We start from the raw sequence: 72,089 nt of genomic DNA on the forward strand, positions 1-72,089 counted from the left end.
CAGGTTTATTTTTATTTTCTTCAAGCACCCATTGTTAGACAGAAGAATTTATGGGCAGACCAGGGCATGTTGGCAGTTGTTTAGACTGACTATTTCCATACTGTGGAATGGGTGACCTCCAGCGGTCATTAGGCGAGAGGAAGGGGTACACCTTGGACATCACAGGGCAACAACACCGAGACATACAGGACAAACAACAATGCATGCACACACAAATCGTACCTAAAGGAAATTTGAAACCCACTTAACCTAACAGTCATGTTTTCAGACTATGTGAGGAAGCCAGGTTAACCAAGAAAAACCCACGCATCCATGGCAAGAGAACACGTAAAACGACCCTAGTCCAAGCTTTAAACTCAGGACATCATTACAGCAAGGCAGCAATACTGCTCCACTGTGCAGCCTGTGTCTTCATTCCTCATGAAAAATTATATTTGTATATGTGTCTGTTAAAAAAGCTTAAATGAACACTTTGAAAACACATCAGTTCTCATAAAAGAAATCATGCTAGATATCCATACTGATATGGAATGGGTGATCCCTGCTGATCCCTGCTTCTGCTTTTGTCTGTATTTTTCTCAGAGCCTCGCTTTGCATATCCTCAAAACTTGTAAATTATGGATTTGGTCAGCTGGACTCTCAATGTAATTGATCAAATTTTTTCGACGGGAAGACAGGGTAAATGAGACCCTCTTGTTCAGATGAGTCATTCTTCTCTGGATACACAATGGATTCTTGGCAGCAGTGGAAGATTGTGTACCTGACTACGATGTAGGTCGCGGACGTAGAAAACCGGTACATATTTGGACTTTTGATAACAGGATTTCTGCTTTTTGGAGTTGGTGGTGTTGTAGAAAAATTGTATTTCCTAAAGAAAAAGAACGATGACAACCATTCAATCAGCTTTATTAATTTAGCCTTAAGGGAGACAGGTCTTTCTGCATCAGAGGTGTTACTGAGCAGAGCCAAGACCAAATCCGATGAGACAAAGGCTGTCACTTCCTTATATCAGTTTGGCAAAACCCCATGTGACCTGGCACCCCCTCTAGGAAGAGCAGAGGTGAGAATCAACCTAACTTTCACCCAGACATCTCGGCTCCTCTGCAACAAATTGTTTGTTGGACCAGCAGGTGTTCCAGGGACAGGAAGAAAAACAAAACACCTTTTGTTCAGGCACATTTCCCCTTCAGCTTGTAAATGCCTTGGGATGACCAACCAGGGGGGGCAGAAAGGAAGGTGGAAGCCATTGTCATTTCAGACTTGGTCATCACCCCAGAAGGACAAAAGCAATTTAAGTTATTACATCACAATTCCACACTTTTTGATCACACATGAAACACGTTTCATGTATGATCAACACCAATTTAAAGGAAACAAAATAAAAAAAAAGAATGATACTAAAAAAAGGAAGAAACTGAATTAAATAATAAAAGGAAGAAATAAAAAACAGTCATTCTCTGTGTGAGCGAAAAGCTTGTCCGACGGAAATTAAAACACATTTGTGTATCAACAAACAATCAGGCGGGAAAATACTCACACGACTCCTCTGCCAAGGCGGGCACCAACGTGGTAAAGGAATGACCAGAAATAAAAAATAAAAAAAACAACAAAAACAAATGCAATAAAAAACATTATACCCAAATCAACAACACTGTGTGTTCATTACTACAGAAGCATCATTAGAATCAAGAAACAACCAAAATGGTAAATCTAATGTTTGTTAAACAGGAAAGAAATTATCATTTGAATAAATGTAGATTGAACAGTGGGAAAATCATCAAAATCACCATCATGAGTTATTGAAGCTGAGTCATCAGGGCCATAAGGAACCCCCTTCAGAAATATGTTTAGAAACAGGAACTCTAGCCTGCTGGAAGTTAGGCTTCCATAGTCCAACTAAACAATGGTGGAAATTAACAAATTTCAAATTTGTAATAATACCATAATGATAGATATCAAGCAATACACATGAAAGTTAGATAAAAGCATCCGTGATTTCCTCCTCAGAGTCAGTTTTGCTGTCTAAATGGGAGAAAAGAATTAGGCTGACCCTTGCTGTCCAGGCAAAGGAGCACCTAGTAGCCACCAAATGTTAAGAAATTAAGGAATTGAGGAGAATAAGCATCGTGGCACATGTTTGACCGTCACTCTGTTGCAGACGTCACCAGTCCATCATCCAGAGAAAGGTTATGTGCAAATGTGCAGAGGTCTTCCCTGTATGTTTCCTATGTGTCTCTCACTGTGGTGTGTGCGCAGTGAGGCAAATGACCTTATGATTTCTAACTTTCAAGCAAGGCGATGGCCTTAAGTAGATTCTGAAATATTGTTGCACTGCCCAAGGGATTATTGTGCCCTTGTAAGAACAGTGTTCTTCAACCACCTCTTCAATCACTTGGTGATCAACTTACAGTTCTTTGTCTTGTGGTGGTCCACTGTCCTCACACCTTTAGATGATCCAGTTGAAAGATGACTTGTGTCCATGTCAGCATTTTGGATGACCAGTAGGATCTGATATGGGCCGTTCCAGCGTCTGGACTTCAAGTGTTTTCTCCTAAATTCTCTGATCAGAATCCAGTCGCCAGGAACAAAGGAGTGGAGGGTGGAAGTGGCTGTTTCTGGTAATGCAGCCTTCACCATCTGTGAAACTTGAGAAAGCACAGTGGAGAGGTTTTGACAGTAAGACAACATCCTCTCTTCACACAAAGATGTGGAAGGCGGTGATCTTGGCAATATCCCCATGCCCAAATTAGGAGACCTGCCAAACAGCACTTCAAAAGGACTGAGGTTTGCGCGTGTCCTTTGTCTCAATCTCATGTAAGAGAGAGCAATAGGCAGAGCCTTCACAACACTTGGCTAATTTTAATTTCAAAGTCCCATTCTCACGTTCCAAGTCTTCATCACTCTGTGGGTGACATGCATAGTGTGTTCATAGCCCAAAAACGTATCTCTTCCATCTACAGAGGAATCACAACCATTCTATGGCCTTCAACAGCGCAAGAAACAAACAAATGTTTCTGTGTTTCCACAACACCAACAAAATGATGCCTATGTCTTCCTTCTGGAGTTTGCTATGTAAATGCAGTGGTTCATTATTACCCTAGGTGCTTAATTACATGGAACTTCATCAAAATATCTAGCAGAATCAAAAAGAATTAATCTTCTGACTTCACCTGGTATAGTAGCAGTGACCATCAGCTAAATATTCTGAATATTAAAAATGTGACATATGTTGTTTGAGGAAGGCCTGATTATTTCATTATTTCTATAGTTTCAGAATACCCAAAAAGAATTTCAAAAGTGGTCTAATCGTTGGAGATGTAAAATTTAACAAAACCATCAACACCATACTTTCAGACTTTTAGCTACCCTTTTTCCCATGAGTGCTAAACCTTTTGTAACACAATGTTACTTTAATTCTTTATTCTGACATTCCCCTCTTCTGGCACAGGGTCCAACCCATGTGACAATCCACCAAAAAGTTTGAAAAAAAAAAGTTCTAGTAACCAGCAACATTACAGAGAACCAAAGAAATTAATTCTGACATAACTATGTGTCACTATGAATTTACCCAAAGCAACATAAATAAAATCCAGTTGTTTTTAACTGGAACTCAGTTCCATTAACAACAAAACACAAACTTCAGTTGTTGTGCAGTTCATCAATGTCTCACTTAAAATTAAGTCACATATCATCCTGATTTGTCTTGTGTGAAGATGAGTATTAGATCATCCTGCGATGGACTGGCGATCTGTCCAGGGTGTACTCCGCCTCTCGCCCATAGACTGCTGGAGATAGGCACCAGCTCCCCGGCGACCCACTATGGAATAAGCAGTAGAAAATGACTGACTGACTGACTATTCTAAACATGGATTATTGTGTCATGCAACATGCAGGTCCTTCTCAAAATATTAGCATATTGTGATAAAGTTCATTATTTTCCATAATGTCATGATGAAAATTTAACATTCATATATTTTAGATTCATTGCACACTAACTGAAATATTTCAGGTCTTTTATTGTCTTAATACAGATGATTTTGGCATACAGCTCATGAAAACCCAAAATTCCTATCTCACAAAATTAGCATATCATTAAAAGGGTCTCTAAACGAGCTATGAACCTAATCATCTGAATCAACGAGTTAACTCTAAACACCTGCAAAAGATTCCTGTGGCCTTTAAAACTCCCAGCCTGGTTCATCACTCAAAACCCCAATCATGGGTAAGACTGCCGACCTGACTGCTGTCCAGAAGGCCACTATTGACACCCTCAAGCAAGAGGGTAAGACACAGAAAGAAATTTCTGAACGAATAGGCCGTTCCCAGAATGCTGTATCAAGGCACCTCAATGGGAAGTCTGTGGGAAGGAAAAAGTGTGGCAGAAAACGCTGCACAACGAGAAGAGGTGACCGGACCCTCAGGAAGATTGTGGAGAAGGGCCGATTCCAGACCTTGGGGGACCTGCGGAAGCAGTGGACTGAGTCTGGAGTAGAAACATCCAGAGCCACCGTGCACAGGCGTGTGCAGGAAATGGGCTACAAGTGCCGCATTCCCCAGGTCAAGCCACTTTTGAACCAGAAACAGCGGCAGAAGCGCCTGACCTGGGCTACAGAGAAGCAGCACTGGACTGTTGCTCAGTGGTCCAAAGTACTTTTTTCGGATGAAAGCAAATTCTGCATGTCATTCGGAAATCAAGGTGCCAGAGTCTGGAGGAAGACTGGGGAGAAGGAAATGCCAAAATGCCAGAAGTCCAGTGTCAAGTACCCACAGTCAGTGATGGTCTGGGGTGCCGTGTCAGTTGCTGGTGTTGGTCCACAGTGTTTTATCAAGGGCAGGGTCAATGCAGCTAGCTATCAGGAGATTTTGGAGCACTTCATGATTCCATCTGCTGAAAAGCTTTATGGAGATGAAGATTTCATTTTTCAGCACGACCTGGCACCTGCTCACAGTGCCAAAACCACTGGTAAATGGTATCACTGTGCTCAATTGGCCTGCCAACTCTCCTGACCTGAACCCCATAGAGAATCTGTGGGATATTGTGAAGAGAACGTTGAGAGACTCAAGACCCAACACTCTGGATGAGCTAAAGGCCGCTATCGAAGCATCCTGGGCCTCCATAAGACCCCAGCAGTGCCACAGGCTGATTGCCTCCATGCCACGCCGCATTGAAGCAGTCATTTTTGCAAAAGGATTCCCGACCAAGTATTGAGTGCATAACTGTACATGATTATTTGAAGGTTGACGTTTTTTGTATTAAAAACACTTTTCTTTTATTGGTCGGATGAAATATGCTAATTTTGTGAGATAGGAATTTTGGGTTTTCATGAGCTGTATGCCAAAATCATCCGTATTAAGACAATAAAAGACCTGAAATATTTCAGTTCGTGTGCAATGAATCTAAAATATATGAATGTTAAATTTTCATCATGACATTATGGAAAATAATGAACTTTATCACAATATGCTAATATTTTGAGAAGGACCTGTATAAACAAACATTCATTCCAACAAAACAAAGACAAAACATCAAACAAATGGCCAATTTTGAAGCTTCAAGAATTCAAAGACATTTTTAACAAAAGTTTTTCGAAATATTTTTTCTCAGCCATATCTTTTAATGCTGTAATTGATCAATTTTGTTATGACAATCTTCAGGATCCTGTTTTAAGATGAATGCACATAGTCCAAAGAGATCTCAAACTATTTAGAAGCACAGCAACAGTTTTCTCTTAAATGAATCCAAATTTACTGATGCTGAAACCCTTTGCAAATTCTTTGTACTCCAACTCCGTAATAATAATAATTACAATCCTGAGAGTCACTGTTATAATTCTGTTTTTGTTTGGCTCAAGTTGGTTGCAGCTTTATTCAAGAATTTCTCTGCTCAGGTTAAATACAAAGAAGTATTTTAAGCCGGCATTGAAATTTTATGCAGTGTTAAACTTAACCAGAAATGAAGCTAAGAAGCTTGACTCCAAACTGAATTTTTTTTTTTTTCTTCGCATAGTGTTTCAAAAGGAGAACAGACATAATTTTCCTTAATTTGGCTATTAAAATTTTGAGAGTTGTGGAGAAAATTATTTCTAGAACCCATCTTTTATAGTCCAAATGCTGATAAATGTTCCAATATTTTATGTTTTAGTAATCGGAAATTATCTTGTGTACCTTTGTACTCCTATGTATTCTTTTCATCTATAAACCCTAAGAAATCAAACAAGGAGACTAGAGTTTGAGCCGCCCGTCCTCTTAGTGTTAAGAGGGCCTTTATTTCTTTTGTTTTCCTAAAATAAAGGATTTTACTTGTCTTTATTCCATTATAAAGAATCCTAGCCTTGGCTCCAAAACAAAACTCTTCAGCCCCAATCTGTGTTCCCCAGAGTAGAAATTTTGAGTATTAATGCATTTCAAAGCCATCAAAATGACTGGAATTCATCATTGGCTTAGATCTGTTTTTTAATAGGTAATCAGTCTACCTTTAATTAAGTATTATAACTTTATGGACCCAAAATCTATGGCTCATGGCCTTCAGGAGTCCTGGAACCACAGGTTGAAGACTGATGCATTGAACAACGATGTTAGCTTTCTGCAGAGATTGAAGGATTGGCTAAATATCTTCAGATCTAAGAGTGTATTATTTCTGGCTTGGACAATAATCAGATTTAAAAATTGCAATCACTAGTTCACAGCTCCCAATTTGCCCCACATCATATTTTGCTCCAGTTCATAAGACGCTTTAGACAAACTTTATGCTAAAAAAACCAAAAACAAAACAAAAACACAGATCTGTTTTAAAATGAAGAAAAAGCATGCTTAAAAAATTTGGTACTGTGGTGGGAAATAATTCCACAGTTCCGAAGGTCTTTTCTATGCAGAGTCTTTTAGGGAACATGAGATTAGAAAGGAAGGTGGAAGCCATTGTCATTTCAGACTTGGTCATCACCTCAGAAGGACAAAAGCAATTTAAGTTATTACATCACAGTGGTTACCTGGCTTATCGAGTGATTCGCAAAACGTGGGCGGCTGTTCAAAGCATTCCAAAGCTGCCTGCGATGTTAGATGGAGTCTGTGGAGCGATCAACACTCTAACTGAAATGTTAAGAGAGCAGAATTGCAAGCTGGACACGATTCATGAACAGAATCGCAGTCTGGCAGCGGTTGGACTCAGAGGTTAAAGGATATAATCTTGGAGAAGTTGTACGCTCGAGATCTGCAAAAAGTACCAGAAATTTGGCTATTTGGATTCGCAATTGAGACATGCCAGTGAAACTCTTAATGTGGTTGGAAATTCACAAATGTCTAAACCACAACATTTACTGTTTTTCTAAATCTGTCGCCCCAATGTGGCCTTGGCAACTTCTGCTAACTTCCTATCGACAAAATATCTCCTGGATGTTATATAAACACGAGACTCCTCCCCAGCACTCCCCTACCAGCTGTGTGCTGATAGGACTATGTGGCCGATTGACAAAACGTCCATCTCTCTTCTCAAGGACAATTGCATCTTATACTGCTCTATATGTGAACAAAAGGATGCCACATCATATGATTAAAATAAAAATTATCAACCCACAGAGGGCTTAATTCAAAGTCATAGAAAAATTTAAACTGAAAAACTGATGCTGCAGGGTAGTCCAATTTGCTGAACTGTCAATGCAGTAACTGAAAATGGTACTAAAGTTTATATAGCCCCAACGTGCTTGTATGCATGCCTGACAATATTGCGGTGCACTCCTTATGGGATGACGAATGGTGTCCTAGGGTGTCTCCTCCCAGATCCTGATCAGGGCATCAGTGAGCTCCTGGACAGTCTGAAGTGCAACTCGGTGGTGTTGGATGGACCTAGACATGATGTCGTGAAGATGTTCTATCTGTGTTTCTATCTGATTAAATTGTATTGGTGGTAATTTGACTGATTTGATTATATATTTCTAAACATCTGGATATAAGTTAGAACCTTTTGTCTTCTAAAGTATGCATGTTGTATGTTGTAAAGCGAAGTATAAAATAGCACCTAAACAGTGGAGTAATGAGAAAACACAAACCCAACCACCATCAACGTTTTTTTTATATTGGTAATTATATTATATCCCTTGATAGATGGGAGACCTATCTAGGATTTACCCCCCATTTCCCACTGGAGATAGACATTGATGACCCCGATAAGCAGGTATAGACAATAAATGGATGGATTTTTTTATGTCCTGTGATGGAGCGTGAACCTGTCCAAAATGTGCCTGCTTCTTGTCCATTGAACATTGGAGATAGGTACACCCTGTGATGACCATCAAAGATTAGTGGGTATAGAAAAATGATTGATGGTTAATTTGTTTCTTCCTTCTTCTAATAATGATGTATTTCAATCATTTCTGATTTCTAAAGATCATCCTAAAACCCCTTACTTGTATCATCATAACCCACAATGATTTTCCAAACCAAATGGACCAGGAAACATAATAATCATGCTCACCTAAACAGACAACTTGTGCACTAATAATCTCTGCAAAAAAGATGAGAGAAAACAAATCTGTTGTCATTAAACACGTTAAGTATTCACCAAACTCATACACTTTACAAAATAGTTAGATTCCTTCTTTGTCTGTTAAACAGAAAATTTTATCTATTCTGCAACTTAAGATATCCTGCAATAATTAATTACTCCTGAAATAAAGACACAGGCTTTCAAATATTGTGCTGTTACATGGGGGACGGCAGTTTCTCTCTATCAATGCTCTGTTCATAGGTGGCACATGATGGATTTCAGATCGGTGCTCTTTCCATCTCCTCACAGCAGAGATTGCTTGGGGATGCTGGCGGGTCCCTGACAAGCACGGCCTCCTCCATGGTTCACCTTGATCAACATTCAGCGTTGCCCCCTGAATTCATCACAGACTGTGACAACACATCCCGATTTAAGCTTTTTCTATGTCATTTCAGGTGATGTAACTCCCGTTGGTGGTGATGATGGTGATTAGCTGTAGCCTAAAAATTGGATAGAGAACCTTTAATAGAAACTTGTATTTTTAACAAATGAAAAAAGAAGAAAATAGGTGCAGCTATCATTTTCATTCTTGTCAGAGGTGTAGCAGGCTGAGCAGCATTAAAGTCCAGCAGCTTTTAGGGAGTAAAATAATTAATATACAATCTCACTTTCTATCAGTAAATAGAAGTGATATTTGATCTATCTACTGGCACAAATTTTAGCTATTAGAATTAGTTTGGATATACACGTTTAAAATAAGCCAAAATAAAAATCTGCAGCTTGCACAATATAAAGAGCGGGTGAAGACTTCTCATACACCAACCCAAACTGCCCATCACTCTCCCTGCTTGGTGATATGACAAAGGTTCATATGGAAATAATTAAACCCCATATTCTTCTTACAGGTTTAAACAGTGCAAAGAAAGTGTGTTTTGTTCTTGCCTCTGCACACACACTGGCTCAGAGGGGACTGTTGGTGCAGAGACAACCTTGTGGGCACTGGTGGGGTCAAGGTGGGTGGACCAGTTGGGGTGGACTGTGTTTTGTGGGAGCAGTGGGTGGTGTTTTGGCCTGTGGTTTCCTGCATCTATGCTTTGCTGCTGACCTGCCAACATGACTTTTGCATGGCTACTCTTTGGGGTTTCCCAGTGTCTGTCTGCCTTGGGTTGCTCTGGCCCCCGGTGAGCAGAGATTACCCGCCCCTTGCTGTTTTTGGGCACTGAGTGCTGTGAAGTTACTATTCTTTTCACGTTTTTAACATCACAATTTCAAGCGATAAACTAGCACACACATACTCCACACACAAAAACGCATAGAAAGGATCCAAAAGGTTGAACGTCACAAAAATGTCCATAGAGCAAATCTGGCACTGGCACTGACATGAAAATTTAAAAAAAAATGTCAGCTACACTTCCAATGCATGTTCTATTGCTTGTTTTCTGCAGTTAACGTGGAGGTGTTGTCTCCTGGTGGTGGGCACAGTCTTTGCAATGTAAGAAAGTATGGCCATACACCAAGATTAGCTAAAGTTGGTATCTGATTCACAGATTCCTATTTAATACTTAATTATAGGACAATTACTTTTAAATGAATTTTGACAGCAATTGATCATCAGAAGTTCAACCAGTGATGAAAATTCCAACTCTTTCAAGATAGCTGGTTTCAAAATATCACCTTATAGCTCAGTTCACTAAAAAGAGATGGCTCTTTCAGTTACCAAGTGGCTCTTAACATTGATTTGTTGCCTGAAAAAACTTATTGTAAATGTATTGTCAAATTGTGTGATTTACAACATACATTGTTTCAAATGTGTATTTTTATGGCTTATGACACCTATATGGAATAGAGTGCGACAAAAAGTGCCAGTGCCTGTGATGGTGATTTGTAGAGTTTACTAGATGTGAGATTTTAATTTTGCATAAACTGAGTTCAAACAAGTATTTATACCCTCGTATACTATGTTTAAATTACTCTTTTAATTTTTCTTTTTTACTAACATGTGGCCCAGCCAGAATCCTGTCCTGAGCTAAAGATTAGGGACATGTTCATTTATTAATTTATTCATCTTCTATACTGCTTATTCTATAGTGGGTCATGGGGGAGCTGGTGCCTCTCTCCAGCAGTCTACGATCAAGAGGCTGGGTACACCCTGGACAGGTCGCCAGTCCATCGCAGATTGGCGACCCAGCCTTTTTTATAATTTTAGAAATTAACTTTATTAATTTTATATAACATGTATAAAATTGAATTCTAAAAACCACTGCCATTCCCATGGAGTGCAATGTGATACTTGTGTGCAATAAGATCAAATAATGATGCCTCAATCACTTTCAATTTTCTTGATTAGTTGTTTAAGGTGCATACAAGACAAATGACCCATAATCATATGATTCTTTTCTTTTCAGTTAATCACTTATTTTATGTGACTTAATCATTGGTTTTAATCTGCTCATCAGTGTAAACTTGTGTTATGTAAATGTTATTGTAGAGATTAACCGTCATAGTTTACCTCATTAAGTGAAACTAAGATGGCTTTGTCATCAACAGGCTCTGTTGTGAATGAAGTTCTGAGACAATTAAATATAAATCACCATGCAAATGTAGTTTGTAATTATGAATGTACATCAAGACAAGAAGAAAACAATAAATGTTGTTCACTCTCCAAAGACCGTTCTGCAATAAATGATTCCACTGATGTAAACAAGAGCTGAATGCTAAAACATGAGTTTCCATTAGTTACCCACTTACACTGAACTCAGTTTTAACAGTTCATTTAATATGTTCAGTAGCTGTAAATCAGCCCCCTGTTGGTGTTTACAGTTTAGAAAAAGAACATATAGTGTTTTAAAATATATATGTATGCCCCTTTACACACTTATTCTGCATTTGCTCTTTTGTTACACACACGTTTCAAATCAAACTAACTCTTAATATCCAATAAAGATTACATTTGTATGTACCAAACACAGTTTTCAAATAATCTTCTAATTATTCATAAGATATATCTCCTGCTGTAACTCAAATGGCTTGTCAGAGTGAATAAAAGACCAAAGAGGCTTTCTACCATCTTTAAACAACTCCAATCTCAGACATGTCATCAGTTCATGTGAATAATAAGTTATGAACTTTAAATTGTTTTTTAATTTTCATTACATTGATGTTTTTTTTTTTTTTTTTTGTTTGTTTTTACACGTTACTTTTATATTGTTGCTTGGTGTACGTTTCAACTGATTTGGAAAAAAAAACATGCTCAGTGACTGACTGTTACCTTTTATGACAACTCCAATTTTTTTGCACAGCTTTTAAAAAAGAAAAATATGAATATAACATTTGCCAGTCATCCAAAACCATTTTGGCAAACTGTCAAATCTCTGTCTGCACACTCTTTGGACTATGAGCTTCCTTCTCATATTGTTATTGATTCCACACATGTGAAAGACGAAGAGGTAATATGTTGTACTGGAATTCTAATTTCCCCTCAGGGATCAATAAAGTATCTTTAATTGAATTGAATTGAATCTTTATTCATCTTTATTTGGCTTGTCATCTTTAAATAATACTTAAACACCATCTGTCAAACCTGGATTAAGCCACAGCTTTTTTTTTTTCATTCCTTTCTCTGTTTAGGATGTTCAAAAGACCCTAAGGACAAGGATTCCAAAAAGTCAGCAGGCCCAGGCAATTTATCTCTCTACTTTCTATACCCGGCTGCAGATATAAGAGCAAAACCAGTATGCCACATTTTTATCTTTATAGAATATTGTCCCAAAAATTTGTAAAACTGCAGATATAAATTATTATAGACCAATTTAAAAGCTCTCAGGCTGCCAAAGATAGCAGCCGAAGAACATCACACTACTACCTCTATGCTTGTCTGTTGGCATGGTGCTCTTTTTCTGAAACACATTGGTAATTTTTCAAAGTGTTTCAATTTTGTCTTGCCAGCCTACAGAATGTTTTCCCTAAGGTCACATAGGCCTGTGTGTGTGTTTTTATTTTTTTTACCTCAAAATTTAGTTATAATTGCCGTTCACTGAACAATGAACACTGACCTTTACTGAGGCAAGTGAGGCCTGTTGTGCTTTAGATATTGTTTTGGGTTCTTTTGTTACCTCCTTAATAAGTCATGAATGTCTGCTTGGTTTAATTTGGTAGGCTATCCATTCCTAGGAAAGTTTTGGGATAATGGCTCTCACTGCAGTTTGGCTGTTTGGCTCATGGCTAAAGGCATGGACTTACCATATAGGCAAAGGTAGGTAACCGCCTGCGCCCCCCAACCAGTAAAGGGCCCTGCTGGTTGCCCTCCCCCCTACTATTGCCCTTGCATTATTAATGTGTGTTTGAAATAAAATGATTATAATTTACTATACAAACAATAACAAAAAACGTGACACAATGCATGATCGACTTCTGCTTCCCACTTTTTTTTGTGTTACAGATTTGGCCTGAATTATGTGAGACCTGGCAACCCTCTTGTTTGTGTGTTTGTATTAATGTATTCATATATGTATGAGACAGAGAGAGGAGTTAAAAAGTTATCGGTGCAGCTCTGCTATTTTTGTTTTGTTGTAGAGTTTTTTTTGTTGTTTCTTTTATGGTTTGAATAAAGAGTTCAATAAAAGTTATAACATGGCAAGTGGGATTGCCCTTTTATTTCTGTGGTTCCCTCAATGAGTTGGACCTGGAGGAAAAGTTAACGTTTCATCTGCTATGGTACCAGAACTTGTCTGCCCGTGAGTTCGGTAACAATGGCCTATTACGTTTCATCACATTAAGCATCCATTAAATGAATTGTGCTTGATCAAGAAGCAGGATCAGACAGTAGAAAGGTGAAGTGGAGTTGTCAAAACAGAGCAGAAAAACAGACAAAGCTTGAAAAAACTAACATTTTTCATATTACATACAGCAACATTGGCTGACGAAAATGTTGACAGGTATTGGTCCATTGCAAGTGTGGACAGAGACCCGGACTAGATAAAGGAAGAATAAGTGAGTGCTGAGGAACAACAAGCCAAGGAAGAGTATTCGGATGATGAGGTATGATTGATGGTTGTTGTTACAGTCCAAAGCACATGGATGGATTTAAAAGTTTTAGCAATTATTTTCTTTATAAATTCTGGGTAAAGCGACCCACATTGACAGCAAACTGTATATAGCTGAGACAAAGTGTAGACATATATTTATTTTCATCACCATTTGAGATGTTAGATTATAAACTGCATATGAGCAGAACATGCTTGCCTTGTATACAAATTTAAACACAGCTCTAAGACTGCTACTCGACCTCCCTGGGACTGCGGTATTTAGTTCTAATGCTCCACTTATATGGAGGAAACTTCCAGAAAACTGCAAAAACGCTGAAAATCTGAGTTCTTTCAAATCAAGTTAAAAAACCTATTTGTTTAGATTTGCCTTTGTTCCATTTAAATTATAAACTGAAACATCAATAACTTCAGTCTGTACCCCAATATTTCTTTACTTTTCTTTATTATGCCACTGAAATGTACTTTTTTAATGTTTTCCTTTCTTATTTTTTCATTATGTAAAACACTTCAAATTGTGTTGTTGCTGAAATGTGGTATACAAGTTAACCTTGCCAATGACCATGGTATTACTGTGCTTGATTGGCCAGAAAACCTGCCGGACCTGAATCCCATAGAGAGTCTATGGAGACCCAATAATTCATGATGACTTGAAGGTCACTAACAAAGCAACCCGGGCGTCTGTCCCACATGGGCAGTACCACAGGCTGATTACCTTCATGCCATGCCACATTGATGCAGTAATTCTTCCAAAAGTACGCTTACCAAGCATTGAGTTCATAGAAATGAACATACTGTTTCGAAGCCTGACATTTCTGTTCAAAATATAAATCTTTATTTATTTTATCATAATTTTGTGAGACACTGATTTTTGTGTACTTATTATCTCTAAGCCATAATCAGTAAAATTACAAGACATAGTGGCTTGAAATATTTCACTCATTTCTAAATGAGTGATAAAAAAATATTGAACTTTTTACAATATTCAAATTTTTGAAGATGTAACTTAGACCTAGGTTACATCTTGTATTGACTATATCAATTCCCTTGTTTTCAGTTTTCCACAGAGAGTCATCTACAACTGGTCTTTCAAGGAGGGGAAGCTCAATTTCAAGATCGCTGATTCGCTCATTTCACTGTCAATCAAAAAGGGATTCAGCCTCAGACAGATCATCCAATCATCATGCAGAAGCTGAGCGTCTGGGACAGCCGAGGCCAGCCCACTGCCCCATAGACCCCCAGAGACGCTGAGCATCCGATGGGCGGGACAAAGCCCAACACTTTGCTTCGCTATTGAACTCACTGTTTAAAGCAATGTGAAGCTGTGGGAATGAGTGATATTGCATTCATATAGCATTTTTGGAGAATCAAAGTTGGGGTACTAAAGCAACAGGACACCTAGTGGCTCTTTCAGAGTCACCAATACAAAGGGGGCTGACAAAATATCAGCAACTGACACCCTGGGATGAGTGTGGGCCCCCTAAAGCCCTGAAGCAGATTCTTTCGAAAACCAACCTGCTGACTTTTGAGTATGAAAACAGCTTGAAATAGCTCTAAATTTTCTCTGTAAATATCACTGACTTCAAAGACAAATTTCACTCTTCCCTCTGTGTCTGCACTTTCGGTGCCATTTCCCTCCAGATGACTGCTTTTATTTGATATCAAACTAATGAGATTTCCATTCTCAAAGCATATCATTGCAGTGCCTGGTCTTAAAGAAGATTCCATGTATGTATATGCCCTGGATGATATTTGTTTTGCATATTTACATAAAGCACATCCACCATATCTATATGTTTTCCAAATGCCAATGTTTTATTCATGTACTTCGCCACCATTTTTTTCCCCTACCCTCTGCCACTTAAACCGCATAAACTGTCTAGAAGATTGATGTATATTATTGGTATATTAAACATATAATTTTGTTTGGAGCTTATGTGGGTGAGAGCTTCTCAGGCTGAATACACAGACTCAGAATCAAACAGAGCAATTACAATTGATAGCTTTTCAAAAGAATTCACTTACAAATTACTTTGCCTATCCTTTTTGTCCCCACCTAGAGGATTCATCAACTGAATCGTCTCCAAATAATGGCATGATATTCTTTTCTAATCTGCAGGTGCTTTATATTGTAATGTACTGTATTTGGCAGCAGCAAAGCTCCAAAATCTTTAGCTTATCCTTAGAGCTAGAGTGACAGTAAATGGGAATATTGAACTTAAACACAGAGGGTGACTGACATCCCAGTTAAGAACATGACAGCAAGCACTCAACCACACTGGCAGAACTTCTCAATCAGAAAAACATCAGTTTGTGAGGGACAGAAAATCATCTTTAATATTTGTCTTCCTCAGGCAAAGCAGACATGAACGCACACCCTCATATCAGAGAGTGAAGTGCTCCAAGTCCTAGTATAAAATATCGTCATGCTGGAATATGTCCAAGCTGTTCTTCTTTCAGTTTGTCTTCCTACATATGCCTCCTTCCCTTGGCACATATGCACACGCATCCTTTTTGCACAAACATGCACACAAGTGCTGAATTATGGATAAACTCAGTGACACTATGATGATGTACATTTTGTCATGTCATCCTTCAAAGCGTTGTCCCTCCATGGTGCCTACAGTTCACATTTTGTCATTTGACATTTACAGAGAGGCTCGTGGCCTATGTCCCATGTGCTGTTTCGCTGCTACTGCTGTCACTGAATTCAGACTGCATGAGTGTTGACACTACCTATAAGGCCTGCAGAACACTGACTACAAATTTGTGCTCATCAGAGCAGCTCTTCTGGGAACGAGAAATGATGCATTTTCTAAGTCTAAGTAATGGGAATGCTTCATTTACCTTTTAAATAGAATAAAAAGTTATCAGCTTGATTTACTAAGAATTGACAAGGTCCAATAAACTGTCTTAAAATCTGAAAGAGAAAAAAGAAAATCTAACCATTTGTGCTACCTTTCATATCCAAGCAGGTGCCTTATCAGTCATGAGTAACACTCAGCAGCTATTGAAGACCTTTAAACTTTCTTATAAGCCTTCCTCACAAACTTTGCTATCCAGAAATAGCGAAGTCCCCTGTTTACAGAAAAACAAAAGCCTACATAACAAAGAGGTGATTCATAGACAACCGACAAAATGTACCATACTGCATGTACAGTCTTCTCCTTCATCACGGAGACACTGAAATACTGAAACTATTAACAGTAAAGTATCAGTGTTCTGTGCAATGAAGAAAGTTGGTGGGATAAGAATCAGGGTCTATGATGTTGCTTTCAACTTCTTAAGTAGACTTTAAGTTTGCAACCCTTTATATAAAGTTTTGCAATGCTGCTGATGACTGCTTCTTCTGTAGACTGCATCCGACTAGGACGACACCTTGAATACTGGTGCCTTAGGTCTGTCTTCCATCAGAGCCTGTCATAATGATGACTGCCGACCTGACCCACATGCAGAGAACAACCAGAGACAGAAGTTTAGACAAATATTTATTTTCTTAGCAAATAATCCTGGGAATCAGGAAACGGGAGTGGAATCCTCTGGCTGCGGGAGAAGAACAGAGTTATAAACTGGACCCCAGAAAACGCACCAAAAATGATTGTGCAGCTTATAGGTAAGCACGGGTAAATCTGCCAGGGAGGACAGTCAGAAATCCTGGGGTGTGAGAGAGAGTGGTCAGCTTCACCCACCGTGGTGGTCGGGACAGGCCAAACAGGAGGTGCTGGGAGGGTGGACAGGATTCGCTCAGCTGGAGGCTCACAGAAGAGTCAGCCCAAAGGTTCAATCCGGGAATCGGTTCAAACTGATTCACTCCAAGTCTCTGGTCAACTCCGTCGGATCCAGTAGTAATGCACCTGGAAGTGTCAGGACAGGGTAAAATCAGTACAGAAATGAAGCACATCAAACTTAGCTGTCAACAACAAAATCAGATTTCTAGGATGGCCAGCAGCTGTACCACAAAGGCAAAACGCTCAGGCAACGAAGTGCAGGCGCAGCCTCTTCATATACTGCCCAGCTGATGAGCCTGATGAGCTGCACCTGTCCAGCTCCAGCACCTCCCGAAAACCGCACCTGGTGGTAAAATTGGTTAGTTGCAGGAAGATCACACCACGGATTCTGACAGAGCCTGCTTAATAACTTGCTTGATGAGAAACAATGATGCATAGTTTATGTTAGTTACTAAAGAGGAGTAGTGTTATTCAATATTGGCCCCTGAGACATTCTGTAGGCAAACAGCGAAGTTGGTAATACTGCAAAGGATGGATGTATAAATTAGATAAGCTGCCTACATGCAGATGTCAAGGAGTTTCTGATCTTCATCTTTGACTTACAGCTATTTTGCTTAAGTGGCTGTGTTTAGTTAAATCAAAATCGGTGATTATATATCCATATTTCAGACTATTGCATTGAGTCATTTACACGTATTATACTTGGCAAATTGTAATAAAAGTTTGTTTAAAAACTGGAATATATTTGTAGCAAGTCAACATAGTTCATTAAGATGCAGATCTCAATAAATCAGAATAAGAATTATTCTCCAATGAACACATTTTAAATATAAATATATAAAAATGGTTGGGAAATAAAAAGGGTTTCTTTCTTGTAAATATGTACTGGTCCTTCTCAAAATATTAGCATATTGTGATAAAGTTCATTATTTTCCATAATGTCATGATGAAAATTTAACATTCATATATTTTAGATTCATTGCACACTAACTGAAATATTTCAGGTCTTTTATTGTCTTAATACGGATGATTTTGGCATACAGCTCATGAAAACCCAAAATTCCTATCTCACAATATTAGCATATCATTAAAAGGGTCTCTAAACGAGCTATGAACCTAATCATCTGAATCAACAAGTTAACTCTAAACACCTGCAAAAGATTCCTGGGGCCTTTAAAACTCCCAGCCTGGTTCATCACTCAAAACCCCAATCATGGGTAAGACTGCCGACCTGACTGCTGTCCAGAAGGCCACTATTGACACCCTCAAGCAAGAGGGTAAGACACAGAAAGACATTTCTGAACGAATAGGCTGTTCCCAGAGTGCTGTATCAAGGCACCTCAGTGGGAAGTCTGTGGGAAGGAAAAAGTGTGGCAGAAAACGCTGCACAACGAGAAGAGGTGACTGGACCCTGAGGAAGATTGTGGAGAAGGGCCGATTCCAGACCTTGGGGGACCTGCGGAACCAATGGACTGAGTCTGGAGTAGAAACATCCAGAGCCACCGTGCACAGGCGTGTGCAGGAAATGGGCTACAGGTGCCGCATTCCCCAGACCTGGGCTACAGAGAAGCAACACTGGACTGTTGCTCAGTGGTCCAAAGTACTTTTTTCAGATGAAAGCAAATTCTGCATGTCATTCGGAAATCAAGGTGCCAGAGTCTGGAGGAAGACTGGGGAGAAGGAAATGCCAAAATGCCAGAAGTCCAGTGTCAAGTACCCACAGTCAGTGATGGTCTGGGGTGCCGTGTCAGCTGCTGGTGTTGGTCCACTGTGTTTTATCAAGGGCAGGGTCAATGCAGCTAGCTATCAGGAGATTTTGGAGCACTTCATGCTTCCATCTGCTGAAAAGCTTTATGGAGATGAAGATTTCATTTTTCAGCACGACCTGGTACCTGCTCACAGTGCCAAAACCACTGGTAAATGGTTTACTGACCATGGTATCACTGTGCTCAATTGGCCTGCCAACTCTCCTGACCTGAACCCCATAAAGAATCTGTGGGATATTGTGAAGAGAACGTTGAGAGACTCAAGACCCAACACTCTGGATGAGCTAAAGGCTGCTATTGAAGCATCCTGGGCCTCCATAAGACCTCAGCAGTGCCACAGGCTGATTGCCTCCATGCCACGCCGCATTGAAGCAGTCATTTCTGCCAAAGGATTCCCGACCAAGTATTGAGTGCATAACTGTACATGATTATTTGAAGGTTGACGTTTTTTGTATTAAAAACACTTTTCTTTTATTGGTCGGATGAAATATGCTAATTTTGTGAGATAGGAATTTTGGGTTTTCATGAGCTGTTTGCCAAAATCATCCGTATTAAGACAATAAAAGACCTGAAATATTTCAGTTAGTGTGCAATGAATCTAAAATATATGAATGTTAAATTTTCATCATGACATTATGGAAAATAATGAACTTTATCACAATATGCTAATATTTTGAGAAGGACCTGTATATATGCAGTGTTTTTACAGAAGAGAAGGTGTTCACCTGAACAATGGACTGGAGTGGAGATGCAACTGTGAAGCTGTCGACAAGAAGGGACAGAGCAGACTGTACTTCTTGGGGAAGCTTAGGTCCTTCAATGTTTGCAGTAAGATGATGCATATTTTCTGCATGTCTGTTGTGGAGAGTGTGATCTCTTCTGCCATCATCTGCTGGGGAAGCAGCATCAGAGCCAGGGACTTAAAAAAGGCTGGCTCTGTTCCAGGGATTCCTCTAGAACCTCTGGAGATGATTATGCAAAGAAGGATTCTTCATAAAGTTAAGAACATTATGGAGAACGTTGAGCATCCTCTTCATGAGACTGTTGTACAACAAGTGTCTTCAGTCAGAGGGTTTATTTAGATCTGCTGTAAGACAAACCACTACAGGAGATCCTTCCTGCCCACAGCCATCAACATCTACAACGGCTCTTTGATGAAACCTGCATAATATGAGCTATAACAACATTTAATTTCCCTTTGTGAATAATACATTATTTTTGAATTGAATTTGAATTAATGATCCTCTGCAGACCTGATTGTTCGCTACAGTCTGGACCTGTTCTGTTTAGTTGATGAACCAAACCACACAGTGAACCTCTGACTCTGCTGTATTCTTGTGAATATTGCTCGTAAATTCCTAAATAGGCCGTGGTTCTTAATCTTGTCTAAGCTGCATTTATCCAGGTTGCTTCCACACATTTTTCTACTTCGCTTTTTCTTCAACTCAACCTCCATTATAAAGTTTGGGTACAGCACATCACGCCGAACAGCCAGCTTTGTTAGCAATGCCCTTTCATGGCTTACCTGCCTTGTGGAGAGTGTCAATGACTGTCCAGCTGGGCAGCTGTCAAATCAGTAGTCTTCCCTATGACTGTGTTGGTCATAGCACAACATATTTTGGATCTTTTTTATTGTAAAACTGCAGAATGTGAGAAGGACCAAAATCAATAATCTGAGCAAAAAATAAAAAATAAAAAAAAGGACAATCAGGACAATCAAACTAGGTTTTATTAATAAAAAGCAATTGCTGTTTGGAAAGACATATTTTGGTAAACCTGTAACTGTTTGAGATATAGATACTGATCTTCTGAATGTATTCAGCAGGTAAAATTGAAACAAGTCATAATTTTCTCAGTTTAAATATTTCTCATGGAGCTTTTGAAATAAACTTTGAATCTGATGTGTTCAATACTGAATTCAACAAACTCTGTAATAAACCAGATGATTTCTGTGATGTTAGTTCAGATGCTTTACACTTTATCTTTGAAGTTAAGCACTTAGTGACTTTTGATGAGGTGAGGTATGACACTGCATGAAATAACACTAAAAGCTCAAAGCCCAGACTGATAAAAGTGTGAGCAGAAGAACTGGAGGGAGGTGAGAACAGAGCAGCTGTCTCCATGACAGAGGGGTTAAATTTAAAGTAATTACATTTTCAAACATCTATCCTTTTTAGTTCCGGCTGGCACTCATTGTAAGTCGCTGTGTGGGTTTGTCTGGCACATAAATTTTACTCACTGCAAGTGTGCAATGGCAAAAAGTCTGGCTGTAGAACCATCAGTTCGATTTCCGTCCATCATTAATAATGTGGTCGAGTCTGACAAGAAAAATCAATGAAATCCTGAATAAAATTTTCCCACAGGAACAGATATTGCGGTGAGTCTTCTGAAAGGAGGTAAGTAATATGAAGATTTATCTTGTTAAACTCAGTTATTTAAAGTTTTTGTATTCTTTCGTATTCAGTTCAGTTTTGTGGGTATAAACTAATGGTAAACAGTGAATGGGTGTCAGAAAAAGTTAAAAGGATTTTTAACTCACAAAGCAAAATTAGAATATCCATATGTTGTTAGGATTTGTGGATTTAAAAGGCCTATAAACAGGCACAAAGTAGGCAAGTTAATAATGTGTGATAATAACAATGTCTAATAATGAGTGACAGAAAAAAAAAGTTTTATATTGAGAAGGATTGATTGATGGAGCAAAGAACTGTTGAATCTAGAATGTGGAATAGCTGAAGTGGGGTGGCTAATGAACACAGAACTCTATAAACACTACAGAGACCCCAAGAAAAATACTAAACAGAACATGATTAATCATCAGGAAAGAACATAGAACTTATAGCTAAACTTAGTTGATGCGGGACCATGACATATATTGTGCAGAGGGAGAAATGCTTCTCCCTGTTGGTTTTTACCAACCGGTTGTCAAGACGTTATTAAACTTGGTCAGTGAACAGCAAAGTTACAGCTGAATATAGCAAATATCAGTGTAATCAATTTCTCTTGACATATAATCCTAAACTTATATTAAGATAATGCAAAGAAATTTAAAACACTTGTATAAAATCTATAGGCTTTAATATCTGGAGTTTATGAAACACATTTCTCAAGGCTATAAATAAATTAGTAATTTTTAGTTTACAGCTAATGAAAAAAAAACAACATTTAAGAATATGACAGACCAATACACAATAGAAATGTGGGCTTAATGAAAAGAATGTTTAATATTTGCATAAATATTTTTAAAAAGGTACTTTTAATCAACAAACATACACAGGCTGACAAACCAGCCTCATCTCAATGCATATTCTAATTTATTGAATATGACTTTATAGTGATATGTTGTAGTCTTAAATGATCAACCCCTGTCCCAGCAACTGTGGTAACAGGATGTTTTTCATTCATTTTAGTTTGATCTTGTGAAGTTAGTTGGATGTTTGATGTATTTTGTGGGAAAGAAGTATAAAGTAACAGTTTAAACAATTATTTTAACTGAACCAGCATGGATGCCATAGCAGAAAGCCTCAATTAAAGTAATATTAAACACAGCATTCAAGCACCTATTATCTCCAAGTACAGTATTAGAGTTTGTCAAGCCAGGTTTCACAAATAAAGCCTAGACATGTTGAATTTGCTTTGATATGTTCTCACCAGGTGCTTCGGGAGCATAAAAAACAAACATTTGTAAAGCATCACAGATATGATGCATGGAAACAAAAACAATGAATTATGGGTGCAAATTTAACCTGACAAATGCAAGGGCCCCAAGATATGCTGTGAAATAAACATTGTGCATGGCATGTAAAAGTGAATCAAATAGAAACACAACATGTGATGCTTTAAGAGAACAATATGCAACTAAATTAAATTATTAAAACTAATCAAAGATTATAATTGCAAAATAGCCAGGAATGTGCTTATGCCTGTCATTTTCGGTATAGATTTGACCCACATACAAAGAACAAGCCCTGTGATGGACTGGCGATCTGTCCCGGGGTGACCCCGCCTCTCGCCCATAGACGGCTGGAGATAGGCACCAGCTACCCCGCGACCCACTATGGAATAAGCGGTAGAAAATGACTGACTGACTGACAAAGAACAAGTTTTACTGTTTTTATTGTCAATAAAGTAGTCTGGGACGGGAACACCAACTGTAAGGGAAGGAAGCAGAATGGATTAGAGAACAAATGAATGATATGAAGCAATTGATTACTTAGATCTGAGAAATGGCTTACTAAATTGTTGTAGCTAGAACCACCAGGGGTAGAGAGATTCAGTCTTAACTTACGAAGGAGGATTGTCCAGTTGTCTTCTCTGTTGTGCGCTTGGTACCAACAAAAAGGAGCTCATGTGCCGATGTTCAAGAAGGAGGAAGAAGCAGGGTGTGCTGATGCCTAGGTCCTGAAGTCGAAGGAAACGGGGAGCCGCCAGCTTGGTCCGTGTCTGAAAGGTTCAGACGGAAGTAAGAGAAATCCAAAAGAAGGTAGTTGCTTAACTCAGTAGTTAATAATCCAGAAGCTCAGAGATACTCTGGAACAGAGTCAAACCTCAGCAAGGTAAACAAAGCCTCAGGTAGAAACCTGCGTGGGAACAATATGCAAGATTACTTTACAAAATTAGTTGTGGCTGAGCCTGTTACCACTAAGGCAAGCACTCTGGCATCAAAGTGCTGGCAGCCTCCCACTTAAGTACTCCTCCAAGCAATCAGCAGATGGAAAACACCTGTCATGCTGCGCACCTGAGAACTCCAGCACCAACTGAAACACCGAATGGTTAGATAAACAGGTACACAATACACACACAACACACAGACTCAGACTCTGACAATGCCTAAAGAAACACTCCATACAACTTATAATTTGGATGTACATTAGCGCACAAACTTGAATACTGAGCTTTAGAACCATTTTCACATCTTCTTGCTTGGCGACTATTTGCATTAAGAAGTGTTTCTTTCATTTTGCCAAATGGGCCCAGTCTCCATCTTTCCAGCCTTTGCAGATGGTCAGTATGGTACCCAACTGACTCTGCAAAGGGGGCGTTCAATGAAATGAATTTCTATTACAGAAAACTGGCTGGCTCGAATAAATCATAATAAAAATGGAACTTGTGGGCTGTCATCTCTCAAAGATCGGCTACCTTGGGACACTGCTGAAACCGCTCCTATCATATGCCCCAGTGAAGCAGAGACGATGGGAAAGAGCATAGAGAGGATTTCTGTGCCAAAGGGAAAGATTTTAAAGAGATAAAAATACAGTTCACTTTTTAAAGTCATCCTCTTTTTATGAGTGGAGCCTTCCAGATACAGCTGCAAATTATTTTGTCTCTTGTTTTCTACACTGCAGCACTGTATGTTACTTTATCTCGCTGTGGCCATCACTTATGCTGATAAATCATACATGTCAAATGGGAACAGCTGCATACACTGGTGGTTTGAAAGGGCTATTTTATGATTAGTCAGACCCAAAATATTTGTCCCCCACTATTGTGAAGCAGAACAAAAGTAGAACCCCACAACATTTTCTATCAATTACACTAGGGAAATATTAAATAGACACTGTATGACAGAACAACTTTTGGGAATATTTCGTGTTGCTCCCAACAGAAATAAAGCATCATTCCTTGGCAAAACTGCAACTGTCAGCTTTTTATTTTGGAAGTCCTTTATCTGTAAGCCTATCAACGCAAATTGTGATTCACAAATGTCAGTGACCACATTTAGCAGCTGCATTTTTAAGAAACAAAAGAAAATATTAAAATCTGCAGTTTTGCACAATCTGATGCAGCCAGTCTTCATTTACAAGATGAAGATCATTAATATCTCTCTCTCTCTCGCTCTCTTTTTTTTTGGGAGTCTCACTAGTATTCCTTGTTTTCTGAATTTAATAATGTTCTGACTGACTTTGAAGTTACACAATGTTGTAGTTGCAAACATGAGTGTGTGTGAATGGTTCATTGTATGTGCTGGCCTCATGATAAGCTGTTTGTATCCCACAGATTACCACTCTGGGTCCCTGAGCAAGACCCTTAGCCCCAAAATGCTCCCCGGATGCCGCACAATGGCAGCCCACTGCTCCCTAAAAGGGATGGGTTAAATGCAGAGGACACATTTTTTTCAGGACTTATACAGATCTAGAAGACTTATACAGGTCTAAGGTCAGAAAAAGAGCTGCAAAAATCTCTGCAGACCCCACACACCCTGCACATAAACTGTTTAGAGTTTTACCTTCAGGCTGTTGCTACAGAAAACTGTTTCCTAAAACCAGCCGCCACAGAGACAGTTTCTTCCCCCAGGCTGTTTCTCTGTTGAGCATTTAATAGAGTACCAAACAACAGCATATAAATGTTGCAAATGCACCTTTTTATTTATATATGTGAGGCTGAAATGAGCTTCCTCTGCAACTTTGTAATTATTCATAGGTGGAAAGAAATATTTTAACAGCATTCAAATCTTTTGCTTTATCAATAATTTAAAAAAAACCTACATACATTAAAATGTTTTATGAAAATATTGAAATTACCAAAGCCTGATTGAGAAAATTCCCACCGTGAGCAATTAATGAATTTAGTATGTATTCCAGTATTAAAATCTGTATAACAGTGCTGGTTGTAAAACATAAGTCGATAAAAGTGTAAGAAACATTCAGATTGACAGTTTCTTTGAAGCATACAGTGAATATTCTAAATCTAATGGCTGTATTATCAATAAATAATTTCTTCAAGAACACTGACCTAAGATGAAGAGATGAAAAAAGCATGCAGTCATCTCTAAATATTTAGGGATAGAAGGAGGCCAAAGCTGATAAAAAACACAGATTACACCCTGAGATATTTCAGTCTGAACTTTAAATGGACCTTGTTTCTTTATGTATCTTGGGGTGTTGTTGTTTTTTTGAGAAAGTAATATAAAACAAGTGCAATTAAAATGAAAGAAATTAGATTTTATACCGTGGCATTTATACTGTGCTGTGAGAAGCTGTGCCCGTTCAGATTATTTTTTCTGTTTTTGCATTTTTGTCACCTAAATTCTATATGTAAAACACATCTTTATATCAGACAAAAATAACCTGGGTAAATACATAAAAGCAGTTATTCAAACAAACCTGTGCAAAAAGTAATTGCCCCCTAAAACTAATATCAGTATTATCTGATGTACCGTATAGAGTGACCTGAAACAATCCATGGAACCATAAACGGTCCCACCTCTACCATGCAGTGCACTCACTCAGGTAAGATTAGCTTTGCATCCCTTTCTGTACCTGGAAATTTAGAGCTTAATGTAATCCCTATATATTAGGATATGACAGCAGCAGAAAAAGTTCGAAATTCTATATTTTTATATTTTATTACTTACTCAAGGTGTCTCATAAAACAGTGACTATCTTTTCATCCCATGTTTACATTTGTTCATGACTTTTGAAATTTAAAACTGCATCTATGGTAAATTTCCAAACAAAAGATAACACTAAACTTCAGATATACTTCAAGAGACTTCAAAGGCAGAGAAATGCAGTTTAAATACAAAAAAACATTGTGTTAGGCTAATGGTCAGAGAAGGCTAACAAGGTAAAAACATTTAATATAAAAAGCCATGGTCATGGTAATTGTCAAAGGTGTATAGCTGACTTGTCATGGAGCTTGTTATGTGTATAAAACAGGTTGACATCCTGCTACAGAGGGTGTGGTGCGGTGTAGACTGGGCCCATAAGATAACTTAGGGTTACATAACGCTACTTTTGTACAATTCAACACCTCAAAAGACCTGTGGGAAACAAGAGTAAGCCCTTTTGCTGCCGCTGCAGCAGCTATCTGCCATAAGCCTATTTAATACCAACCCCTTCAAACACAGTGCCAGTATGAGTCAAAGGTTAATGAAAGGGCACCTGGTTGGGAAGATGAAGACATGGCAGCACTGAGAGCAAAAGGGATTAGCCCTGTTCTTATATCAAAGGGATCCCCAGCCAGTAAGGCTCTATTTGGATTTTGTGTGGAAATCTGACTCCATTGCAGAGATATTGGTTCCAAAAGCTTGGATCCTCATCTTCTCTCATATCCTTCACTCTCATACATACCAATGTGCAAGCTAGCGGTTGAAACAGAGTATGATGCATATAAGATTATGAACTCAGAGGTGGCTAAAGGGCTTGGGGGTCATGTACCTCCAGAAGAAAGTTTTGAAACAAAAGATAATATTTGAAAAAGGTTGGTAAATTCTGTTAAGGACATTTACTGTTCAGTAAGTAAATTATTTTCACCTTAGTTCTGTCCTAACTAAATTATATTTGGGAGAAACGTATTAGGTAATTTAAGTTACCATTTAAACTGGAAGCAACAGTACAGTTCTGCCATGAATTCAATATATACACCCAATGGAAATAGATACACTGAAACCAGATTGTGTAACTTCTGTCAACGTTTCCCTGTGAAAAAAGCACCAGTTCATGCATTTCATCCTTGAAATGACCTCAAGGCGAGATATTTGTACAGAAATTTAACAATCATCGAAGCTAAAAGATGGGTGTTGGAACCACATTCCCCAAAAATCAAAGCCAGTTCCATAAGAGCGGAAATAACAAGTTGGTCCTGAAGTGAGGCGCTCTATTTTTTTTTCTACTGTGGTAGCTGTCTGGTGCTGGCGAGTTTGACTGATCTCCAAAACTGTCCTAAAGTCTGATTACATGTTGGTCAATTCAAGAACAAAGTTGGATTACAGAAATCAGAAATGGCCTTTGACAAACCTATAAACTCATAGTTTATAGATTTCTCAAGGTTGTTTTTTTTTTATTATTGTTGTTTTGAGTGTGAATTTCAGGGTTGTCAATTCATTCTCTGATGAGCAAAGCGTTCATTAGAATTTCTTATGTTTTTGTGAGTTGCTTATATATAGTATGCACATTTCTTTTGTTATGATTATTAATCAGAAAATATTATTTAATATTTAATATTAATAGTTTAATACTTTATCAAATAATATTTTGGTCTGTTAAGGGTTGTCCTGTGAATACCAGCCCAGTAAGGCGATGGTATTAGGACAAAATAGAAAGGTGTGAGACGAGCTCTGGCATTATTGAACAGCATAAACTCTGCACATATATGGAATGAATTCACACAATTTCTTAAAATACAAGAATTTATTAACAAAAATAAGTCAACTCAAAGTCAAACATATTTCAATCAATAAAATCTTTACTATGCTAAAACAATCCAACTAAACTACCAAGCAGAATTAAAGAATAATGAAGACTAATGGGCTACATACAATATAAACAAGTTGTTTAAAGATGGTTGAAAATCATGACCGAAAAGAGTGATACAACATTACCATGCAATGTTATTTATGTTTGAGAACCAAGGATTATCTTGAAGAATCTGGAAGTGAAGTTAAGTTAGTCTTGGAACCAACTTAAGCAATAATCAGCAAACCTTTAGACAACCAATCACAATGCAAGATCCGATAAAATATTATTTTAATAAAATAATGTTTTAAATAATGATCTGCTGAATAAAACCAACCTTCTGGATGACCAATTCTCAACGGTGTCTATTTAGCTGCCTTTATTTATTAAAATAATATTTAAATAAATATTATTAAGGGAGTATTTTGGAAAAGAGCCAAATCTTTCTGGAGAAATGTGGCTTAATGGTATTTAATTAGTAATCAAATTTAGTAAAATTATGTTTAGGAACTATTATTCACATGCTTGAAAACTAACAACCTTTCTGTTAAATACTCTTTAGTAGCAAGCACGTGTTCTTACCGGTTAGTAGTTGAGCTAACAAAAGAAGCTGATAGCTTAGCACCAGAATCAAACACATACTGTTAAAATACCTGGGTTAATAAAAGGGTTAAAATGCATAAGTGCGGACGGCGCGTTATGATCAATCTTCTTTTTAAAATCACCCTTTAAATAAAGTTTGTCTTAACTTTAAAAACAAACACAGAACACCACCTGAACACGTGTGCAGCAGATATTCTGCTAGCACCAAGATAGCTGAGTTCAACACAAACAAAACCAAACTTCATAAACTGAAAAACGTTTAGATCATTTCTATCTAAATCTTTCTATTATTGTTCCACCCAAACCTAACCTCGTATGAACCATGCTGAGGAGTTGTCCGGGTGACGACGAAGTTTGAAGAGAGCTCCGTGAACAAAGCGGTTAGCTGCCAGCTAACCTCCGGACCAGTGGCTTGGCGGCCCGTTCTGTCCGCTAACCACACTACACGTTAACTGCCATAATGCGGTCTCCGTTGTCTTTCCTTGGGAAACTGCTGCTCTCGCCGTCGTGCTGGAAACTCTCTGGAAACAGTTCGCTTCTGCAGATCCCAGAGAGAACAGTCAAGCAATGCTTGTACCTTGATTATCCCGTTCATCAATGAAAATCACCGGATACGCAGACAGTGATTTATTTCTACTTAACTTGTGCATATGATCGCGGGATTGTATGACACCCTTGGTCCAGTTGAAGAGTTTATGTCTGTTTGCCAGCAAAGAGACATTAGCGCGCTGGGCCTCCCCTATCCTGGTCCCGCAGAGGAGCAGTGGAAAGAGATCGAACCATTGGAAAGGGGATGCTTTTATACAGCCAGTGGCATCATGGGAAGTCCACTGCTACCCCCCTTTCCTCAGTTGCTGGAAGTCAGTTAAATGCAATTTATTTTGAAAGTTCCAGAAAGGTTTGTACAAGAGTTTTAATGTTGTTTCCATGGCTGTGGGTCCCAACACTTTGTAGTTGTTATTAAGTAAATAGTTATGTAGTTATGTCATGAGGCAGATGCTTCATCATCCACTTGTAAAAAGATTATGCACTCATTATTTTAAAAACTATTTTCTATTGTACTAAATGGGACTTCGGTGATACTATTAATTAGGATAACTTTTAATTAAGTAGACAAAGCAGTTTTACCCAACTGCCTGAAGAAACCTCAGCTCAGTATGCTCCGTATACATTTTTTTCAAAAATGATCGATGTCATATTTTCAAATTCTTCGTGAAAACATTTAGTGTCTGAAATGTTAAATGCCCTGAATCAACATCATCTGGTTTGGTGGCATTTTATTAAGTAATGGGATGATAAATGTAAATCCCTACATTATTTAGAAAAACAGTGCTACATTTACTTCACATCCACTCTGACCCAATATAACATGTTTGACATTGGCTCTGATTATCTTTGTATATGGAGTGGTCTAAAGAAAATGTGTCTCTGTGTGAAGGCTGAAGGGAATTGTTTTGGCAGAGATGGATCAGCTTCTCTGTAGCCATCTTTATAAATTGGATATGGCAGCATAATTCAGAGCTACTTAAACACCTCGCAGTCACTCCCTGTAGTCCCACAGTGTGTCAGCTTTTCTCCAATATGTTCCTTGGAGATAGGCCTTCTGGATTTTCATAAAAGAGCCCAGTTGTTGTGAAAGGATTTTAATGGATTTACAGGAAGTCATTAACATTAGGCACCAGTGTTTGTCTAAGGTGCTATTATCATGGGATGTCAACAGAATGAATAATGTCATTCCTATTTTTCTCTCTGCTCGTTGCCTTGTAAAATTCTGTGACACACACTGCGGTGTGTTGCTTTCTTTAATCTTTTTCAGATGCATTGGGTCTTTTGGGGCGGTTGAAATAAAAGTTTTTTATAAGAAGACATTGACAAATTAGTTGTGTGAGACTGGTGCTTAATCAAACTAAAATTTTCATTAATTTGAAGATGCTTGTATTGCCATATATTTATGCAGCAGTGAAAGGTGCATCAACTGAAATGAAGTGTTTTTGGAAATACATTTATTTGAGTGGCAAACACCTTTAACACAAAGGGAATGACAACAACACACTACAGAGTAATCATTTTTTTCATTTTTGGGAGATTAGTGAAGTTTGCACCAGCTCAAAGCACATATCCAATCTTTTTACATGTGCTACATGGGGCTTTCTGGTAAAACATGTCACAATTGTTGCATTTTGCAGCAATGAACCTGGAGCACAGGCTACTTCCTACTTCAAGGCATGAATTTTATTTATTTTTGTTGAAGTGCTGAATGTTTTTCATAATTTGAGGTATGAGGAATCAAATTAATGGGGGAGACAGGCATGTTTATTAAACAAACTCAAAGCCAACATCGTACATAAAGCAAAGAGAGAGGTTATGACATTTGTCCACAGCTGAGTGAAACTGTGAAAACATGAATATCCTGGGGAACCAGGATGGGAACTAGGTGACTGATTATGGATTGGCTAAAGCTGTGAGGAAGCGGGAGACTCAGCAACAATACTGATTGGAGTAAATTGCTGAATAAAGAAGCACAGAGGTCGTGGGCCTGAACTACAAAGCAGGATTCATCAAGGTGACTTCAGGCTCAGTTGATGAGTTGATTTATCAGTGTTATGAGGCTGGTTAATTTCTATACCTGGTTCCATCACCATAGTACCCTGTGCTGGAAACCTGACATGCCACAGACTAGGTTAGGTTTCCAGATTCAAGATCAAGATTGTGAAAATGTTTTTTTTTTTACCGATCAAAACCCAGAGAAAATGGAAAAAGAGAAAAAGACTGGTAGTGTTTGATTGTGTTAGACATTTTTCTCCTTTTCACAGAGTTACACCATTAAATCTCACTTTCTGCAAAGCATCTTTGTGGGAGATTTATCAGCAAAAGTGTTCCTTATTTACCTGAAACAGACTGATAAATCCAAGATTTGTTCCTTACGTTTTTTTGCGTTCCTTAATTAATATGCCATCCTCTCCAAAATATCCTCAGCAATTCGAAGCATGCATGAATTCAGAATGCATCATACTCTCCAAACCATTACATTTTGTGTCTTGATTAAAAGTCAAAATAATCACAAAAATAAGTATAACACATTTTTATAACATTATAGAGATGTGAAGACATGAAATGAATTTATATCTTGAGAATATAATCACAGGCTGCACTGAATTGTTTTTGAATTGAATTTTATTTAACGTCTCTCAGATATGTTGAACTTGCTTTGTCATAGGCCTACCGTATATGGTCCAGGCAGAACAACACAGCTGTCTTTACACAGATGCCCCTATACAAGAACACAAAATCAACATCCGCCCTTGACAGGTTACAGGTTGGTAAAATCATCTAGCTTTGAACTTGAAGGGTTGTATTACCGTTTAAAGAACAGCAAGTTAAGAAAAGCTGCAAACTCACTCCACACAGCGGAAGTGCACCCGACTATTAGGGGAAGTTGACCTTGTTGGCTTTCTTGGTAAAGTCGTTTACAGGTGAGTTTAAAGAATAGAGGTGCAACATTTTCATCAAGGTGATCTGGTTGACAGCTGAGTGTGTGTGTGTGTGTGTGCATGAGTGCGTGTGTGTCTGTGTGTGTGTGAGCGTGTTTGTCTATGTGTGAATCAATCCCTGATGCAACACCATCAATGTGTAGACATTTTGCCTGGTTCGCACAAGGAAAAATGGGTTATGTGCGTTTATGGTTAGGTTTAGGACTAGTGTGTGTTTACGTGTGTGTGTGTGTGTCTGTGTGTGTGTGTACATGAGCAGCAGAGACTTAAGCAGAGTTAAGCAGCTGCAGTCACATAGGCAGTTTTTGCTGTCTTTGTGGGGACTCGATAGTGATAGTGTGTGCATCCTCCCTCACTTTAATCTTGACTATAATGCCTTCAGCTTTGCTTTGGACATAAGAATATAAACTGGAGGCTCATACTCTGATCATCAAAAATAGATTAAACTGATTTCTTTCACATCCCAATTTTATTGTGTATTGATTGGAGATACAGCAGAGACAAGCAGAGGAAGCTACTTCAAATTTTTCACTGACAGGTAAATATAACCAGAATAACAGCACAGATGTCTTTAATTTACATGAAGACTTTGTCAGCTAATGTGCTAAAAGAGTTGGGATTCTATATAAGAGGTTCATTGTAGTGTGTCTTTTTTGACCAAAATTATATATGGGCTCCCTAAATTTATTTTGAATTTCATGGCTGCAGAATTATTTTGAAAAGAGTGTTGTGAGTGTTAAAACTGCCTGTAATTACAAACATAGTCTCAACTGACTGCTTTTTTTTTTTCACAATTTCAGACTCACATTCCTTTCTGATTGAAAAAGCAATAATCACAAGAACTATTTTATAAATGCTGCCTCTATAAACTATAGCTTATGTAAGCAAAGACAACAGGAGAGAATAAAACTGATGTAAGGCAGGTTACAAGATCTAGGCGATGGCACAATCATTATGCTAATTGTTGAATGATGACCTATACATGACCCACAAAATATGATAAATGAACTAGAAATAGTTCATGTTGGAGCTGTGAACTTAGTTCTGGATGTTTAGCTCGTGAATTATGAACAAAAATAAATTTCTGATTCAACACCTTGCTGAATCTATGCCACAAAGGATTAAGGTAATAGAGGGTGAAATACGATACTACTTAAGTGTACCTAATAAAGTAGCCGGTGAGTGTAAACAATTCTGGTAAAATTAATACTATGGACATCTCTCTGTGTATTCAGGTCCTATGTATCTGGCCACATGTATGACATATCTACACTTCCCAGAGAGGATGCCTATTGCTTTAATGAAGTCCTCTTTCACCACTTTTACCTCACCATGATTTCTGATGTGTTCATTTTACCAAGAATTATTCTTATAATTTGTTTGTTTAACTATGTTGTCAGGCACTTAAACTAACCTTTCGAGCAGATTAGTAAAAAGTCCAAAACCTTCTAATTTCTTGCACATAATTGGATCCTGTAATTAGATACTGGGCCTCAAATTCAGTTTTGAATTCTACTTTAAACAATTTTACAACAAAAACCTATTGAATTATATACTAGGATAGGGTTTAAATAAAAAAATCTTAGTATTATCCAATCAGATGCTCAGTGTTTACGATTACACACAGCATGTGTTCACAAAGTTTTGCTGCATTTCTCAACCAGAGCTGTGGGATTGAACACCTGTTATATTGCCCTTTGAAAGTAATTTTTTTCAGGACTAAAAGTTCAGTTTTTTCTTTGCTTGGTGCCTCAAAATGTTCTGAAATCAGCTTGATGGCTTAAAGTATAGGCAGTTTCTCACTGACCCCCTACAGAACAAAAAGGGGTGAATGGAGAACAGGTATTAGCCCCATAGATCATGTAAAATTAGCAGCAGGAACCGCTGTCAGCTCAGACATTGGCACTTAATCTTGGGCTTTTGGCAGACTGTTGCCTTAACAGGTCAAATGATATCTATAAATCAAGGATCCCCTGGTGGAGAGTGAAAGGGAGCCATGGAGAGAAAGGGTGCTGCACACTGCTGGAACTGAAACTCAAAGGACTTAAACCCTGGTCATAAAACCTAACCCAAAGAAACAATCCAGTCTATTTCATAAAGGATTAAAACCTTTAAAGAAGATAGATTGTCTCTTTTTGCAATTCTATGTGATGTAATCCAAGATTATGCAGATCACATGGGGTTAGATTTAAAAGAAATTTGCACACGATTCGTGATGAGGGGAAATTCCTTCCTGGTTGGTTTGTCACAGAAGATATAATTTTTTTTAAATTGGGAGTGAAAATATCAGCTTTTTTTTGTTTGATTTATTTTCTTCTGTGCACCATTCACATTGCATTTGTGAAACACAGGTATTTTTGTTTTACTCTCACCAAGGTCATTATTTTTCTTTCAGAGAATACAAAACAAACAAGAAAAACAAAAAGGAAACATTAAATGCCAACATCCTCCCCATTTCTGAAGTCAGACAGGAACAACTCAATAGTAACACAGGTCTCACAAATCAGTCAAATCAATCAAACTCAAACCGCAGCCAGAGAAATAAATAGAAAAGTGACTGGACACAACAAAAAATGATTTAATGTGACACATTAAATCATTTTAAATAAATCATTTGATGCAATAAGCAAGGTTTTTAAACTCAAGTTAATTTTTTACTAATTTCACTTAATATTCACACACACAATTGTCTAATTTACAGCCAAAATAAAATAAAAAACAATAATTTTTAATAACCTTCAGTGCAACATTACAACACTTAAGCAGATTTTGTTTCAGACATGTGAAGACCAGTGGAAACTTGATGTGCTCAATAAACCAAATCTAAGAAGTTATGCTCAATTTAAAGATAATTTTCAGATGGTGCCTCATGCTAAAAGGTAACCTAAAGGAGAAGAAGGTCTCTCTGTGCTCAGTTGAGAGCGGGTGTTCTGCCCCTTGTTGTTTAGGTGGGGGCATTAGAAAGGGCTATTGGTGTCATGGTGGGCACACGGCTTGGTATTGTGTGTGTGTAGGTGTTTTGTTTTTGAGTAGGTGCTGGAGTGCTGGTGGAGGATACAGGTGTTCCCTATCTTCGCTGATGAGCTTCGGTGTATTTAAGCACCAGGCAGCCAGCATCTCACCGCTCGAGTGTTGGCCTTCAGTGGTAGAGCTCCAACCATCTCATGTATTAAGTATTTTCTCGTTTGACTTTTGCTAACCTGCCTTTGTCTTCTTGTACGCCAGATCGAGACTACCTGGATATTACCCAGGCTGGATTGTCCTACTGCTTTGTTAAGCTCACTTTTTCAGGATGTGACATTTTGGACTTTGTTTGTGGGTTTGTGTTTTGTTTTGCTAGATGTTCTTCTTTGAAGTTTTGTATTCATGTTTATTGCTTTCTGTGTTCTGACAATTCTGGTTTCCTTTTGCCTCCCAGTCTGTTCTCCTCTTGTCATTAGTTTTCCTCTTTTAGTTGTTAATTACTCAGTTTTTGTCCCCTTTACATTCATTGTCCCTCTTAGCTCTGTTTCCTCTATTTATCTTTATTCTCTAGTCCCTCCTTTTTATAGGTTAGCTTTAGTTACTGTTTACTTTTATTCTAGTCATCATTTCTTCTGCTTCATTCTCAGTTTGTTCTATCAGTGTTTACTTTTGTAGTCAGGGTTTCTTTATGGTCTCCTTTTGCTTAGGCCTTAGGTTCTTGTTATTTTTCTGTTCCTTCCAGTTCCTCTGTTTCCTTTACCTCTCGGTTATTCTAGATTTCTTATGTTTTGGTTATTTTATATTAGTCTACTGTTCTGTTTAGGTCTATGTTTCTCTTTATTGGTTAATCAGTTCCACCTGTCCCTTCAGCCTCCCTGTCTCCTTGCCACACCTGTTCTGTGTCTTTGATAATCTGTCCTTTGTTCTCCTCTCACGTCTCCCTGTATATTAGTTGGTCTGTGCTCTTTGTTCCCTGCTGGTTCCTCTGTTTGTTTACACACTGTTCTGCCTCTGCATTCACGCTCCCTACCCTCGTCCTTGCCTTGTTCCTGCAGTGTCAGTAAGTTTGTTTAGGATTCCGGCTCTGTAATGTATCTGCAGTGATTTTGTTATGTTTTTGATCCTTCAAATAAAATGAGGGTTATTTAAGATGCTGCTTCCAAGCTCTTGTCTGCGCTTCGGTCCACCCCAAAACCCCACCGTGATACACTTTGTCTCGGACCTTTGGAGTACCTGAGCTTCACAGACGCCACGTTATCATTCTACCGGACTAACTTTGCTGGCTGCCGCCAAGTGCCTCCTGCCTCACACCGATTCCACAGAACCTGTCCACCCTCCACCGCTCACAAGCAACCCAGCTCCGGCACCGCACTACCACTCGCTGTTGCACACTCCAGGTTTGGAGCCTTCGTACTCACCGCACTGTGTACCCATTCCGGTCTGCCTGAATCCCTCTCCTCCTGGTGGAGAACTCACCCAGCCTAGCAAGGAAATACTTATTCATTATTTTGTTCTTAGTTCCACTCCTACTTACTGTTTTCTTCTTCTTTATAGCCCCGCCATGTACCAGTGCAACCAGTATTGCTGTATTCAATAAACTTATTATAAACTTTCCTGTTTCTCCTGAGCATTTCCTGCATCTGGGTCAAGTTGGTTTACAAAACTATGACAATTGGAGGAACAATGTTTTTGTGTTTTATGTGATTAAAATGTTGTTGAAGATGAATTTTGTTTGTTGTTTTATTGTCCATTATATAATCACCTGAGAAAGTCTATCTTTGTGAAAATCCAGTTTAAAAATGCTGATTTGCTGGTGATATGGTTGAGTTGGCCTTTTTAAGAAATATGTTTATGCATGGATGCTGAGACAAACAGCACTTTATCATGCTTAAAATATTTTTTTTTTTTTTGGTACTGTTAATGTGTGGCTACTTGTCAATAGTGTAATATAAACCTGTATGGACTGGTCACATGATGTACATGACACTTAAATACTTATTTTCATTCATACAGCAACCTTATATGGCCCAACTCCTATATCCACATTTCTCCTCACAGGGATAGAAATAAACTGATGACAGTACAGTTATGTGTGACTAACACATCGCCAAAACCTCAAAACAGTACATTGGATTAATACACAATTACCCATTGACAAGTTTTGGGACTGAAATCATAAACAGTATTTCTAATTACAAATACTTCCTAATGTGTATATTTTTGATAAACTAAAGAACAGCATACATTTTCTTACAGCCAGCATTAAGAGTAAAATAACAAAACAAGAATAAAATAGCATACCTTTTTCTATATTTTCTTTTAAGTCTAAACCTTTAAGGAAACCATTTTTGAATGCCTATGATGACAAGAATGCAATAATAAAAGGTTTGCTGAATGCATAAGACATCTACAAAGATGTTCGTAAACAGTAAAGTTTAAGCAACTTCATGAGCAGTTCGCTTTGCAGAACGTTCCTTAAAATGGACGCTGGAATGTGAAGGACAAATCTTTAGTCATAAAATGTAATCTGGGAATAGATAAGGCAATACTGGAAGATCTAAATGGTTAAAAGAGTCGTTGGAAATAGGAAAGGAGTAATAGGAAATCTGACAGGGAGCCAGTCGTACTGTGTTTGTGCTTTTTTTGTCTTGCTAGACTGTCTAACTGAAAGGTTTTTAACCAACAGTATCCACCTGTTTCCTATAACCCATGATGCTCTGCAGCAGTTGGGTTCATAAACTCCAGAACACCCTTCCTACATTAAAACTAAATAGTCTGATGCGAACAAGTACTGATTAACAGATGAGCAAATGTCATCATTTACACTTTAATTTGGACAAGACAATCATAACTGGAGCTTTATCTTTCAAAGACTGGAAGGTTAACCTGAAGAAATGGACTTTGAATAACATATTAAACAGTGGAAGTGATTTTAACCAGTTCAGTTCCACAACAAAGTTTGCAGTTTGGCTGCTCACTTAAAAAACAGGTTATAGGCTGACTGTATCAACAAAAGCAAGCCATAACTGATGATTTGAGGAAAACAAAATGGTTGAACAGAGCTCAACATTGCTAACTGCCAAATACAAAAAGGTAATGGCTAAATCACAATAGTTGACACAGTATTTGGAGCGCAGACAAAAACATAGAACCCACACATCAAAACACTGTACTGTGAGCAGTCCTTAGAACAGCAGTCTGTTAAAATACCAGGTGTTTCTTTTACGAAACGTGTCATTAAACTGTGCTCTGTAGGTTTAGGATAAATGGTGTTCAATGTAGCTGGAAATTTCATGAAATGATCAGTATTTAAGGCATTATAACTGTTATAAATGAACTCCAACATGCAGTAGACACCAACACAGCAGTGGAGAGATTAGAATAAAAGTAATTCAACCTGGAAAGACTCACATAAAGGAGAAACAACAAGAAGACAGTTAAATAATGTATTAATGAAAGATTATTTCTTTAGCGCTCGGACCCCTGAGGGAGACGTAAACGCTGAGGATGAAGTAGGTTTGAATAAACATCTTAGGATTATGATTAGGTATGTCTTCCCCCCCTGGGATCCGATCCTGGTGGTGGTATAGGCCTTGGTATGGAAGGAGTTGGGAGCCCATGGTGGAGAAGGGGTGGAGGAGGGTCGAAGCACAGCAGAAGAGCGGTGTTTTCCATGCATAGGGTCTTTAAAAGTGATGCCTGGGGAGATGATTGGCAGAGGATTCAACCTTTCTTCCTGCTTTTGTCAGAGTTTTAGCCATTACTGGTGGCTCAGCAACTTTGGTGGCAGCAAGCTGAAATGTGTCTTGTTCAAGATAACGTTGTGCCTAAAGTGAAATGCTTCATCCAAGGTTCTTTCACCTTACAAACAAGTCATTTGTCTTTTACTGTTACATATCTGACACCAAAACTCTGTATTTCTTGTACAGGCTGTATACATTTCCTATTTTTTTATTATGCTCTGTGTTACCTCAGCTGGTATACTGCATGCCTACAGAACGAATTCTCCTCATGGGTGGTGGAGGGTTGTTAGTGATGCATTTAGGAGCACCAAGAGAAACTGAGTTTCTAGCAAATTAGATGCTGGTGGGCATAGGTTTCTTTGGATATTTATACTCAGCAGTTTTGATATATCTAGCAAAGTAAGGTGTACTATTGCAAAGGGACAGAATGCGTTACTTTTTTCTACTGTCAGAATCAATTGCTTTCTTATTGAATCACCAGATCATCAGAGCTCTATGCATAGTCTATCAGTAGCCCAAGTGTTCAAATACTCATTAGCTGGATTAATCCATAAATGCTACCAGCTCCCCAGATATGCCACCCACTCCAATCATTTGGCATGCTGAGGTAAATGAATCTTTCATCACTTTGAGCAGAACATCTGCATTGCATATCTTTAGTTTTACCACTTCACAGCCAAGGTGGTGTATGCATGCTGATGCATATTCAACACATACCAAGGATCATATTGGAAGCACTTTGGCATAACCCTGCAGTCATCTAGTTGTCAGAGTTATTTAAAATTGTTCACATTTTCTAGTTAATTTATTGTTTTTTGTATTTGTACCAAATACGTAAATGTACAGTATATCTATTTTATACGTTATATTAAAATTTATATTTTTCTGCTAAATTTTACTTCTGTTTGACAGCAAACATATTAGTAATAATTGTTCATATATATTTGTTAAAAGAAAAATTAGGGTGATTTGGTTTAGTGACAAAATTATCAGGTCATTGCTGCAACATTTTAAAAAACGTTTAAGTAAATTTTGTAGCGTTTGGTATTTGTGTTCTCAATTAATTGCAAAGCTGATGCTACAGACCTTTTTGACAGGCCCCAAAACATCTGTGAAGGTCATAAGTCATGGAACCAATAGCTTTGAAACTTTTGACAATAATTTGGCCTCATAAAAACAAATAACATGACATGAAGAAAAGTAAATTACATTTTTTATACTTTACAAACCAATGCATCTCCTAGTACCACAGTGCCTTGTCTGCAACATGGGGAAAGTAAAGCACTGAGACAGAAAGACTGGAATATCAAGTGCAGAGAGCCAATAATGATGTGTAATCACAGAGTGCGGTCAGCAGTGGCAGCAGAAGCAGAGGAACTGGAGGTGGTGATGGAAATAGAAGTTTCTTGCATGTGTGTGTCGATGTGTTTGTGGAGAGCAACCCCAAGTTAAATGCTCCACCACCCGTGGAACTAATTTAAAGTCCTCGTTTAGAGGCTGTCACACGAGGGGCTCTGATGACCACTGATCTCTGCACATTTAACGGCAAAGGCAGCTGTCAGGGGCTTGAGAGACAGGCCCCACCACTGACTGATTACATACAGAGCAAGAGTGAACTGTGATCTGGTGAACTTTATTTTCCCTGGCAGGTCCAACGTGGGGTGAATGCCTCAGCTTGGTGGCTATTCACAGATCTGCTCCATCTTAGATAGACTCCTATCTCCACCATTTACACCACATGCACACACTCAGCAAAGTTATCATTTATTAAGTTTGAAGACAGCAATTCCCTGACACCCTTGACAATGAAAAAATAAACACTTGCGGATTTAAGGAAAAAGTGCAAAAGCTCACCTTCATTTCGTGGACCAAGTATCTACAGCTTCCCCATAAACCTGTTGGCACTTTTAATAAATGCGAGGGCAAATCTGAAATATTTTATACTGGCAATAGCATCACATATCTACTCAAGCAGGCATTAACTAAGTGTTACTGCAAATTGTGTATTTCTAAATCCAGTGAGGATTAAATATCTGTCGGTGTTAAGAAAAAGAACAGGAGAGACTGTACCGTCTAGAACATCACAAGTCAACTGTACTACTGATAAATTGTAGTGTTATTTTATTGCATGTCAAAGCTGTCAGATTTTCAAGCATATAAAAAACAATGATTTTATTAACTTTCATTTGATATCATACTGAGGATTCTTAAATTACCCGGACCAGTATCGGAGGGATGCTTAAACTGCTTAAAGGCATCTCACAGGCCTGAGCAAAATGCATAATATTTTTTCTTAGAGTTAATAAATAAACAACAGATTTAAAAACATAAACAACACTTAAACAAATCCATTGTTTTAATTATCTCACTTCCCAGTCTAACGGATCATGGAGTTTAAATAGGAACAGAACACACAATTTAAAGCTGTGGTCCTTTTCTTAAATGGAACATATCATGAAAAGTCCAGTTTTTTTAGCCTTTAAATACATTTTGTGGTGTACTTGGAGTCTGTAGGTGTGAAGAAAATTTTAATTTAATCTCTCCAGGTGCTGCGTAGAAATCTTTATATTCTGTTTTGAGTCATATTTTTCATCCATTTAATTTTCTCTACTCCCTATTATGTTTTTTTTAACTATTATGTCACAGTATTTGCTGCAGAACTGATAAACACGGTCATGGACTTCCAGCTAACCAATTTTGCGAAGCGCTGTGATATTGTTGTACAGTTATTTGAAGCTATTAACAACTGTACTGGGCAAATGGCTGAATGTAAAACCTCACTGCCTTTTGTATCTTTGTCCTTTATAGACCTTTAAGTCATCTTGACCATTATAATTGTCTGACACCTGGTGGCTGAGGCAACTTTCTATTAATCTGAAAATAAAGTCAACTGGTGACTACAAAACAGGTATAACTTCTGTCTTAAAAAGATGGAAGATACTCAAAAGCTTCACAGGTCTACTATTACTGTCCTTAAAAATGATGGTTTTCCGGCAAAATCAAGGCCAGCCTAAATTTACAGGCTTTAACTGTTTTTTGGGGTTTTTTTGTAATCCAGTGCATTAACCAAAAACAACTGTGGAACAATTATATTCCACACCCTGTGGAAACAGCCCTAAGGGCTTGATCAGCTTAAGTCATCAGTCTTGTAAAGGGAATAATGAACTAATGTTCACCATGTGAATGGAGAGAATAAGAAACCCAATATTTAGTGAGAAAATCTAATGCTGCTACCCCAACAGATGAAGAGATCACACTCTCCACAAGAGACTTAGAGAAAAGATGCAGCATCTTGCTGCAAACACCGAAAGGCCTAAGCTTCCTCAAGACGTACAGTCTGCTACATCCCTTGTAGACACCTTCACAATTGCATCTCCACTCCATTCTGTTGTCCAGGTGAACACCGAGGTATTTATACTCCTCCTTTATAATTTTTGACATAATCCTGTTTCTCTTAAAATCTACAATCCTCTCCTTTGTATTAGGACTCAAATGACTGATATGGCAGGTATTAGAATGAAATTCCTTTCTTAACAAGAAATTTTTTTTTAAACGCTACATAAAATGCAGCATGGCTAAGAACCCAACATAGGAAGATATATAAGATATATAGGCGGAACAGCCTTACAATTAACAGAAAGATGATGAGGATCTGAGAAAAAGTACTTAAAAAACTGTAAGTGTGAGCACATAGTACTAGTACAAAGAATGCTGTACAGTACTTGTTCAAAATAAGCACTTTGTCTAGAGTTTCCAAACGTCTACAAATTATTGTACACCTTTCTTAAAAAAAAAAAAACAACTTTAGGGTAAATCTGGAAAAAAAGTTGCTTCATATGTCATTGTTTTAAAAGAGCTGATATCTCTCTCAGCTTGGAAAAAGAAAGCCATCAAATAAGAATTCCAGCCTGTCTACCTTCAAATCTCCCTCTATCTGCAGATTAGATCTAAGTCTTCCAAAATCTTGGGCTGTTGATACATCAGAGGATGTGCAGCACCAGGGAAGTTACGTAACTCATTAAGACCTCACTGCTCTCTCCTGGGTTGGCTCCTTATCCCTTTAAACTTGCAGCCTTTGAGCAAATAAAGCCATATAAGAAGGCTGAACTATAAGACCCTTGCAAACTCTGAAAAACTTTTTGATCTTGCAGCTTGAATTCAGCTTGAGGGCAGAGCAGTTGAACTGCGTCATAAGGCATTATTATACTTACTGTTTAGCATTATTATCAGAAATGCTGGAATAGTAATTGGAAATGTATACATTTCTTTCTACATCAAACATGAAACAATACAATACAAGGTCAATTTTGATTAACTAGATTGAATTCCTTTGGTTTGCAAAAACAGACTGAAATGTTGTATATAAATGCATGGTTTTTCTGTATGAATCAACTTCTTTGAGACTTATTTCCCCGTCTTTCATAGAGCACATTAACACAACACCGCTATAACTGGCACTCTGTGTTAGCTATCCCCTCTACACCATTTTTCCTACCGTTATTTCACTACAGCACTGAGCTGCAATGGTCTCCCTCAGTCTCACTGAACTGCCATGACAACATGCTGCAAAAGCTAGAAGAAGCCCGAAGGCCTTCTTCTCAGTCAGCAGGGCTCTGCTCACCTCTGCAGATGACTGCACCATTTCATTTATTTTCAAGAAGGAAAACATAAGGAAAGATTGAATAGGGGATAAGGCAGCACAGCTAAACACACCGGAGAGACTGACTTCAGATACCGTCGCTGACACACAAATTGCAACAAAAATTAGAATTGTCTGCAAAGACCAACAATGATGGAGATATGTTCCAGTTTGGGTCTATTTAAAGCATACACTGTATGAAATTGTGTTGAAGCTTTGCTCAGTGTTCATGAGCAAACTTTTCTTTTGCTTAATAAAGACTGCTGTTTTTTTAAAAGTCTAATATGTTTAAAGATATATTAAATCACACATCCTAACAATAAGATTTAAAAATATGCTAATCATTGAGTGAACTGGATTTCGTTACATTTATATGACAATCTTCACCCAAGTTCTTCTTGTTTTTAGTAGACATTGATAAGCAATCTATTCTCTAGTGCAGTCACTCCCAAAGTTCGGTACTCGTACTCTAGAAGTACATAAATGGTACACGAGAAAATTCGGAAAAAAATGTGTGAAAACAGGCAGATTACTCTCGCACATTTGGCTAAGAAAGAAAATATTCCAATTCCGAGAGACAGCAATGGCTACCACCAGTCAGCCCACAGTGGAAGATGTTCCTGCCAGTGACAATATTGAAAACAATTCATCAAATACAAGAGATACATTGGACTACGATGTTAGCAGCAGTGAATCTGTTGCTAGCCTGGCTAGCCAACCTGCTAGCAGCATGGCGTGGACAGCGACGAGGATTTGGATGCAGAGCCTTGTGGTGTGGGGAAGCCCGTCACCTTAGACCAAAACAAAAAGCCGCAAATATGATGAAAGCTACATTGCTCTGGGATTAATATCTACTACCACTGGTGGATTTCCTCGGCCATAGTGTGTTGTTTGGGCAAAAGTATTATCTCATAACTCATTGAAGCCTTCACTATTGTGAAGACATTTAGAAACAAAACATGTTTTGTTTTGTTTTTGTTTTATGTTTGTTCTCAATTATCTGTATCATTAAATTTTTCTTGTCTTTTCAATTTTGTAATATTTTTTATGCTCCATCTTTGTGAAGCATTTTGTAATTTGTATCTGTGAAAGATGCAAGATAGATAAAATGCACCTTTGGACTGTGCAAACAGAAGCTTGAGAGGCAGCTTCATCCAGTCTTGGGACCAAAAAAGATTCTGCTATTGGCTTCTTCTTAATGATGAATAGTGGAGGTGAAGAGCCTGGTTTAAAACCCAGTGTGTCTATTCTTCCTTGTGGGTTTGCTGCATCAGCATAGTGATGCAATATAGCATGCAGACCTTTGGTCATTAAAGAACACTTCTTTTTTGAAACATCTGTACTTAAATAAAAAGTTTTTCATCATGTAATATATACATTGTTCATCTTGATGAGATCACCATCAATGTTATGAAGTGGAAGTAATATCAAAAATATTTACATTGTTCCATTTCATTAAAGTGCATAAAAATGCTTTTTGGCACCAGTCCCCACTCTTAAAGCAATCAGATGTGGTTTATTCATTCCTTCTCATTAGTGCTGTAAAATCGTTCAACATCTGTCAGACCCTTAGAGGAAGCCTGTTGAGAAGAACTCTCCTCTCTGAAGATACCTTGCTGCTTTGATGCCTCAATAGACCTGCGGCCAAAAAGACAAAAACAGAGGTATCTGACGTTTTAACTGGTTGAGCCCCTTCAGGGTTATAGAAAAAAGCAAGATAGCTCATTGTGAGAAGAACTTTTGCATATACCTCAAATATGTAGTTGTATCATCGTTATTCTTGCTGGTTCTGGTATTTTGTTTTAGTTTTTCCAGTGATAAATGTGTGACCTCTATATTTGTTTTTAGTTGTTTAATTTAGTCTCCCTTAATATTATTAGGAGAAATCATGTTGAGTTCAAAGCAAGAGAAAATTTGTTTGCACAGCAAAAATTATGCTAACATGTTTTATATAAAAGAGAATTCTTCTCTACAGTGCCCCTCTAATTTCCATGCATTTGTGTTTGGGTTTTTCTAAAAGTTAATTTGTGCTTTTATAAACAAGGTAATAAGAAGAACAAGTTAGAATTATTCATTGGCAGAAGAACATCTTTACTAAATATTCCATGTAATGTTTCCCTCTAATCAGCTGTACTGCTCAAATCACTCATGTTTCATACACTAAGAATTTACTGTGCACCATAGTTAACATTTTGTTTAAATATAAAACATACCTGGGTGAGATGAAAGCAGAAACAGGAAGAAAACGAAGAGAAGTGCATTGGATATCTGGATGTTACTGTAGATTATCTGGAGGATATGACTCTGGATATGCTTTTAGCTGATGCACCCTCTACTTCAACCTTGCCCAGAGCTGGTGTAGATTTAGGGCAGGATGCTGGAAGCCCAGCCATCTCTGAGTGATTAGATAAAGCAAGGAGGCCAAGCATCGGAACCCACTGCCAGGTTTTTGCTGCAGTGACCTCCCTAAGATCAACATCAAATCAGCAAGTACAGTGGGAGCCTTTCACTGTTTTCATCCCTTCTCAACACTTTAAAGAGAAGTAAACACTACAAAACGTCTATCCAGATTACTGGAAACATTTTCCAAACCAATTAGGTTTTTAAAACAAAACATTTCTACTCGTTTAAGGCGACTGTCACGCCTCAGATGGGAGCAATAACAACAGTTGCCCGGGGGGACACTGTCATACACTCCATGCTGAGTGAGTGTGGCTTTTCTTTACCCCACTTTGTGGTAAGAAATTCAGTGAGGCTCCTTCACATCTCCCAGTTCAGGTCAGACAAGACCAATCTTCTACAGTTTCAAGCTATGTAGCCATATACAGGTCCTTCTCAAAATATTAGCATATTGTGATAAAGTTCATTATTTTCCATAATGTCATGATGAAAATTTAACATTCATATATTTTAGATTCATTGCACACTAACTGAAATATTTCAGGTATTTTATTGTCTTAATACGGATGATTTTGGCATACAGCTCATGAAAACCCAAAATTCCTATCTCACAAAATTAGCATATCATTAAAAGGGTCTCTAAACGAGCTATGAACCTAATCATCTGAATCAACGAGTTAACTCTAAACACCTGCAAAAGATTCCTGAGGCCTTTAAAACTCCCAGCCTGGTTCATCACTCAAAACCCCAATCCTGGGTAAGACTGCCGACCTGACTACTGTCCAGAAGGCCACTATTGACACCCACAAGCAAGAGGGTAAGACACAGAAAGAAATTTCTGAACGAATAGGCTGTTCCCAGAGTGCTGTATCAAGGCACCTCAGTGGGAAGTCTGTGGGAAGGAAAAAGTGTGGCAGAAAAGCTGCACAACGAGAAGAGGTGACCGGACCCTGAGGAAGATTGTGGAGAAGGGCCGATTCCAGACCTTGGGGGACCTGCGGAAGCAGTGGACTGAGTCTGGAGTAGAAACATCCAGAGCCACCGTGCACAGGCGTGTGCAGGAAATGGGCTACAGGTGCCGCATTCCCCAGACCTGGGCTACAGAGAAGCAGCACTGGACTGTTACTCAGTGGTCCAAAGTACTTTTTTCGGATGAAAGCAAATTCTGCATGTCATTCGGAAATCAAGGTGCCAGAGTCTGGAGGAAGACTGGGGAGAAGGAAATGCCAAAATGCCAGAAGTCCAGTGTCAAGTACCCACAGTCAGTGATGGTCTGGGGTGCCGTGTCAGCTGCTGGTGTTGGTCCACTGTGTTTTATCAAGGGCAGGGTCAATGCAGCTAGCTATCAGGAGATTTTGGAGCACTTCATGCTTCCATCTGCTGAAAAGCTTTATGGAGATGAAGATTTCATTTTTCAGCACATCCTGGCACCTGCTCACAGTGCCAAAACCACTGGTAAATGGTTTACTGACCATGGTATCACTGAGCTCAATTGGCCTGCCAACTCTCCTGACCTGAACCCCATAGAGAATCTGTGGGATATTGCGAAGAGAACGTTGAGAGACTCAAGACCCAACACTCTGGATGAGCTAAAGGCCGCTATCGAAGCATCCTGGGCCTCCATAAGACCTCAGCAGTGCCACAGGCTGATTGCCTCCATGCCACGCTGCATTGAAGCAGTCATTTCTGCAAAAGGATTCCCAACCAAGTATTGAGTGCATAACTGTACATGATTATTTGAAGGTTGACGTTTTTTGTATTAAAAACACTTTTCTTTTATTGGTCGGATGAAATATGCTAATTTTGTGAGATAGGAATTTTGGGTTTTCATGAGCTGTATGCCACAATCATCCGTATTAAGACAATAAAAGACCTGAAATATTTCAGTTAGTGTGCAATGAATCTAAAATATATGAATGTTAAATTTTCATCATGACATTATGGAAAATAATGAACTTTATCACAATATGCTAATATTTTGAGAAGGACCTGTAATGTCTGACAAGACAGGGAGGTTTGAGAACATTGCAGCAAGATACCTTGACACTTTTCTGTGAAAACAGACACATTTCAAAAATGTAACAAAATGAAAGTGGCTGCTCATTTAAAAAGACAGATTTGCATTTGTATAGGAGTCTGAGTTATGTCATCCATCAATCCAATGAATTAAACCCTGACTGCTAAAATTGATTTTGGAAAAATATTAAAACAATAAAATGGTGTTCTTGCAAAGTATGTTTTATTTATTTGAATGCTGGGTGTAAACAGGAAATACATTTTCATATGAAGTTTTGCAATGCATATCAAGAGGTCATGAACTTTACAATTGTCCAGTTTTGTGCAACGTGAAAAAGGAATAATGTTGCAGCCCATGGTCAAGGAGTACATATACTGGCAAGCATGAGGCACGCAGGTTATAGAAACTAACATATATTCATATGAACAAGAACAACAACAATAATGCTGAAGAAGCAGGATGGCAATAACCTGACAGAACTAAATTTGGTGACAAGACTGAATTAAGAAAAGGATAGAACTGACAAATAGCAGGGATCTAGAACAGAACAAGGTCCCAGTATTCAGGAGAAGCAAATGTGATTCAGATAAAGAAAGCAGTAATTTCATGGTGTTTCAATCCTAGAATGCATCTGAATGCATATTGATATTTTGAGGGTAAATGGAAAACAAACAAAATGGTTCAATAATTCCTAAATATGTACCATTCTATAGTCACTTTTATGCCAAATCTTATGTTTCCTGTATTTTCATTTATGTTCAAGCTTTTAATGAAACGTTTACAGCAAAGTTAAAACTTTTCTATAAAAATATTGATGGTATGAATTACATCATGCTTAAAAATGTCATTTGTAATTTCTGGTGATTTTAACCATGCTTCACTCTCTGCTACACTTCCAACGTTTCAACAATTTGTCAGCTGCTCTACCAGAGAAAACAAAACATTGAATTTGTTTTATGCAAATGTCAAGGACTTATACATCTCTACAGCAAGACCTCCTCTAGGCAAATCATATCACAATCTTGTTTCTCTCTGCTCGAAATATAAGCCCCTTGTTCAGAGGCAATCTGTAATAAAGAGGACTGTGAGAAAATGGTCACAGGAAGCTGAAAAAGCCCTGCAAGGTTGCTTTGAGGCTACAGACTGGGACGCACTGTGCCAGCCACATGGAGAGGACATCAATGCCATGACTGAGTGTGTAACTGACTATATAAACTTCTGTGTGGATAACATCATCCCCATCAGAACCGTGAGATGCTTCCCCAATAACAAACCTTGGATCACCAGTGACCTGAAGGACCTGCTTAACAAGAAAAAAAGAGCCTTCAGAGAGAGAGACAGATAATTATTGAGGAGTTTACAGAAGCAACTTAAAGTCAAGATAAGAGACAGCAAGGAAGTGTACAAGAAGAAGCTGGAGAGCAAGCTCCAGCAAAATAATATCAGAGATGTGTGGACAGGGATGAAGAAGATCACAGGCTTCAAGCAGAAGGATGATCAGACTGATGGAGGTCTGGACAGAGCCAATGAACTGAACACATTCTTCAATAGGTTCAGTTCAGAAACCAGCTTCGCATCCTCCTCTCCTGCTCACAGCCAAACAGACATTCCATCTTCCTTTGACCCACAGGACCCACAGCTGTCCAGTAACACCTAAAATTTTGTATCTTCCACCTCAGCCCTAGACCCTTCTGCTTCTACATGTTTGCCTTCAACCATATCAGAAGATGCTGATGCTTCCTTTGCTTCCCCCTTCCACCTGTGTGTCTCAAGAAGTCAGGTGAAGAGACAACTGGAGAGACTGAATAGGAATAAGGCTGCAGGTCCAGATCATGTCAGCCCTAGAGTCCTGAAGGCCTGTGCAGAGCAGCTCTGTGGGATTCTGCAGCACCTCTTCAACCTTAGCCTGGCCCAGAAGAAGGTTCCGGTGTTGTGGAAGACCTCCTGTCTTATTCCGGTACCAAAGAAAACTCACCCATCAGTCCTCAATGACTATAGACCTGTTGCCCTGACATCTCACATCATGAAGGTTCTAGAGAAACACCTGTTGGCCCACCTGAGTAAGCAAACAGTAAACCATTAGGACCCCCTTCAGTTTGCTTATCGCTGTGGAGTTGGAGTTGAAGATGCCATCATACACCTGCTTCAACAAGCCCACTGTCATCTGGACAAAGCCAGCAGCACTGTGAGGATCATGTTCTTTGATTTCTCCAGAACATTTAATACAATCCAACCTGATTTGCTTTGTCAGAAACTCCAGAAGGTGGAGGCCTCAACAATCTCCTGGATTAAAGACTACCTGACAAACAGACCACAGTTTGTGAGACTGAAGGGTTGTGAGTCTAACCAGGTAGTCAGCAGCACAGGAGCACCACAGGGGACTGTACTCTCACCATTCCTTTTCACTCTGTACACCTCAGACTTCCAGTACAAGACAGACTCCTGTCATCTGCAAAAATACTAGGATGATTCTGCAGTCGTGGGGTGGATCAGAGATGGACAAGAAGCTCAGTACAGGAAGGTGGTGGACCGCTTTGTGGCATGGTGTGGAAACAATCATCTCATGTTGAACGTGACTAAAACAAAGGAGATGATTATTTAAAGAGAAACAGGAATAAGTCAAAAACTATTTATATCATGGGAGAATAAGTGGAGGTGGTGGAGGAGTATAAATACCTCAATGTTCACCTGGACAACAGACTAGAGTGGAGATGCAACTGTGAAGCCATCTACAAGAAGGGACAGAGCAGACTGTACTTCTTGAGGAAGCTTAGGTCCTTTGGTGTTTGCAGCAAGATGCTGCATATCTTCTATAAGTCTGTTGTGGAGAGTGTGATCTCTTCTACCATCATCTGCTGGGGAAGCAGCATTAGAGCCAGGGACTTAAAAAAGCTCAACAAGCTGATAAAAAAAGGCTGGCTCTGTTCTGGGGACTCCTCTGGAACCTCTGGAGAACATTGTGCAAAGACGGATTGTTCATAAAATGAAGAACATTATGGAGAACCCTGAGCATCCTCTTCATCAGACTGTCCTACAACAACAGAGTGTCTTCAGTCAGAGGCTTCTTCAGATCTGCTGTAAGTCGGAGCGCTACAGGAGATCCTTCCTGCCTACAGCCATCAGCATCTACAACGGCTCTTTGAGGAAACCTTCATAATATGAGCTACAACAACATTTAATTTCCCTTTGGGATTAATAAAGTATTTTTGAATTGAATTGAATTGAATTGTAAACAGTGCTGAAAAATGCTGACTACAGGGGATGCAGGTTCATTTAAAAGCTAAAAGGCAAGAAATAGCTCAGTCTTTAAATTCCAGCCAGAGTGCTTTCATACTCTAATGCCCACAGCACAAGCACTATCTGTACATATTTCATGAACATTTTGCTATTTCATATTATAAATTAACATTTTTATACAAGTTTTTTTTTAGCATTTCTATCTATTGTTGAGTCAAATATTAGTTCACAGTCGGACAAAGAAATGACAAATATACTAATTTGATTTGAACTTTTTCAAATTTTTTCACCACCGCAAAACTTTGTGCTGTATTGAGCCGGAATATTTTGTGATAAACTAAGACAAAGTGGTATTTTGATTGCTGTGAAAAGTATTAGACCCCTGACAGATTTATTTTTCATGCTTATTTGTTCCATGTCTTTTTCCAGATTATCTAACAAATCTTAATATCAGTCTAAGATGACCTGAGTAAATAAAAAGAGGTAGTTTAAGTAATTAAAGCTATTGAAATCCAACCTGGCCCTGTGTAAAAAAATAATTACTCCCCTTTCTTTGTAAAGTTGAGTTAAACCCTGAATTTTGCTGTCAATCAGAAAATTCTGAAGAATATGTCCTTAGGTCAAGCCAACTTGGGTTTTGCAGCAGGACAATGTTCTAGAGTACACCCGGAAATCTACCTCTAAATTACTTAAAGAAAAAAACACGAGGAAGATTTTTAAGTGGCCTAGTCAATGTCCATACATAAATTTGGTTAAGATGTTGTGGTATGACCTTAAACAGCCCATTCCTGTTTAAAAACTTGCCCGAACAAAAACAATTCAGCAAAGAAGAGTGAGCCAAAATTCCTTCACATTGATGAAAAAACCCATTGCCCATTATCGCAAGTGCTTGATGGCAGCTCTCTTAGTCAAAGTTGGTAACATTAATTTAAAGGTTTAGGGGTGTATTACTTTTTTGCAAAGAGCAAGGTCAGTATTGCTAAATATCTTTCCTTCATAATTGAAATTGTGATTTTAAAACAGCTTTTTGTGGTTGCTTTATTTTATCTATGTTGCAAGACACTCTGTGGATGTACAACAGTCTCATGAAGAGGATGCTCAGGGTTTTCCACAATCTTCTTCATTTTATGGAGCATCCTTCTTCTCACAATGATCTCAAGAGGTTCCAGATGAGTCCCCAGAAAAGAGCCAGCCTTCTTTATTAGCTAGTGGAGAGTTTTTAAGCCCCTGGCTCTCATGCTGCTCTTATGGCAGAAGAGATCACACTCTCCACAACAGACTTATAGAAGATATGCAGCATCTTGCTGCAAACACCAAAGGACCTAAGCTTCCTCAAGAAGTACAGCCTGCTCTGTCCCTTCTTTTAGACGGCTTCACAGTTGCATCTCCATTCCAGTCTGTTGTCCAGGTGAATGCCTAGGTATTTATATTCCTCCACCACCTCCACCTCTTCTTCCATGATAGAAATAGTGTTTGACCTTTTCTTGTTTCTCTTTAAATCTACAATCATCTCCTTTGTTTTAGTCACGTTCAAAATGAGATGATTGTTTCCACACCACGCCACAAAGCATTCCACCAGTTCACTGTACTCAGCTTGTTCTCCATCACTGATCCACCCCACAACTGCAGAATCATCCTAGTATTTTTGCAGATGACAGGAGTCTGTCTTGTACTGGACATCTGAGGTGTACAGAGTGAAAAGAAATGGTGGGAATACGGACTCCCGTAGTGCTCCTGTGCTGCTGATTAGTGCTGTGCTGTGCTGTTGGTTAGACACACAACCCTTCATTCTCACAAACTGTGGTCTGTTTGTCAGGTAGTCTTTGATTCAAGAGATCGTTGAGGCCTCCACCTGAGTTTTCTGGAGTGTCTGACAAAGCAAATAATGTTGTATTGTGTTAAATGCACTGGAGAAATCAAAGCACATGATCCTCACATAGCTACCTGCTTTGTCCAAATGACAGTGCGTTTGTTGAAGCAGGTGAATGTGTTATAATTCTGCACTGGTTGTCTGCATCACCTCTGTCTGCCTCCTCTGGGCGGTAGCTTTTAGGAGGATTGGTTTCACCTGCTCCTTCCCAGCCAGCTCCCTAATTACTCCTCATCTGCTCCACCTGTGCTCCTGCCTTTATATACAGCTCTCTACCAGTCAACCAGTGCCAGATTTTCAAAAGCCTTTGTGTGAGTAGTATCCAGCGTTCCTTCCTTGCCTGTCTTCCTGATCTGATCTCATTTTTATTCACAGATTTCCCCGCTCTGCCTTGCCCACGTCGGACACTTCATTGGCTTTTGCTTTCTGGACAAACGACCTTGCTTCTGCCTCCTGACCAACCCTCTCTGCCTAATGTTTGGATCCGTATGCCTGAATATGCCTCCCCCGTTCATGACCTCACTTCTGTGCCTTCTTCGCTCAACCACCAACCAGTCTGTCTGTCTCCAGAGGTTCCTGTGGCTAACACTGGTGGTTTCTTGCCAAATGCCTTCCAGAAAGATCAATAAATCTTTTAAAACTTATCAGTTGTGTCTGGCTGAAATTTCAGGTCTTCTGAACAACGCATTAAAGTATGATGGCATCTCCAACTCCACAGCAATAAGCAAACTGAAGTGGGTCCTGATAGTTTATTGTTTGCTTACTCAGGTGGGCCAACAGGAGTCTCTCTAGGACCTTCATGATGTGGGATGCCAGGGCAACAGGTCTATAGTCATTGAGGAATGATGGGTGAGTTTTCTTTAATACCAGAACAAGACAGGAGCTCTTCCACAACACTGGAATCTTCTTCTGGGCCAGGCTAAAGTTACAGAGGTGCTGTTGAATCCCAGGCAAAGGGAACATCAACATCTTCTATATTATACTGAAGGCAAACATGTAGAAGTAGAAGGGTCCATGGCTGAAGTGAAAGATAAAACATTTGAGGTGTAGCAGGAAAGCTGTGGGTCAAAGGAGGGTGGGATGTCTGTTTGGCTGTGAGCAGGAGAGGAGGACGCTGAGCTTGTTTCTGAACTAAATCTATTGAAGAATGTGTTTAATTCATTGGCTCTGTCCAGACATCTATCGATCAGATCGTCTTTCTGCTTGAAGCCTGTGATTTTCTTCATTTCTGACCACATTTCTGACATTGTTTTGCTGGAGCTTGCTCTCCAACTTCTTCTTGTACACCTCCTTGCTGTCTCTTGCAGGGCTTCTTCAGCTTCCTGTGACCATCTTCTCACAGTTTACAAATCTTTTTTTTTTTTACAGGTCACCTCTGAACAAAGGGCTTATATTTCGGGCAAAGAAAAACAAGATTGTGATCTGATTTGCCTAGAGGAGATCTTGCTTTAGAAATGTATGAGTCCTTGACATTTGTATAAAACAAATCCAACATCTTCTAGCAGAGAGTGAAGCATGGTTAAAATCACCAGATATTGCCACGAACGCATTGGGGTGTTGTGTCTGTAGCTTAGCAACAACTGAGCTGATGGCATCACATGCCATGTTGGCAACAGCTAAAGGTGGAACGTATAGTGTTGCCAAAATAACACTGGTGAAATTCCTGGGTAAATAATATGGATGAAAACGTACTAACAGTTCAATATCTGGACTGCAGAGATGACACTTCACAGTAACATGTCCTGGATTACATCATCTGTTGTTCAGATTGTGCCACTCCTCTTTAAATCTTTCTGCTCATATGGTCAGAAAGCCTGGCAGAGACGCTGGGGTCAGGGATACAATCCTGCAGCCATGTCTCAGTGAAACACATAATACTGCATTCCCAATACTCTGGTTTATTTGGTTATCTGAAAACATTTAATTGTGACAAAAAGTAAAAGCAGAAGAAATCCATACAACGACAAATACGTCTGCAGAGAACTTTAGTTGTAAAGTAAAAGAAAAATGTATACAATGTTTCTAAGTGCAACATGCCTATTTTTTTAACAACACTGTCAATACTTAGTAGAACCACATGGCCTTGCAGATTAAGCTGCAAGGTTTTTAGGGTATTTCTCTATCAGCTTTGCTTGTCCAGAGACAGAATTTGTTTTTCCACTTATATCTGCAAATTAGTACATTACACACAGTATTGTGCTATTTGTAAATAAGGTGACCTAGATTAAATTTAGAGCGATCAGAGTATAAGGGGCTAAATATGTATGCACACTCCCCTTTAAGATTACTGCTAGTACTTTGTGTTGATTTATCACATAAAGTTCCCATACAAATTTGTTGCTGTAATGTGAACAAAATGTGAAGACGTTCAAGGGGTATGAATATTTTTTCAAGGCATTTTACACATTTCTAGTTGGCTGTTTATTCTTTTTTTTGTAGCTTAGGGCAAAACATTAATTTTAATAATGCTAAAAGGCACCTGTGTGCATGATTGATGGGTTGGTGTGTGTTTTCCATCACTTAGTCATGGAGCGTAGGTCTTATGTTCAAACAATTAGCTATCAAGGTTTTCAAGCCTTCTGCAATTCCAACTCTCAACTTCTTTTCAGGTGATGTTTTTCATAGTTAGCTACAGTCCTGAATCCCCTTGCCTCACTCCCTGACAGATGTTTGCTTTAGTTGGCTTGCACTGTAGTAATTTATTTATTTTAGAAACTATAATAGCAGGGAGTAGGTAAACAACAACTGCTACTTAAAATAGTAAACAGGAGCTGACATGTGGAGTTAGTCTAACAGAACACACAATCTGTACTGTACTGTTTGTGGCCATTTATGCTCGTCATTGCTTGCTATTGTCCCTTGTCAGCCTCTCATGGGAACACCCAGCGCGGACAGGGCTTCCTCTGCTTCACAGATGGAGTTTGCAATTGGATACCTCCAGTGGATAATCTTCTCATTACTTATCGTGATGAACTGTGGCATGCAAATATCAATAAGGGACTGTGGCGAAGCAATCCAATTAAGGCCTAAAACCAGGAGTCTCATTAGTGCTAAGTCTCTGATAATGCAAATGACGTCCAACAAGTAATCAACCTTGAATATAAATGGCCTCAACAAATCCACCCCTGAGCAAGACTTCCAGCAACAATAATCTGAGAGTTTAAAAGCTAAGAAAGGTGAAACCAGGGAGGTTTTCTCTGTGTCTCACATGTTAATTTAAGGGCTTATGTAAATCTGAGCTTTCTGCTGTCTTTGCAAAGTTTAATGCATTCTTGGGAGGTCTAAACCTACTGCAAGACTGTTTCTCATCTTGCCATGTATGCTGTCATACTGAAAAACATGTATTGGATCAATCTTGACAAGAGGAAATGCAGTGCATTTTGTGAACATCAAATCCCATCACGTCTTTGTGGTATGTGTGTCGCTACGGATGCACCCCATTTGTAAAGTGTAAGGGATGTTGGGGTGTTGGAATGAAAGGGTGTAAATTGCATAGTGTTTACTCAGGAAATTGTATGTTAATATTTCTGTGAAATCGATGTCTTTTTTATTCATTTCCATACTTACGGATATGCTAACCATCTTAAGTTCCCCCTGGTTTTAAAATAATTAATTATTTAATGTTGAAGAAATTTCAGCTTGTCATTAGTTCAAGATTTTAGCATGTGGGGGTAAGTAAATCAGCACAAACAAACATCCACATTGTGTACTATACTGTACATATGCTGCAGTTTTAAAAGTTTTAAATGCCAAAGCATTATTTTTTAAATCTCTGCATCTTAATACACAATTGAAGCAAAAGTCAGATATCAATATTGTAAAAGGGGTATAAGAGTGGGTGGGTCAGTAAAACATACAATGCAGCACTGACCATGATTCATCTTAGAGAGGATAGGTCATATAATATTTAATCTCAGTTGGCTGTTTTCTCAAAATATATACACAAAATACATTTTTGTAAAAACACTTCTTTTTGATAAAGCTGGTTATATAAATGTGTCAGTTTCATCAATTTGTCTTCATCTGAGAACTTTATATTTGACCGTGGTAAGAAGCCTAGACATCAGTTGTGTTTCAGTGTGAATAGAATAATTTACTGCTCTGCCTGATAGATTAACATAAATAAAAATTGTAGTCTTCAAAAAGAACGAAGACATTTTGATAATATGGATTTTCAGAGTATCAGCCGGATGCTTAACTGCCCTCAGGTGTAAACAAGTTCACTTTATGATAACAAACACAAGAGATCCAGTGAGAAAACCAGTGTTTAAATGTCACTACAGAGGTACTGAAATGGTTAATGACAATCTTTTTTTATTGAGACTAGTGGTGATGATAGGTCAGCAAAAGCAGTCTCTCACTAGAGGGGCAAGAAAAAACTGATGCAACAAAAATGCAACACAATGCAAGAATTCCTTGGAGGTTTTAAAGCCTGTCTGGTTCTTCCTGTGGCGATTTTACACAAGCTGATTGTGCCTCATGAGCCTGAACCACACAGTCAGACATTTCTGTGTGTTTGACCACAGTTTAAAAGCACACATACTAAAAGTATACAAACACATTTTCCAAAAGATGCATCTTTTCTTACAACTGCTTAAAACATTTTTTATTTAGTTGATTAATACATTTTCAACATTTTTTGGCTGTTGAATTAAATTGAAAACAAAAGTTAAAGCATTGTTTAGATTCATGTAAAGAATGGAACTGGGAGACAGAGCTCAGTTCAGTTGAGATTCAGAACTAAATTAGAATCAAATTGTACAAAATGTGTCGCCTCATGGAGAACAGCTATGGTTAGACCGCAAATTATTCATAGCCCTGGCAGATTTATTAAATAAATCAAACCCCAAATGTACTACATACAAGAAGAACAGTAATGAAGGACAACAAAACTTACCTTTAAATAAATATTGACTTATAGGGGTATAAAAGGGTCCACCAAGGGGTGGGTGGCTGGCTGGCTGGCTGGATGGATGGATGCATGGATAATCCAGTGTACAAGATGTACTTAAATGCACCAAAATCACAGCTGTTGGGTAATCCCCTTTTGTTAGAGGGACTTGTCAATACAATATTAGGGTGTTATCACATCTGAGATGCCCTGATATAGAGTTTTTGTTCAGTCCACCTTTCTTTCTCCACTGTAGCTGCACGACCATGAACCTTAAAGTTCCCAAATTGCAGAGTTTCACAATAGCTGGGAATTCTCTGTTTTGTTTTCGTGTCACTTTTAAAAGTTGGGCTCCAGAACGTTGTACTGTAAACTTAGTCCCACTCATAAACATTCTGCATGTGTTAAGGTATAATACAACACAGAGTTTGTTTAGTACATGTGCGTACGGAACCAACAGGGCTGTTCTGGATATTTTTGATATTAGAGGACAAGGAGATAAATCTGAGGAAATGTGAAAGGCTCACCTCTTCTTGGACATCAAAGATCACTGCAGCGTTGTTGTTTTTCTTTTTCTTTTTATGTCCATATTGTGTGCTAAGTTACTATTCCATTACTGTTGTTCCTGAATTTCATGTAAATGTATTATACTTGTAAAAAGAGTTGTTCAAGCTCCATTCTTGTATGTTACCAACATAGAAAGCAGGGTTGCAGTAGTTATTCAGAACAGTTAGTCTCTAAAACATCCAAAGCAACTTAATACATTGTAGTCATGAAAAAGAACAAGGGAACTGCCAGCCAGGATAATCTGATTGACACATATGACCAACTAGCCAGAAGCAAAGAACCCTGGGACATATCGACTGAGGCAGTAACTGTTATTGCATGAATGGAGCCCTGGACCAACATATCTCTTCCACATGGTTTGATGGATACATGAAATGATTAATGGAAAACTGAACATACAGTTCTACATATTTAGGTTTTTCAAGGTTTCTGAAATCAATGAAGTTGTAATGCCATGATTCCAGTGTGATTTCACAAACAGAAGAAACTTTCATATATCTCAAACTCTGTTTTAAATTACCTGTGTTTTAAATTGAATATGTGGCACAGGTTTGATCAGTCAAAGTACTTTTACCTGCCCTTCTTATTCCACTATAAAACTATGAAATTGCCTTTTATTTAGCACTTGAAACCAGATAGCCAAATCAGCTCCATTGGCCAGATGTAGTATATGACCATGTTTTGTTTTTATGTTGTTTACATTGCCTACATCTGTTCACAAAAAAAGGGGATGCCCATTCCCCACTGACTGGACAAAAAACTAAGCACTTAAAACCTTCTTTGGGATGCATTAGACAGATAACTTTTGAGGGGTGCCCAGACTTTGGCACCCTGAGTATGGATGTTGCTGATATCACATCACCACTGCTCTGAGAGTAATGATTAATATGACACAGATGTTGCAATAAGAAAAGACAAAAAAAAAGTAAGGAAAAAAGTATAGAAATACAGATTATGTGAATTTAATGTTTTCAGTTCATTTCAATATACTTTTATTGTCCTCATGATGAAACTTGTTTTGGGGCAGGTCAATCTGTACTAAAAGAGGACACAGTAGAATGTTGTAAATCAACAATCAAATATCAACAGTAAAAGAGAGTTTGACATAAAACATAACAGTCATTCAAGCAATTCAAAACAACATTAGAAAAACATTAATTGTAAACAACAGTTCAAGATTTAAAAGATTAAAAATGCATGGCAAAATGCATTCTGAAACTGTCCAGATCATGCTGTGTTGTTTAAGTCAAGCAGAGGGGAGAAGTTAAAAGAACTGTCCCATTCTTATTTAATATGTTTAATGACAAGGGGACAAAGAAAAGCACTAGAGGTCAAGGATAACAAAAACATAAAATCCCATTAAACATAAATCCCTTCATGGTCACTTGCCTGCTGCTGGATTTATAAGTCTGGTCTGTCCAATCCAAATTCCTTTGTCCGCTTTTTTCCTAGTTAAATTATCATTTTGAAAATGAATGACCAAATTTACTCTCGTTGTCAGCTGTCTCGTAGTTATTCTTAGATTTGCATCTGTATGTTTACGTGACATTCACGCCCGCTTGTCTAAGCTGCCAGCAGTGTGACTTTGAAATAATCAGACTGGATGAAGAATGACACAAGAATAACAGAGAGCTGTGCCCAGAGGAGAATCTTTAGGTAACCAATTAGAGACCAACATGAAGTCACATGGATTTCATGCTGTTTAGGAACATATATATATATATATATATATATATATATATATATATGTATATATGTATATTTGGGCCCACACAAAAAAATAACTTCAAATAAACCCAAAATGGAATGGAAATGCTGAAAATAAAAGTCAGACACATTTTATGAATGAACAGTTGAGGTAATTACTTATTTTTGTGATTTATGTTTACTGTGTCTATACTTTTTTCCAGCAATTTTGATGTTGATTGGCACCCTGGCTCCCCCTATTAACAAGCCACCACTGCTGTAAGGATGTGTCCTTCTTCTTGCCATAAAAGTGTAGGATTGTTCAAATGATTTGCATGATGTAATATTTACACAACCACCAGGCTATAAATTGAGTATAAAGAATAAAGGTATGTTTAAATTTGACTTTTATTGAACTTTGTATCTTTTATTTTAATGTGTCTGTGTCACCTCCCTATGAACAGCAATTTACACGTTGTTTTGCAAAATCAAAGCCAAAAAAGAAACAAAAAGATGATAACATGAAAAATTTAAAAATTTTTAAAACTTTCTTTTACATTTTAAAAAATATTAAATAAAGCAAAAAAAGTGGTGTAATACTGCGTATCGTGTCAGCAATTACAGCAATTCTTAAAGAACTAATGATCCAGCATCCCCATGATCGATGTTGTCTTCTTATAATACTGCATACTCTGACAGTGTATCAGACTGCAATTATGTGTCTTATTATTTTCTGAAGGAATATATATTTTTGAGCGTTACCGTTTTTCGCCACAGTCAATAATTTATCTCAATAACATTCTCAGTTCTCGTTTTATTTGTATAACACAGGTGATGTAGAAAATCAATCAAAGGCATCTGAATGTCATGCTGTCAGGAATGTTATCGTTGCACTTACACTGCTACAGTACAGCAGTGACAATGACATGGATCACAAACATTCACTGCATTTAGATTGTCCTCCTTAGCAGACTGGTTTGTGCCCTTACCTGACACACAGGGTATTATCATCAGACGCAAATGGCTTAGGGTTAGTTACATTTTATTTTAACAGGAGCCCCTTGGACATTTATAAGTAACTTTGCAATCTGAAAAAAACGGACAAGTAATAAAAGAAGAATTTCACAGAATTGCAGAAAAGTAGTATTTCAATCTGATGACATTCTGGGTTTCAAGGCTTTAATGGCTGCATGCATGGCAGTTACATTCACTGCTCCTTCACTAAATAAATAATGTTCATAATGTCAGTCAGTCATTTTGTTTTATTTTATTGCACAGCTTTTTACATTGATGCTGTCACCAATGTCAACTGATTATGCTGCACCTCTGATTAAATTAATTAGAGTATGCCTTGTTGATAACCACCTAGTATATTCAACAATAAATGTCATTTATCCTGAGTTTTATTATCCAATACTTTACAGCCTGATTGTTTTTCCTGATTGGTTCTTATAGCCTTTAGTCTGGTAACTTTTTCTATAGTTTTAGTATGAACCTGGATGCTTTCATTGCCTTTTGCTTTGTTGCTGACACAACTGAATTTACCCACTATGGGACAATGAAGGATTCTCTATTCTATTCTGTTCTGTATTAAATAAACTTAATCAATACAAATGTAGTTGACATAGCAACATAGCCACTGTGATGCAGCCACATAATCAGCAATGTGGAAGCCAAGTGGCCTGTGTCTGTGCACGATACATAATCTTCATGAGTCTACACTGACTGCTGGGCCTCCCTATGATTAGTTATATATATATATATATATATATATATATATATATATATATATACAGTACAGACCAAAGGTTTGGACACATTCTCATTCAAAGAGTTTTCTTTATTTTCATGACTATGAATATATGTATACTGTGTATACATATTATCATATTTGTTATAATAATTTCTGATTTATTAATCAGAACTTCAACCGAGTCCTTTCATTTCATCAAGTTTCTTCAAGTTTATTGCCTGCAAGTGAAAATCCAGTAGTTATTGACATTTTGTTCAAACAAATAATATCAATCACCTCTGTGGGCACCTCATGCTTACCTGATGCTCCAGCAGCTGGATTTCAACTTGTGTTTTCGGCAGCTGCATTTTAGATATTCCTTTCTGATTACAAATGTTGTCTTGTAAGTACACTAGCTGTTTCACATGGAGCTTTAGGGACAGAAAAATACCTCAGTTTCAGTTGCATGTCTGCTCTTTTTTCACATTAAGTCATGAGCTAACCTTTAACTTCTTACATATCATTAATTGCATATGCTGAATATAGCCAGTGAATGCTGTATAATTCATTTGGTAAAGGTTAAATAGAACAATACTTTATATCTCTGGACCTTACCTGATTTAACTGGATTTTTATATTTCATATTGACTTGTTACCACATCATTTGTGCCTACTGGGTTGCACCTAAACACACATTTATTGAGCACACACACTTTATTATTCTTTTTGGATGCTGAATAATTATATTATCGAAGATTCAACTTTAATTATCTGTCAAATCATAGTCAAATCATGGTCTCTGCCTTGCTAACTCACTATTTTGCAGCAGCAACAGTATTGCTGTTCTTCTCAAATATGTGCTGATGTGCTCCATATGCTGTCATCAATTTTTCTAATTCCATCGATGAGAAATACACACTTCTGGGCTTCTTATTTTTTTCCCATTCCTATGGTGAATTGTGTTTTCTGCCTTCCATTGATAAGGGTGTCTTATTTACTCAGAGATGAGTAACTCAAATATTGCCACGTGTTCTGAAACCAAAAACCATGTGTTATGATTCTGGCCCGTCTGCCTGCTCTGCTCTCACTCATGTAATCAACTCATCTGCTTCACCTTTCTGCTGCTGCGCAATCACCGTCATGCCACACACCTGTGGAGCTGCAGCTATATATAGCCATCTGACAGGCAGACAGTGCCAGATTTTCGAAAACATTTGTGAGTAGTTATCCAGCGTTCCTTCCTGACTGATCTTGTTCTTTGACCTTGCCTTGCTTCACGGATTTTGCCTGCCTGCTTCTTGTCTGACGGATTGGATTTCTGGATTTTGACTGTTTTCTGCCTCTGGTTTTCTGCCTCTGCCTGCCCCTTGTCTGACGCCTTTTGCCCTGGAATTCGACCCCGTTTCTGTCCCTGGGTTTACGCCTCAGCCTTGCCACTGGTTTATTCAGCCTGAGCCCACCTGGCTCTCAAGTCTGCCTGGAATTATTGTCAAGAGGACAATTACAGCTCTCTGTGTTCCTGTCACAGTTTCTGCTGATTCCCCAGAGGATTTGGATCAGTCGGCAATACGACTTCAGTCTGTTGGACGCTTCCTCGTTAACTGTCTGGATCACTTCCTCCTCTGGATTCTGTGCCTCATCCCCAGACTGAGAAGGTTAGTGGCTTTATCTGACTCCTTGCAAATCCTGAGTTTTATTCAGCCACTAACTAGTCTCTCTGTTCTCAGTAGTTCCTGGAAGCTGACTGCTGTTCTCCTGCTCTCTGATCCTGAGTTTCTGAATGAACCTTTTAACTCTTCAATTTGCTCGTACTCGTACTCGTCGTCTTCCGCTTATCTGGGACCCGGTCGCGGGGGCAACAGACTCAACAGAGACGCCCAGACGTCCCTCTCTCCAGACACCTCCTCCAGTTCCTCCAGGGGGAGCCCAAGGCGTTCCCGGGCCGGCCGAGAGACATAGTCCCTCCAGCGTGTCCTGGGACGTCCCCTGGGCCTCCTGCCGGTGGGATGTGCCTGGAACACCTCCCGAGGCATCCGATATAGATGCCCGAGCCACCTCAACTGGCTCCTTTCGATGTGGAGGAGCAGCGGCTCTACTCCGAGCCCCTCCCGGATGGCCGAGCTCCTCACCCTATCTCTAAGGGAGTGCCCCGCCACCCTACGGAGGAAACTCATTTCAGCCGCTTGTATCCGGGATCTCGTTCTTTCGGTCATGACCCAAAGTTCATGGCCATAGGTGAGGGTAGGAACGTAGACCGACCAGTAAATTGAGAGCTTTGCTTTTCAGCTCAGCTCTCTCTTCACCACAACGGACCGGCACAGCGCCCCCATTACTGTGGCAGCCGCACCGATCCGTCTGTCGATCTCCCGCTCCATTCTTCCCTCACTCGTGAACAAGACCCCGAGATACTTGAACTCCTCCATTTGAGGCAGGAACTCCCCTCCAACCTGAAGAGGACAAGCCACCCTTTTCCGGTCGAGTACCATGGCCTCGGACTTGGAGGAGCTGATCCTCATCCCAGCCGCTTCACACTCGGCTGCGAACCGCCACAGCGCATGCTGTAGGTCTTGGCTAGAGGGGGCCAGCAGGACCACGTCATCTGCAAAAAGAAGAGACGAAATCCACTGGTCCCCAAACCCGACCCCCTCCGGCCCTTGGCTGCGTCTAGAAATCCTGTCCATAAAAGTTATGAACAGGACCGGTGACAAAGGGCAGCCCTGCCGGAGTCCAACATGCACTGGGAACAGGTCCGACTTAGTGCCGGCAATGCGGACCAAACTCCTGCTCCGCTCGTACAGGGACCGGATGGCCCCTAGTAAAGGGACCCCGATTCCATACTCCTGGAGCACCCCCCACAGGGCATCACGAGGGACACAGTCGAATGCCTTCTCCAGGTCCACAAAACACATGTGAACCGGTTGGGCAAACTCCCATGAACCCTCGAGCACCCTGTAGAGGGTATAGAGCTGGTCCAGTGTTCCACGGCCGGGACGAAAACCACACTGCTCCTCCTGAAGCCGAGGTTCGACTATCGGTCGGACTCTCCTCTCCAATACCCTGGCGTAGGCCTTACCAGGGAGGCTGAGGAGTGTGATCCCCTGTAGTTGGAACACACCCTCCGGTCACCCTTCTTATAAAGGGGGACCACCACCACAGTCTGCCAGTCCAGAGGCACTGTCCCCGACCGCCACGCAATGTTGAAGAGACGTGTCAACCATGACAGCCCTACAACATCTAGACACTTGAGGTACTCAGGGCGGATCTCATCCACCCCCGAAGCCTTGCCACCCCTGAGCTTTTTAACCACCTCGGGGACTTCAGCCTGGGTGATGAAAGAGTTAAACCCCGAGTCCCCAGCCTCTGTTTCCACCACGGAATGCGTGATGGCAGGATTGAGGAGATCCTCGAAGTACTCCTTCCACCGCCCGATAATGTCCTCAGTCGAGGTCAGCAGTCTCCCGCCCCCACTATAAACAGTGTTGGCGAAGCACTGCTTCCCCCTCCTGAGGCAACGGACGGAAGCCAGAATCGCTTCGAGGCCAACCGGTAGTCCTTCTCCATGGCCTCACCGAACTCCTCCCAGGTCCGAGTTTTTGCCTCTGCCACAGCCCGGGCCGCAGCACGCTTGGCCTCACGGTACCCGTCAGCCACCTCAGGAGTTCCACAAGCCAACCACAGCCGATAGAACTCCTTCTTCAACTTAACAGCATCCCTTACTGCCGGTGTCCACCACCGGGTTCTGGGATTTCCGCCGCGACAGGCACCGCAGACCTTACGGCCACAGCTACGGGCAGCAGCATCGACAATAGATGCGGAGAACATGGTCCACTCGGACTCTATGTCTCCAACATCCCCCGGGATCTGGTCGAAGCTCTCCCGGAGGTGGGAGTTGAATACATCCCTGGCCAACGGCTCTGCCAGGCATTCCCAGCAGACCCTCACTAGGCGCTTGGGCCTGCCAAGTCTGTCCGACTTTCTGCTCCTCCAGCGGATCCAACTCACCACCAGGTGATGATCGGTGGACAGCTCAGCCCCTCTCTTCACCCGAGTGTCCAAAACATGCGGCCGAAGGTCTGATGATACGACAACAATGTCGATCATCGACCTCCTGCCTAGGGTGTCCTGGTGCCAAGTCCACTGATGGACACCCTTATGTTTGAACATGGTGTTCGTTATGGACAATCCGTGACTAGCACAGAAGTCCAATAACAAAACACCACTCGGATTCAGATCGGGGAGGCCATTCCTCCCGATCACGCGTCTCCAGGTGTCACTGTCATTCCCCACGTGGGCGTTGAAGTCCCCCAGCAGAATAATGGAGTCCCCGGGAGGGGCACCATCCAGCACCCCCGACAGGGACGCCAAGAAGGCCGGGTACTCCACACTGCCACTCGGCCCGTAGGCTGAAATGATAGTCAGAGACCTCTCCCCAACCCGAAGGCGCAGGGATACGACCCTCTCATCCACTGGGGTAAACCCCAACACGAGACGGCTGAGCTGGGGGGTAACAAGCAAACCCACACCAGCCCGCCGCCTCTCCCCGTGGGCCACTCCAGAGTAGAACAGAGTCCAACCCCTCTCAAGGAGATGGGTTCCAGAGCCCACGCTGTGCGTGGAGGCAAGCCCGACTATTTCTAGTCGATATCTCTCGACCTCCCGCACAAGCTCAGGCTCCTTCCCCCCCAGCGAGGTGACATTCCACGTCCCTAGAGCCAGCCTAAGCATCCAGGGATCGGGCCGCTGAGGCCTCCACCTTCGTCCGCCACCCAATCCTCTTTGCACCAGTCCCTCACGGTTCCCCCTGCTGGTGGTGGGCCCACTGGGGGATGGCCTCGCGTCTCTCGTTCGGGCTTCGCCCGGCCGGGTCCCACGAGGAGCAACCCGGCCACCAGGCGCTCTCCGACGAGTCCTGACCCCAGGCCTGGCTCCAGGGTGGGACCCCGGCTCCGCCGTACCGGGCGACGTCACGTGCCTCGATATTTTATTCTTCATGAGGGATTCTTGAACCACTCTTTGTCTGACCCATCACCTAGAGCCTGTTTGCCATGGGAGACCCTACCAGGGGCATTTAGGCCCCAGACAACATAGCCTCTAGGATCATTTGAGCACTCAAACCCCTCCACCACGTTAAGGTGGTGGTTTTCACTTTGCGTTTGGGTGAATTTGGGTTCTCTGTCTCTGGTCGTGATAGTAAAATCTGGCCAAAAGAAGGACCCATCGCTAGCACAGCAGTGGCGCACTAATGTTGATCACTCTATTGCCTGTCTAGATTCCGGCATGGAGAACATAATTTCTATGCTGCGCTCCATGTTTCCTGCCTCCACATCAGCGCCCTCACAGCCTGTTGCCCCCAGAGTTCCTGAGAGAACCTAGACTCACGCCTCCTGAGCTGTTTAAGGGAGATCCTGACCAGTGCCATGCTTTTCTTACTCAGTGTGAGATTCATTTTGAGCTTCAGCCATCTTCGTTCCCTTCTGAGTGCTCTAAGGTGGTGTTTGTCATTTCCCTGCTCTCTGGAAAGGCTAATCAATGGGGCACTGCTGAGTGGCAAAATGGTTTGGTCACGTGTGCTTCTTATTCTGTATTCTCCAAGGAGCTCATTAGGGTTTTTGATCCAGTTCTTCCTAGTTGTGAAACTGCCAGAGGTTTACTCTCCATTAAACAGGGAGAGAGAAGCGTCACATCTTATATCATTGACTTTCATTTATTGGCGGCAGACAGTTCTTGGAACGAGCATGCTAAAATAGATGCTTTCATATAAGGTCTTAATGAGAACATCAAGGATTAACTGGCTACCTGGGACTACCCTGCCTCCCTTCACTATGAAGGCAGGCTTCATAGGGGGGTTAAACCTTCTTCAGTTCACAGTCCTGTTCCCCACCTAGAACCCAAGGGTCTTCCACCCCCTTCTGATCACCATTGTGACCCGGAGCCCATGCAGTTGGGTCGTTCAAAGATTTCTGCGGGGGAGAGTGATCGATGAAGGAAGAATAACTTGTGTTTTTATTGTGGTGGACAGGGTCATGTTGCCTTAAAGTGTCCGTTAAAAGCCCAGGCTCAGTAGAGGTGAGGAGAACTCCACTGAGCCGAAGTCAACTGTCTGTCTCCTCATGTTCATTCCTGCAACCATTCAAGTGTCTTCTACTTCTCATCAGGTGTCAGTGTTCATTGACTCAGGGGCGGACACAGAGTTTTCAAAGCTGAAAATTGTGAGTTTCACACCACTACCACTTCATTCCTTGGATTCATAATTTCTCCAGACCAAGTCATAGTGGACCCCTCCAAAGTCAAGGCGGTCTTGGAATGGCCTTCTCCTACCAACCGCAAACAGCTTCAAAGGTTTCTGGGGTTTGCTAATTTTTACAGACGATTCATCAGGAATTATAGCCTCGTAGCAGCCCCTCTTAATGCTCATCATCTAAGACAAGGTTTGTCTGGAACGAGTTGGCCGAAAGAGCTTTTGTCAAGCTCAAAGGTTTATTTACATCTGCTCCTGTTCTACGGTCCCCTAACCCTGATAAACAGTTCATAGTGGAGGTTGACGCCTCAAACACTGGGGTTGGAGCAGTCCTAAGCCAAAGATGTTCTGATGATCATATTTACCCATGTGCCTTCTTTTCTAGGACTTTGTCCCAAGCAGAGCGCGATTATGATGTGGGGGACCGAGAACTGTTGGCAGTCAAGTTGGCTCTCGAGGAGTGGAGGCATTGGCTAGAGGGGGCTAAGGAACCGTTTCTTGTATGGACAGATCATAAGAACCTGGAGTACCTGAGATCAGCGAAGTGCATTAATCCCAGGCAGGCAAGGTGGGCTTTATTTTTTGTAAGATTCAACTTCTCTCTGTCTTTCGGACCTGGTGTCAAAAATGACAAACCGGATGTCCTGTCCAGAATACAGGAACCCTCCGAGTCACAGGCCTCTGGGGAGGATGAATTTATTCTCCTGGAATCAGTAAGATTCTCTGTCACCATGTTGGAGTTAGAGGTTAGAGATGCCACCAAAGACCTCCCTATCCCAACTTCATGCCCACCTGATTGGTGTTTTGTCCCGGAGCGCCTCGTACCCAAGGTACTTAATTCATGCCATAATTCACATCTGTTCTGTCATCCTGGTATCAGCAGGACGTTGCAGATGGTCCATACTAAGTTTTGGTGGCCATCTCTTGTCAAAGATGTCACAGATTACGTCACGGCCTGTACTCAATGTTCCCAAGCCAAGTCTTCTTGTCGCCCTCCTGCTGGACTCTTGCATCCCATACCAATTCCTCCTCGTCCCTGGTCACACATAGCCATGGACTTTGTAACAGGTGTGCCAATTTCTAATGGCTTCATAGTTCTGTTAACTGTCATTGACAGATTTTCAAAGATTGTTCACCTAGTTCCTCTCAAGAAGCTGCCTTCAGCCAAGGAAATGGGGGATGTTCTGGCACGTGAGGTTTTTCACCTTCATGGCATACCCACAGACATTGTCTCAGACAGAGGGCCCCAGTTTGTGTCACGTTTCTGGAAAGAGTTTTGTTCCTTGCTGGGGATTACAGTTAGTTCATCCTCAGGATTTCAACCATAGTAAGATGGACAGACCAGGAGGGCCAAACAGGAGGTGGAGACCAAACTGCACGAACTGTGAGTCAGACGCAACAAAATGGTTTCTAAATTTACCTTGGGTTGAATATGCTGTCAACACCCTCCTGGCTAGTGCCACGGGGTTATCCCCTTTCCAAGTTGTGTTTGGTTTTCAGCCACCCTTGTTCACAGTCCAGGAGAAAGAAGCTGAGGTTCCTTCTGCTCAGGCTGCTGCCCTAAGATATCAGCACATCTGGAGGAAGGCAAGAAGGTCTATGATCAGAATGTCAGAGGTGCAGGCACACACAGCAAATTGTCGGAGAGTCCCTGCTCCAAGCTACCAGGTGGGTCAGAAGGTTTGGCTGTCCACTAAGGACCTCCCGCTTCTGGCTGTATCCCGTAAGCTGGCACCTCGTTTTGTGGGACCCTTTCCCATATCCAAGATCATCAATCCTGTGGCTGTTCGTTTACGTCTGCCTCGTGCCATGAAAGTTCACCCTACCTTCCACGTGTCTCCCGGATCAAACCCTATGTGGTGTCCCATCTCGGGCACACCTCCGGGCCCCCTCCACCCGCCCAGCTTCTTGCTGATGGCCCAGTCTACACTGTCCGGCGCATCATCCGGTCCAGACGGCAGGAACGTGGCATACGTTATCTGGTGGACTGGGAGGGCTATGGTCCTGAGGAGAGGTCCTGGATTCCTGCACGATTCATCGTGGACAAAACCCTCGTCCGGGATTTCCACCACCTCCATCCTGATCAGCCTCGGCGTCCGTCTGGAGCCGGACCTCGAGGAGGGGGTACTGTTATGATTCTGGCCCGTTTGCCTGCTCTGCTCTCATGTAATCAACTCATCTGCTTCACCTGTCTGCAGCTATATATAGCCATCTGACAGGCAGACGGTGCCAGATTTTCGAAAACATTTGTGGGTAGTTATCCAGCATTCCTTCTTGACTGATCTTGTTCTCTGACCTTGCCTTTCCTCACAGATTTTGCCTGCCTGCTCCTTGTCTGACGGATTGGATTTCTGGATTTCAACTCTGTTTTCTGTCCCTGGATTTACGCATCAGCCTTGCCACTGGTTTATTCAGCCTGAGCCCACCTGGCTCTCAAGTCTGCCTGGAATTATTGTCAAGAGGACAATTACAGCTCTCTGTGTTCCTGTCACAGTTTCAGCTGATTCCCCGGAGGATTTGGATCAGTCGGCAATCCGACTTCAGTCTGTTGGATGCTTCCTCATTAACTGTCTGGATCACTTCTGTGCCTTATCCCCAGACTGAGAAGGTTAGTGGCTTTATCTGACTCCTTGCAAATCCTGAGTTTTATTCAGCCACTAACTAGTCTCTCTGTTCTCAGTAGTTCCTGGAAGCTGACTGCTGTTCTCCCGCTCTCTGATCCTGTGTTTCTGAATAAACCTTTTAACTTTTCACTTTGTGTTTGGCTGAATTTGGGTTCTCTGTCTCTGGTTGTGATACCATGGGTATAATGGTGTAGAGTAGGTCTACTCAGGGTATGTGCTTTCTACTCTGAGCTTGTTAACCGTGCTTCCTGAAACAGGGCCAAGGACACTGCTCTTTTTGTAATTACAATTAGCTCTGAAAAGTTGCATTATTTTAAAATACATTTGGGTCTGTGGATGTAAATAGATCAACAAAGTGAAAGACTACATGGTTTTTAATATTTTTGTGAGTAAAGATCTAAATGGATTAATCTGTGGAAGACAAGCACTGTTTAATCCAGCATCCAAAAGTAGAGTGTGGCAGCTTTTAAACCAAGACATGGTCATCCACTTAAACTGACAGGCTGGACAACTTCAAGCCTCAAGCTGCCATCTTGAGGTTAGTAAAAGACCTAAGCTGAGAAACCGACTGTGGAAAAAGCAGAGTTCTTTAATAATAAGGAGACGTTACAGGGGAATTGCAGGAAGAGCAGGATATGAAGCACGGGTAGTTTAACAGGCAGTGTAACTGACAAAATAATGGAAGAATCCCGCAAGGAACAATAAAAAGTTAACAAAAAGCTGGAGTTGTGAAAGGTTACCAGGACACCAGCAACTCAGGTGTTCTGGAGGCCAGCAGTGATGGGACGGGAGGCCAGCAGCGGAGACAAAGGTATGGAGTCCAGCCAGGAGACTGGAAGAACCAATGGAGAACCTTGCTTGGAAGCCAACCAGGAGGCATGGGGATCCCATAGAAAGCCTTGTCAAGGGGTTGATCAGGAGATACGGAGACGCCTTGGAGAGCCTTGTCAGGTGGCTGTCTAGAGACTGACCCAGAAAACGCTGGAACCCATGGAGGCACCTTGAAGAGTGGTTTTGGGGCCTCTGGACCCCACTGAGGAACCATGGAGAATGGCACTGGAGTGGTGCCGGGGCCACTGGATCCCTTGAAAAAGCCCTGGAGAGTGTTGCTTGGCCTGGCTGGAACTCTGGAGAAGCTCTAGATATTCCTACGATGTGGGAACCATTGCTGCTGATATACCTGCTGTGGAAGCTGC

General features: G+C 40.0%; 2 long non-coding RNA genes across 2 annotated transcripts; both read left to right on the forward strand.

Annotated features, from left to right (window-relative positions):
* Nucleotides 1-35,428: 35,428 nt before the first annotated feature.
* Nucleotides 35,429-36,861, forward strand: LOC124857407. The gene is made up of 2 exons (XR_007035585.1): nt 35,429-35,600; nt 36,389-36,861. It is a non-coding gene; the product is annotated as an uncharacterized LOC124857407 (long non-coding RNA).
* A 16,487-nt stretch (nt 36,862-53,348) lies between these two features.
* Nucleotides 53,349-53,799, forward strand: LOC124856212. Its single transcript, XR_007035280.1, has 2 exons — nt 53,349-53,466; nt 53,531-53,799. It is a non-coding gene; the product is annotated as an uncharacterized LOC124856212 (long non-coding RNA).
* The last annotated feature ends 18,290 nt before the right edge of the window (nt 53,800-72,089 follow it).

This window comes from Girardinichthys multiradiatus, chromosome 20 (assembly GCF_021462225.1).
Source record: "Girardinichthys multiradiatus isolate DD_20200921_A chromosome 20, DD_fGirMul_XY1, whole genome shotgun sequence".
NCBI lineage: Eukaryota > Metazoa > Chordata > Actinopteri > Cyprinodontiformes > Goodeidae > Girardinichthys > Girardinichthys multiradiatus.